The sequence below is a fragment of the Macrosteles quadrilineatus genome, unplaced genomic scaffold, assembly GCF_028750875.1.
Source record: "Macrosteles quadrilineatus isolate MER2022 unplaced genomic scaffold, UCM_ALF_1.0 Scaffold_1__1_contigs__length_201487025, whole genome shotgun sequence".
Lineage (NCBI taxonomy): Eukaryota > Metazoa > Arthropoda > Insecta > Hemiptera > Cicadellidae > Macrosteles > Macrosteles quadrilineatus.
In genome coordinates, this window is record NW_026542594.1 from 92,913,207 (window position 1) to 92,985,295 (window position 72,089).

Genomic DNA, 72,089 nt, shown 5'->3' on the forward strand with positions numbered 1-72,089 from the left:
TCGATACTCTTGATACTCTTGATACTCCTGATACTCATGATACTCATGATACTTTTGATACTCTTGATACTCATGATACTCTTGATACTCTAATACTCTTGATACTCATGATACTAATGATACTCATGATACTCTTGATACTCTTGATACTCATGATACTCTTGATACTCTCGATACTCTTGATACTCATGATACTCTCGATACTCTTGATACTCTTGATACTCCTGATACTCTTGATACTCATGATACTCTTGATACTCTTGATACTCATGATACTCATGATACTCTTGATACTCATGATACTCTTGATACTCTTGATACTCATGATACTCTTGATCCTCTAATACTCTTGATACTCATGATACTCATGATACTCATGATACTCTTGATACTCTTTATACTCTTGATACTCATGATACTCTTGAAACTCATGATACTCTTAATACTCATGATACTCTTGATACCCTCGATACTCTTGATACTCATGATACTCATGATACTAATGATACTCTTGATACTCTTGATACTCTTGATACTCATGATACTCATGATACTCTTGATACTCATGATACTCATGATACTCATGATACTCTCGATACTCTTGATACTCTCGATACTCATGATACTCTCGATACTCCTGATACTCAGGATACTCATGATACTCTTGATACTCTTGATACTCTCGATACTCATGATACTCTCGATACTCTTGATACTCTCGATACTCCTGATACTCTCGATACTCTTGATACTCATGATACTCTTGATAATCATGATACTCATGATACTCTTGATACTCATGATACTCTTGATACTCTTGATACTCATGATACTCTTGATACTCATGATATTCTTAATACTCATGATACTCTTGATACTTTCGATACTCATGATACTCTCGATACTCTTGATACTCGTGATACTCAAGATACTTATGATACAAATGATACTCATGATACTCATGATACTCATGATACACTTAATACTCTTCATACTCTTGATACTCATGATACTCATGATACTCTTGATACTCTCGATACTCTTGATACTCATGATACTCTTGATACTCATGATACTCATGATACTCCTAATACTCCAGATACTCATGATACTTTTGATACTCTTGATACTCTTAATACTCTTGATACTCTTGATACTCTTGATACTCTTAATACTCTTGATACTCATGATACTTTCGATACTCTTGATACTCTTGATACTCCTGATACTCATGATACTCATGATACTTTTGATACTCTTGATACTCATGATACTCTTGATACTCTAATACTCTTGATACTCATGATACTCATGATACTCATGATACTCTTGATACTCTTGATACTCATGATACTCTTGATACTCATGATACTCTTAATACTCATGATACTCTTGATACTTTCGATACTCATGATACTCTCGATACTCTTGATACTCGTGATACTCAAGATACTTATGATACAAATGATACTCATGATACTCATGATACTCATGATACACTTAATACTCTTCATACTCTTGATACTCATGATACTCATGATACTCTTGATACTCTCGATACTCTTGATACTCATGATACTCTTGATACTCATGATACTCATGATACTCCTGATACTCATGATACTCATGATACTTTTGATACTCTTGATACTCATGATACTCTTGATACTCTAATACTCTTGATACTATTGATACTCATGATACTCATGATACTCTTGATGCTCATGATACTCATGATACTCATGATACTCTTGATACTCTTGATACTCTTGATTACTCATGATACTCTTGATACTCTTGATACTAATGATACTCCTGATACTCATGATACTCATGATACTCATGATACTTTTGATTCTCTCGATACTCTTGATACTCTCGATACTCATGATACTCTCGATACTCTTGATACTCATGATACTCTTGATACTCATGATACTCATGATACTCTTGATACTCTTGATACTCTTGATACTCTTAATACTCTTGATACTCATGATACTTTCGATACTCTTGATACACTTGATACTCCTGATACTCATGATACTCATGATACTTTTGATACTCTTGATACTCATGATACTCTTGATACTCTAATACTCTTGATACTCATGATACTAATGATACTCATGATACTCTTGATACTCTTGATACTCATGATACTCTTGATACTCTCGATACTCTTGATACTCATGATACTCTCGATACTCTTGATACTCTTGATACTCCTGATACTCTTGATACTCATGATACTCTTGATACTCTTGATACTCATGATACTCATGATACTCTTGATACTCATGATACTCATGATACTCTTGATACTCTTGATACTCATGATACTCTTGATCCTCTAATACTCTTGATACTCATGATACTCATGATACTCATGATACTCTTGATACTCTTTATACTCTTGATACTCATGATACTCTTGAAACTCATGATACTCTTAATACTCATGATACTCTTGATACCCTCGATACTCTTGATACTCATGATACTCATGATACTAATGATACTCCTGATACTCTTGATACTCCTTATACTCATGATACTCATGATACTCATGATACTTTTGATACTCTCGATACTCTTGATACTCTCGATACTCATGATACTCTCGATACTCTTGATACTCATGATACTCTTGATACTCATGATACTCATGATACTCTTGATACTCTTGATACTCTTGATACTCTTAATACTCTTGATACTCATGATACTTTCGATACTCTTGATACTCTTGATACTCCTGATACTCATGATACTCATGATACTTTTGATACTCTTGATACTCATGATACTCTTGATACTCTAATACTCTTGATACTCATGATACTAATGATACTCATGATACTCTTGATACTCTTGATACTCATGATACTCTTGATACTCTCGATACTTTTGATACTCAATATACTAATGTTACTCTTGATACTCATGATACTCTTAATACTCTTAAATCTCTTGATACTCATGATACTTTTGATACTCATGATACTCATTATACTCATGATACTCTTGATACTCTTGATACTCATGATACTCTCGATACTCTTGATACTCTTGATACTCCTGATAATCTTGATACTCATGATACTCTTGATACTCATGATACTCATGATACTCTTGATACTCATGATACTCATGATACTCATGATACTCTCGATACTCTTGATACTCTCGATACTCATGATACTCTCGATACTCTTGATACTCATGATACACATGATACTCATGATACACTTGATACTCATGATACTCATGATACTAATGATACTATTGATACTCATGATACTCATGATACTCTTGATACTCATAATACTAATGATACTCATGATACTCTTGATACTCATGATACTCATGATACTCTTGATACTCATGATACTAATGATACTCATGATACTCTTGATACTCTTGATACTCATGATACTTTTGATAATGATACTCTTCATACTCTTGATACTCATGATACTTATGATACTCTTGATACTCATGATACTCTTGATACTCATGATACTCATGATACTCATGATACTCATGATACTCTTGATACTCTTGATACTCTTGATACTCTTGATACTCTTGATACTCATGATACTCATGATACTCATGATACTCATGATACTCTTGATACTCTTGATACTCTTGATACTCTCGATACTCATGATACTCTCGATACTCTTGATACTCATGATACTCATGATACTCATGATACTCATAATACTAATGATACTCATGATACTCTTGATATTTATGATACTCATGATACTCTTGATACTCTTGATACTCTTGATACTCATGATACTCCTGATACTCTTGATACTCATGATACTCTTGATACTCTCGATACTCATGATACTCTCGATACTCTTGATACTCATGATACTCATGATACTCATGATACTAATGATACTCTTGATACTCTTGATACTCTTGATACTCATGATACTCATGATACTCATGATACTCATGATACTCTTGATACTCTTGATACTCTTGATACTCTTGATACTCTTGATACTCTTACATACTCTCGATACTCATACATTATACTCATGATACTTTCGATATTCTTGATACACAAAAGTACACAAAAGTACTCATGATTACTTTTGATACTAATGATACTCCTGATACTCATGATACTCATGATACTTTTGATACTCTTGATACTCATGATACTTTTGATACTCTTGATACTCTTGATACTCATGATACTCATGATACTCTTGATACTCTTGATACTCTTGATTACTCATGATACTCTTGATACTCTTGATACTAATGATACTCCTGATACTCATGATACTCATGATACTTTTGATACTCTTGATACTCTTGATACTCATGATACTCATGATACTCTTGATACTCTCGATACTCATGATACTCATGATACTCTTGATACTCATGATACTCTTGATACTTTCGATACTCATGATACTCTCGATACTCTTGATACTCGTGATACTCATGATACTTATGATACAAATGATACTCTTGATACTCTTGATACTCATGATACTCATGATACTCATGATACACTTGATACTCTTGATACTCATGATACTCTTGATACTCTAATACTCTTGATACTCATGATACTCTTGATACTCATGATACTCATGATACTCATGATACTCATGATACTCTTGATACTCTTGATACTCTTGATACTCTTGATACTCATGGTACTCTTGATACTCTTGATACTAATGATACTCCTGATACTCATGATTCTCATGATACTTTTGATACTCTTGATACTCATGATACTTTTGATACTCTTGATACTCTTGATACTCATGATACTAATGATACTCTTGATACTCTCGATACTCTTGATACTCATGATACTCTCGATACTCTTGATACTCTTGATACTCCTGATACTCTTGATACTCATGATACTCTTGATACTCTTGATACTCATGATACTCTTGATACTCTTGATACTCATGATACTCTTGATACTCTTGATACTCTTGATACTCTTGATACTCTTGATACTCATGATACTCATGATACTCATGATACTCATGATACTCTTGATACTCTTGATACTCTTGATACTCTCGATACTCATGATACTCTCGATACTCTTGATACTCATGATACTCATGATACTCATGATACTCATAATACTAATGATACTCATGATACTCTTGATATTTATGATACTCATGATACTCTTGATACTCTTGATACTCTTGATACTCATGATACTCCTGATACTCTTGATACTCATGATACTCTTGATACTCTCGATACTCATGATACTCTCGATACTCTTGATACTCATGATACTCATGATACTCATGATACTCATGATACTCTTGATACTCTTGATACTCTTGATACTCTTGATACTCTTGATACTCTTACATACTCTCGATACTCATACATTATACTCATGATACTTTCGATATTCTTGATACACAAAAGTACACAAAAGTACTCATGATTACTTTTGATACTAATGATACTCCTGATACTCATGATACTCATGATACTTTTGATACTCTTGATACTCATGATACTTTTGATACTCTTGATACTCTTGATACTCATGATACTCATGATACTCTTGATACTCTTGATACTCTTGATTACTCATGATACTCTTGATACTCTTGATACTAATGATACTCCTGATACTCATGATACTCATGATACTTTTGATACTATTGATACTCTTGATACTCATGATACTCATGATACTCTTGATACTCTCGATACTCATGATACTCATGATACTCTTGATACTCATGATACTCTTGATACTTTCGATACTCATGATACTCTCGATACTCTTGATACTCGTGATACTCATGATACTTATGATACAAATGATACTCTTGATACTCTTGATACTCATGATACTCATGATACTCATGATACACTTGATACTCTTGATACTCTTGATACTCATGATACTCTTGATACTCTAATACTCTTGATACTCATGATACTCTTGATACTCATGATACTCATGATACTCATGATACTCATGATACTCATGATACTCTTGATACTCTTGATACTCTTGATACTCTTGATACTCATGGTACTCTTGATACTCTTGATACTAATGATATTCCTGATACTCATGATACTCATGATACTTTTGATACTCTTGATACTCATGATACTTTTGATACTCTTGATACTCTTGATACTCATGATACTAATGATACTCTTGATACTCTCGATACTCTTGATACTCAATATACTCTCGATACTCTTGATACTCTTGATACTCCTGATACTCTTGATACTCATGATACTCTTGATACTCTTGATACTCATGATACTCTTGATACTCTTGATACTCATGATACTCATGATACTCTTGATACTCATGATACTCATGATACTCATGATACTCTCGATACTCTTGATACTCTCGATACTCATGATACTCTCGATACTCCTGATACTCATGATACTCATGATACTTTTGATACTCTTGATACTCTCGATACTCATGATACTCTCGATACTCTTGATACTCTCGATACTCATGCTACTCTCGATACTCTTGATACTCATGATACTCTTGATACTCATGATACTCATGATACTTTTGATACTCTTGATACTCTTGATACTCTTGATACTCTTAATACTCTTGATACTCATGATACTTTCGATACTCTTGATACTCTTGATACTCCTGATACTCATGATACTCATGATACTTTTGATACTCTTGATACTCATGATACTCTTGATACTCTAATACTCTTGATACTCATGATACTCATGATACTCATGATACTCTTGATACTCTTGATACTCATGATACTCTTGATACTCATGATACTCTTAATACTCATGATACTCTTGATACTTTCGATACTCATGATACTCTCGATACTCTTGATACTCGTGATACTCAAGATACTTATGATACAAATGATACTCATGATACTCATGATACTCATGATACACTTAATACTCTTCATACTCTTGATACTCATGATACTCATGATACTCTTGATACTCTCGATACTCTTGATACTCATGATACTCTTGATACTCATGATACTCATGATACTCCTGATACTCATGATACTCATGATACTTTTGATACTCTTGATACTCTTGATACTCATGATACTCTCGATACTCTTGATACTCTTGATACTCCTGATAATCTTGATACTCATGATACTCTTGATACTCATGATACTCATGATACTCTTGATACTCATGATACTCATGATACTCATGATACTCTCGATACTCTTGATACTCTCGATACTCATGATACTCTCGATACTCTTGATACTCATGATACACATTAAACTCATGATACACTTGATACTCATGATACTCATGATACTAATGATACTATTGATACTCATGATACTCATGATACTCTTGATACTCATAATACTAATGATACTCATGATACTCTTGATACTCATGATACTCATGATACTCTTGATACTCATGATACTAATGATACTCATGATACTCTTGATATTTATGATACTCATGATACTCTTGATACTCTTGATACTCTTGATACTCATGATACTCCTGATACTCTTGATACTCATGATACTCTTGATACTCTCGATACTCATGATACTCTCGATACTCTTGATACTCATGATACTCATGATACTCATGATACTAATGATACTCTTGATACTCTTGATACTCTTGATACTCATGATACTCATGATACTCATGATACTCATGATACTCTTGATACTCTTGATACTCTTGATACTCTTGATACTCTTGATACTCTTACATACTCTCGATACTCATACATTATACTCATGATACTTTCGATATTCTTGATACACAAAAGTACACAAAAGTACTCATGATTACTTTTGATACTAATGATACTCCTGATACTCATGATACTCATGATACTTTTGATACTCTTGATACTCATGATACTTTTGATACTCTTGATACTCTTGATACTCATGATACTCATGATACTCTTGATACTCTTGATACTCTTGATTACTCATGATACTCTTGATACTCTTGATACTAATGATACTCCTGATACTCATGATACTCATGATACTTTTGATACTCTTGATACTCTTGATACTCATGATACTCATGATACTCTTGATACTCTCGATACTCATGATACTCATGATACTCTTGATACTCATGATACTCTTGATACTTTCGATACTCATGATACTCTCGATACTCTTGATACTCGTGATACTCATGATACTTATGATACAAATGATACTCTTGATACTCTTGATACTCATGATACTCATGATACTCATGATACACTTGATATTCTTGATACTCATGATACTCTTGATACTCTAATACTCTTGATACTCATGATACTCTTGATACTCATGATACTCATGATACTCATGATACTCATGATACTCTTGATACTCTTGATACTCTTGATACTCTTGATACTCATGGTACTCTTGATACTCTTGATACTAATGATACTCCTGATACTCATGATTCTCATGATACTTTTGATACTCTTGATACTCATGATACTTTTGATACTCTTGATACTCTTGATACTCATGATACTAATGATACTCTTGATACTCTCGATACTCTTGATACTCATGATACTCTCGATACTCTTGATACTCTTGATACTCCTGATACTCTTGATACTCATGATACTCTTGATACTCTTGATACTCATGATACTCTTGATACTCTTGATACTCATGATACTCTTGATACTCTTGATACTCTTGATACTCTTGATACTCTTGATACTCATGATACTCATGATACTCATGATACTCATGATACTCTTGATACTCTTGATACTCTTGATACTCTCGATACTCATGATACTCTCGATACTCTTGATACTCATGATACTCATGATACTCATGATACTCATAATACTAATGATACTCATGATACTCTTGATATTTATGATACTCATGATACTCTTGATACTCTTGATACTCTTGATACTCATGATACTCCTGATACTCTTGATACTCATGATACTCTTGATACTCTCGATACTCATGATACTCTCGATACTCTTGATACTCATGATACTCATGATACTCATGATACTCATGATACTCTTGATACTCTTGATACTCTTGATACTCTTGATACTCTTGATACTCTTACATACTCTCGATACTCATACATTATACTTATGATACTTTCGATATTCTTGATACACAAAAGTACACAAAAGTACTCATGATTACTTTTGATACTAATGATACTCCTGATACTCATGATACTCATGATACTTTTGATACTCTTGATACTCATGATACTTTTGATACTCTTGATACTCTTGATACTCATGATACTCATGATACTCTTGATACTCTTGATACTCTTGATTACTCATGATACTCTTGATACTCTTGATACTAATGATACTCCTGATACTCATGATACTCATGATACTTTTGATACTATTGATACTCTTGATACTCATGATACTCATGATACTCTTGATACTCTCGATACTCATGATACTCATGATACTCTTGATACTCATGATACTCTTGATACTTTCGATACTCATGATACTCTCGATACTCTTGATACTCGTGATACTCATGATACTCATGATACACTTGATACTCTTGATACTCTTGATACTCATGATACTCTTGATACTCTAATACTCTTGATACTCATGATACTCTTGATACTCATGATACTCATGATACTCATGATACTCATGATACTCATGATACTCTTGATACTCTTGATACTCTTGATACTCTTGATACTCATGGTACTCTTGATACTCTTGATACTAATGATATTCCTGATACTCATGATACTCATGATACTTTTGATACTCTTGATACTCATGATACTTTTGATACTCTTGATACTCTTGATACTCATGATACTAATGATACTCTTGATACTCTCGATACTCTTGATACTCATGATACTCTCGATACTCTTGATACTCTTGATACTCCTGATACTCTTGATACTCATGATACTCTTGATACTCTTGATACTCATGATACTCTTGATACTCTTGATACTCATGATACTCATGATACTCTTGATACTCATGATACTCATGATACTCATGATACTCTCGATACTCTTGATACTCTCGATACTCATGATACTCTCGATACTCCTGATACTCATGATACTCATGATACTTTTGATACTCTTGATACTCTCGATACTCATGATACTCTCGATACTCTTGATACTCTCGATACTCATGCTACTCTCGATACTCTTGATACTCATGATACTCTTGATACTCATGATACTCATGATACTTTTGATACTCTTGATACTCTTGATACTCTTGATACTCTTAATACTCTTGATACTCATGATACTTTCGATACTCTTGATACTCTTGATACTCCTGATACTCATGATACTCATGATACTTTTGATACTCTTGATACTCATGATACTCTTGATACTCTAATACTCTTGATACTCATGATACTCATGATACTCATGATACTCTTGATACTCTTGATACTCATGATACTCTTGATACTCATGATACTCTTAATACTCATGATACTCTTGATACTTTCGATACTCATGATACTCTCGATACTCTTGATACTCGTGATACTCAAGATACTTATGATACAAATGATACTCATGATACTCATGATACTCATGATACACTTAATACTCTTCATACTCTTGATACTCATGATACTCATGATACTCTTGATACTCTCGATACTCTTGATACTCATGATACTCTTGATACTCATGATACTCATGATACTCCTGATACTCATGATACTCATGATACTTTTGATACTCTTGATACTCATGATACTCTTGATACTCTAATACTCTTGATACTATTGATACTCATGATACTCATGATACTCATGATACTCTTGATGCTCATGATACTCATGATACTCATGATACTCTTGATACTCTTGATACTCTTGATTACTCATGATACTCTTGATACTCTTGATACTAATGATACTCCTGATACTCATGATACTCATGATACTCATGATAATTTTGATACTCTCGATACTCTTGATACTCTCGATACTCATGATACTCTCGATACTCTTGATACTCATGATACTCTTGATACTCATGATACTCATGATACTCTTGATACTCTTGATACTCTTGATACTCTTAATACTCTTGATACTCATGATACTTTCGATACTCTTGATACTCTTGATACTCCTGATACTCATGATACTCATGATACTTTTGATACTCTTGATACTCATGATACTCTTGATACTCTAATACTCTTGATACTCATGATACTAATGATACTCATGATACTCTTGATACTCTTGATACTCATGATACTCTTGATACTCTCGATACTCTTGATACTCATGATACTCTCGATACTCTTGATACTCTTGATACTCCTGATACTCTTGATACTCATGATACTCTTGATACTCTTGATACTCATGATACTCATGATACTCTTGATACTCATGATACTCATGATACTCTTGATACTCTTGATACTCATGATACTCTTGATCCTCTAATACTCTTGATACTCATGATACTCATGATACTCATGATACTCTTGATACTCTTTATACTCTTGATACTCATGATACTCTTGAAACTCATGATACTCTTAATACTCATGATACTCTTGATACCCTCGATACTCTTGATACTCATGATAATCATGATACTAATGATACTCTTGATACTCTTGATACTCTTGATACTCATGATACTCATGATACTCTTGATACTCATGATACTCATGATACTCATGATACTCTCGATACTCTTGATACTCTCGATACTCATGATACTCTCGATACTCCTGATACTCAGGATACTCATGATACTCTTGATACTCTTGATACTCTCGATACTCATGATACTCTCGATACTCTTGATACTCTCGATACTCCTGATACTCTCGATACTCTTGATACTCATGATACTCTTGATACTCATGATACTCATGATACTCTTGATACTCTTGATACTCTTGATACTCTTAATACTCTTGATACTCTTGATACTCTTGATACTCTTAATACTCTTGATACTCATGATACTTTCGATACTCTTGATACTCTTGATACTCCTGATACTCATGATACTCATGATATTTTTGATACTCTTGATACTCATGATACTCTTGATACTCTAATACTCTTGATACTCATGATACTCATGATACTCATGATACTCTTGATACTCTTGATACTCATGATACTCTTGATACTCATGATACTCTTAATACTCATGATACTCTTGATACTTTCGATACTCATGATACTCTCGATACTCTTGATACTCGTGATACTCAAGATACTTATGATACAAATGATACTCATGATACTCATGATACTCATGATACACTTAATACTCTTCATACTCTTGATACTCATGATACTCATGATACTCTTGATACTCTCGATACTCTTGATACTCATGATACTCTTGATACTCATGATACTCATGATACTCCTGATACTCATGATACTCATAATACTTTTGATACTCTTGATACTCATGATACTCTTGATACTCTAATACTCTTGATACTATTGATACTCATGATACTCATGATACTCTTGATGCTCATGATACTCATGATACTCATGATACTCTTGATACTCTTGATACTCTTGATTACTCATGATACTCTTGATACTCTCGATACTCATGATACTCTCGATACTCTTGATACTCATGATACTCTTGATACTCATGATACTCATGATACTCTTGATACTCTTGATACTCTTGATACTCTTAATACTCTTGATACTCATGATACTTTCGATACTCTTGATACTCTTGATACTCCTGATACTCATGATGCTCATGATACTTTTGATACTCTTGATACTCATGATACTCTTGATACTCTAATACTCTTGATACTCATGATACTAATGATACTCATGATACTCTTGATACTCTTGATACTCATGATACTCTTGATACTCTCGATACTCTTGATACTCATGATACTCTCGATACTCTTGATACTCTTGATACTCCTGATACTCCTGATACTCTTGATACTCATGATACTCTTGATACTCTTGATACTCATGATACTCATGATACTCTTGATACTCATGATACTCATGATACTCTTGATACTCTTGATACTCATGATACTCTTGATCCTCTAATACTCTTGATACTCATGATACTCATGATACTCATGATACTCTTGATACTCTTTATACTCTTGATACTCATGATACTCTTGAAACTCATGATACTCTTAATACTCATGATACTCTTGATACCCTCGATACTCTTGATACTCATGATACTCATGATACTAATGATACTCCTGATACTCTTGATACTCCTGATACTCATGATACTCATGATACTCATGATACTTTTGATACTCTCGATACTCTTGATACTCTCGATACTCATGATACTCTCGATACTCTTGATACTCATGATACTCTTGATACTCATGATACTCATGATACTCTTGATACTCTTGATACTCTTAATACTCTTGATACTCATGATACTTTCGATACTCTTGATACTCTTGATACTCCTGATACTCATGATACTCATGATACTTTTGATACTCTTGATACTCATGATACTCTTGATACTCTAATACTCTTGATACTCATGATACTAATGATACTCATGATACTCTTGATACTCTTGATACTCATGATACTCTTGATACTCTCGATACTTTTGATACTCAATATACTAATGTTACTCTTGATACTCATGATACTCTTAATACTCTTAAATCTCTTGATACTCATGATACTTTTGATACTCATGATACTCATGATACTCATGATACTCTTGATACTCTTGATACTCATGATACTCTCGATACTCTTGATACTCTTGATACTCCTGATAATCTTGATACTCATGATACTCTTGATACTCATGATACTCATGATACTCTTGATACTCATGATACTCATGATACTCTCGATACTCTTGATACTCTCGATACTCATGATACTCTCGATACTCTTGATACTCATGATACTCATGATACTAATGATACTCTTGATACTCTTGATACTCATGATACTCATGATACTCTTGATACTCTTGATACTCATGATACTCTTGATCCTCTAATACTCTTGATACTCATGATACTCATGATACTCATGATACTCTTGATACTCTTTATACTCTTGATACTCATGATACTCTTGAAACTCATGATACTCTTAATACTCATGATACTCTTGATACCCTCGATACTCTTGATACTCATGATACTCATGATACTCTTGATACTCTTGATACTCTTAATACTCTTGATACTCATGATACTTTCGATACTCTTGATACTCTTGATACTCCTGATACTCATGATACTCATGATACTTTTGATACTCTTGATACTCATGATACTCTTGATACTCTAATACTCTTGATACTCATGATACTCATGATACTCATGATACTCTTGATACTCTTGATACTCATGATACTCTTGATACTCATGATACTCTTAATACTCATGATACTCTTGATACTTTCGATACTCATGATACTCTCGATACTCTTGATACTCGTGATACTCAAGATACTTATGATACAAATGATACTCATGATACTCATGATACTCATGATACACTTAATACTCTTCATACTCTTGATACTCATGATACTCATGATACTCTTGATACTCTCGATACTCTTGATACTCATGATACTCTTGATACTCTTGATACTCATGATACTCTTGATACTCTCGATACTCTTGATACTCATGATACTCTCGATACTCTTGATACTCTTGATACTCCTGATACTCCTGATACTCTTGATACTCATGATACTCTTGATACTCTTGATACTCATGATACTCATGATACTCTTGATACTCATGATACTCATGATACTCTTGATACTCTTGATACTCATGATACTCTTGATCCTCTAATACTCTTGATACTCATGATACTCATGATACTCATGATACTCTTGATACTCTTTATACTCTTGATACTCATGATACTCTTGAAACTCATGATACTCTTAATACTCATGATACTCTTGATACCCTCGATACTCTTGATACTCATGATACTCATGATACTAATGATACTCCTGATACTCTTGATACTCCTGATACTCATGATACTCATGATACTCATGATACTTTTGATACTCTCGATACTCTTGATACTCTCGATACTCATGATACTCTCGATACTCTTGATACTCATGATACTCTTGATACTCATGATACTCATGATACTCTTGATACTCTTGATAATCTTAATACTCTTGATACTCATGATACTTTCGATACTCTTGATACTCTTGATACTCCTGATACTCATGATACTCATGATACTTTTGATACTCTTGATACTCATGATACTCTTGATACTCTAATACTCTTGATACTCATGATACTAATGATACTCATGATACTCTTGATACTCTTGATACTCATGATACTCTTGATACTCTCGATACTTTTGATACTCAATATACTAATGTTACTCTTGATACTCATGATACTCTTAATACTCTTAAATCTCTTGATACTCATGATACTTTTGATACTCATGATACTCATGATACTCATGATACTCTTGATACTCTTGATACTCATGATACTCTCGATACTCTTGATACTCTTGATACTCCTGATAATCTTGATACTCATGATACTCTTGATACTCATGATACTCATGATACTCTTGATACTCATGATACTCATGATACTCATGATACTCTCGATACTCTTGATACTCTCGATACTCATGATACTCTCGATACTCTTGATACTCATGATACTCATGATACTAATGATACTCTTGATACTCTTGATACTCATGATACTCATGATACTCTTGATACTCTTGATACTCATGATACTCTTGATCCTCTAATACTCTTGATACTCATGATACTCATGATACTCATGATACTCTTGATACTCTTTATACTCTTGATACTCATGATACTCTTGAAACTCATGATACTCTTAATACTCATGATACTCTTGATACCCTCGATACTCTTGATACTCATGATACTCATGATACTAATGATACTCTTGATACTCTTGATACTCTTGATACTCATGATACTCATGATACTCTTGATACTCATGATACTCATGATACTCATGATACTCTCGATACTCTTGATACTCTCGATACTCATGATACTCTCGATACTCCTGATACTCAGGATACTCATGATACTCTTGATACTCTTGATACTCTCGATACTCATGATACTCTCGATACTCTTGATACTCTCGATACTCCTGATACTCTCGATACTCTTGATACTCATGATACTCTTGATACTCATGATACTCATGATACTCTTGATACTCTTGATACTCTTGATACTCTTAATACTCTTGATACTCTTGATACTCTTGATACTCTTAATACTCTTGATACTCATGATACTTTCGATACTCTTGATACTCTTGATACTCCTGATACTCATGATACTCATGATACTTTTGATACTCTTGATACTCATGATACTCTTGATACTCTAATACTCTTGATACTCATGATACTCATGATACTCATGATACTCTTGATACTCTTGATACTCATGATACTCTTGATACTCATGATACTCTTAATACTCATGATACTCTTGATACTTTCGATACTCATGATACTCTCGATACTCTTGATACTCGTGATACTCAAGATACTTATGATACAAATGATACTCATGATACTCATGATACTCATGATACACTTAATACTCTTCATACTCTTGATACTCATGATACTCATGATACTCTTGATACTCTCGATACTCTTGATACTCATGATACTCTTGATACTCATGATACTCATGATACTCCTGATACTCATGATACTCATGATACTTTTGATACTCTTGATACTCATGATACTCTTGATACTCTAATACTCTTGATACTATTGATACTCATGATACTCATGATACTCTTGATGCTCATGATACTCATGATACTCATGATACTCTTGATACTCTTGATACTCTTGATTACTCATGATACTCTTGATACTCTCGATACTCATGATACTCTCGATACTCTTGATACTCATGATACTCTTGATACTCATGATACTCATGATACTCTTGATACTCTTAATACTCTTGATACTCATGATACTTTCGATACTCTTGATACTCTTGATACTCCTGATACTCATGATACTCATGATACTTTTGATACTCTTGATACTCATGATACTCTTGATACTCTAATACTCTTGATACTCATGATACTAATGATACTCATGATACTCTTGATACTCTTGATACTCATGATACTCTTGATACTCTCGATACTCTTGATACTCATGATACTCTCGATACTCTTGATACTCTTGATACTCCTGATACTCCTGATACTCTTGATACTCATGATACTCTTGATACTCTTGATACTCATGATACTCATGATACTCTTGATACTCATGATACTCATGATACTCTTGATACTCTTGATACTCATGATACTCTTGATCCTCTAATACTCTTGATACTCATGATACTCATGATACTCATGATACTCTTGATACTCTTTATACTCTTGATACTCATGATACTCTTGAAACTCATGATACTCTTAATACTCATGATACTCTTGATACCCTCGATACTCTTGATACTCATGATACTCATGATACTAATGATACTCCTGATACTCTTGATACTCCTGATACTCATGATACTCATGATACTCATGATACTTTTGATACTCTCGATACTCTTGATACTCTCGATACTCATGATACTCTCGATACTCTTGATACTCATGATACTCTTGATACTCATGATACTCATGATACTCTTGATACTCTTGATACTCTTAATACTCTTGATACTCTCGATACTCATGATACTCTCGATACTCTTGATACTCATGATACTCATGATACTAATGATACTCTTGATACTCTTGATACTCATGATACTCTTGATACTCATGACACTAATGATACTCATGATACTCTTGATACTCTTGATACTCATGATACACATGATACTCATGATACACTTGATACTCTTGATACTCATGATACTAATGATACTCTTGATACTCTTGATACTCTTGATACTCATGATACTCTTGATACTCATGATACTCTTAATACTCATGATACTCTTGATACTTTCGATACTCATGATACTCTCGATACTCTTGATACTCTTGATACTCCTGATACTCATGATACTCATGATACTTTTGATACTCTTGATACTCATGATACTCTTGATACTCTAATACTCTTGATACTCATGATACTCATGATACTCATGATACTCTTGATACTCTTGATACTCATGATACTCTTGATACTCATGATACTCTTAATACTCATGATACTCTTGATACTTTCGATACTCATGATACTCTCGATACTCTTGATACTCGTGATACTCAAGATACTTATGATACAAATGATACTCATGATACTCATGATACTCATGATACACTTAATACTCTTCATACTCTTGATACTCATGATACTCATGATACTCTTGATACTCTCGATACTCTTGATACTCATGATACTCTTGATACTCTTGATACTCATGATACTCTTGATACTCTCGATACTCTTGATACTCATGATACTCTCGATACTCTTGATACTCTTGATACTCCTGATACTCCTGATACTCTTGATACTCATGATACTCATGATACTCTTGAAACTCATGATACTCTTAATACTCATGATACTCTTGATACCCTCGATACTCTTGATACTCATGATACTCATGATACTATTGATACTCCTGATACTCTTGATACTCCTGATACTCATGATACTCATGATACTCATGATACTTTTGATACTCTCGATACTCTTGATACTCTCGATACTCATGATACTCTCGATACTCTTGATACTCATGATACTCTTGATACTCATGATACTCATGATACTCTTGATACTCTTGATACTCTTAATACTCTTGATACTCATGATACTTTCGATACTCTTGATACTCTTGATACTCCTGATACTCATGATACTCATGATACTTTTGATACTCTTGATACTCATGATACTCTTGATACTCTAATACTCTTGATACTCATGATACTAATGATACTCATGATACTCTTGATACTCTTGATACTCATGATACTCTTGATACTCTCGATACTTTTGATACTCAATATACTAATGTTACTCTTGATACTCATGATACTCTTAATACTCTTAAATCTCTTGATACTCATGATACTTTTGATACTCATGATACTCATGATACTCATGATACTCTTGATACTCTTGATACTCATGATACTCTCGATACTCTTGATACTCTTGATACTCCTGATAATCTTGATACTCATGATACTCTTGATACTCATGATACTCATGATACTCTTGATACTCATGATACTCATGATACTCTCGATACTCTTGATACTCATGATACTCATGATACTAATGATACTCTTGATACTCTTGATACTCATGATACTCATGATACTCTTGATACTCTTGATACTCATGATACTCTTGATCCTCTAATACTCTTGATACTCATGATACTCATGATACTCTTGATACTCTTGATACTCATGATACTCTTGATCCTCTAATACTCTTGATACTCATGATACTCATGATACTCATGATACTCTTGATACTCTTGATACTCTTGATACTTATGATACTCTCGATACTCTTGATACTCTTGATACTCCTGATAATCTTGATACTCATGATACTCTTGATACTCATGATACTCATGATACTCATGATACTAATGATACTCTTGATACTCTTGATACTCTTGATACTCATGATACTCATGATACTCTTGATACTCATGATACTCATGATACTCATGATACTCTCGATACTCTTGATACTCTCGATACTCATGATACTCTCGATACTCCTGATACTCAGGATACTCATGATACTCTTGATACTCTTGATACTCTCGATACTCATGATACTCTCGATACTCTTGATACTCTCGATACTCCTGATACTCTCGATACTCTTGATACTCATGATACTCTTGATACTCATGATACTCATGATACTCTTGATACTCTTGATACTCTTGATACTCTTAATACTCTTGATACTCTTGATACTCTTGATACTCTTAATACTCTTGATACTCATGATACTTTCGATACTCTTGATACTCTTGATACTCCTGATACTCATGATACTCATGATACTTTTGATACTCTTGATACTCATGATACTCTTGATACTCTAATACTCTTGATACTCATGATACTCATGATACTCATGATACTCTTGATACTCTTGATACTCATGATACTCTTGATACTCATGATACTCTTAATACTCATGATACTCTTGATACTTTCGATACTCATGATACTCTCGATACTCTTGATACTCGTGATACTCAAGATACTTATGATACAAATGATACTCATGATACTCATGATACTCATGATACACTTAATACTCTTCATACTCTTGATACTCATGATACTCATGATACTCTTGATACTCTCGATACTCTTGATACTCATGATACTCTTGATACTCATGATACTCATGATACTCCTGATACTCATGATACTCATGATACTTTTGATACTCTTGATACTCATGATACTCTTGATACTCTAATACTCTTGATACTATTGATACTCATGATACTCATGATACTCTTGATGCTCATGATACTCATGATACTCATGATACTCTTGATACTCTTGATACTCTTGATTACTCATGATACTCTTGATACTCTCGATACTCATGATACTCTCGATACTCTTGATACTCATGATACTCTTGATACTCATGATACTCATGATACTCTTGATACTCTTGATACTCTTGATACTCTTAATACTCTTGATACTCATGATACTTTCGATACTCTTGATACTCTTGATACTCCTGATACTCATGATACTCATGATACTTTTGATACTCTTGATACTCATGATACTCTTGATACTCTAATACTCTTGATACTCATGATACTAATGATACTCATGATACTCTTGATACTCTTGATACTCATGATACTCTTGATACTCTCGATACTCTTGATACTCATGATACTCTCGATACTCTTGATACTCTTGATACTCCTGATACTCCTGATACTCTTGATACTCATGATACTCTTGATACTCTTGATACTCATGATACTCATGATACTCTTGATACTCATGATACTCATGATACTCTTGATACTCTTGATACTCATGATACTCTTGATCCTCTAATACTCTTGATACTCATGATACTCATGATACTCATGATACTCTTGATACTCTTTATACTCTTGATACTCATGATACTCTTGAAACTCATGATACTCTTAATACTCATGATACTCTTGATACCCTCGATACTCTTGATACTCATGATACTCATGATACTAATGATACTCCTGATACTCTTGATACTCCTGATACTCATGATACTCATGATACTCATGATACTTTTGATACTCTCGATACTCTTGATACTCTCGATACTCATGATACTCTCGATACTCTTGATACTCATGATACTCTTGATACTCATGATACTCATGATACTCTTGATACTCTTGATACTCTTAATACTCTTGATACTCTCGATACTCATGATACTCTCGATACTCTTGATACTCATGATACTCATGATACTAATGATACTCTTGATACTCTTGATACTCATGATACTCTTGATACTCATGACACTAATGATACTCATGATACTCTTGATACTCTTGATACTCATGATACACATGATACTCATGATACACTTGATACTCTTGATACTCATGATACTAATGATACTCTTGATACTCTTGATACTCTTGATACTCATGATACTCTTGATACTCATGATACTCTTAATACTCATGATACTCTTGATACTTTCGATACTCATGATACTCTCGATACTCTTGATACTCGTGATACTCAAGATACTTATGATACAAATGATACTCATGATACTCATGATACTCATGATACACTTAATACTCTTCATACTCTTGATACTCATGATACTCATGATACTCTTGATACTCTCGATACTCTTGATACTCATGATACTCTTGATACTCATGATACTCATGATACTCCTGATACTCATGATACTCATGATACTTTTGATACTCTTGATACTCATGATACTCTTGATACTCTAATACTCTTGATACTATTGATACTCATGATACTCATGATACTCTTGATGCTCATGATACTCATGATACTCTTGATACTCTTGATACTCTTGATACTCTTGATTACTCATGATACTCTTGATACTCTCGATACTCATGATACTCTCGATACTCTTGATACTCATGATACTCTTGATACTCATGATACTCATGATACTCTTGATACTCTTGATACTCTTGATACTCTTAATACTCTTGATACTCATGATACTTTCGATACTCTTGATACTCTTGATACTCCTGATACTCATGATACTCATGATACTTTTGATACTCTTGATACTCATGATACTCTTGATACTCTAATACTCTTGATACTCATGATACTAATGATACTCATGATACTCTTGATACTCTTGATACTCATGATACTCTTGATACTCTCGATACTCTTGATACTCATGATACTCTCGATACTCTTGATACTCTTGATACTCCTGATACTCCTGATACTCTTGATACTCATGATACTCTTGATACTCTTGATACTCATGATACTCTTGATACTCTTGATACTCCTGATACTCATGATACTCATGATACTTTTGATACTCTTGATACTCATGATACTCTTGATACTCTAATACTCTTGATACTCATGATACTCATGATACTCATGATACTCTTGATACTCTTGATACTCATGATACTCTTGATACTCATTATACTCTTAATACTCATGATACTCTTGATACTTTCGATACTCATGATACTCTCGATACTCTTGATACTCGTGATACTCAAGATACTTATGATACAAATGATACTCATGATACTCATGATACTCATGATACACTTAATACTCTTCATACTCTTGATACTCATGATACTCATGATACTCTCGATACTCTCGATACTCTTGATACTCATGATACTCTTGATACTCTTGATACTCTTAATACTCTTGATACTCATGATACTTTCGATACTCTTGATACTCTTGATACTCCTGATACTCATGATACTCATGATACTTTTGATACTCTTGATACTCATGATACTCTTGATACTCTAATACTCTTGATACTCATGATACTAGTGATACTCATGATACTCTTGATACTCTTGATACTCATGATACTCTTGATACTCTCGATACTTTTGATACTCAATATACTAATGTTACTCTTGATACTCATGATACTCTTAATACTCTTAAATCTCTTGATACTCATGATACTTTTGATACTCATGATACTCATGATACTCATGATACTCATGATACTCTTGATACTCATGATACTCTCGATACTCTTGATACTCTTGATACTCCTGATAATCTTGATACTCATGATACTCTTGATACTCATGATACTCATGATACTATTGATACTCATGATACTCATGAGACTCATGATACTCTCGATACTCTTGATACTCTCGATACTCATGATACTCTCGATACTCTTGATACTCATGATACTCATGATACTAATGATACTCTTGATACTCTTGATACTCATGATACTCTTGATACTCATGACACTAATGATACTCATGATACTCTTGATACTCTTGATACTCATGATACACATGATACTCATGATACACTTGATACTCTTGATACTCATGATACTAATGATACTCTTGATACTCTTGATACTCTCGATACTCATGATACTCTCGATACTCTTGATACTCTTGATACTCATGATACTCTTGATACTCATGATACTAATGATACTCATGATACTCTTGATACTCTTGATACTCATGATACACATGATACTCATAATACACTTGATACTCTTGATACTCATGATACTAATGATACTCTTGATACTAATGATACTCTTGATACTCATGATACTCATGATACTCTTGATACTCATAATACTAATGATACTCATGATACTCTTGATATTTATGATACTCATGATACTATTGATACTCTTGATACTCTTGATACTCATGATACTTTCGATACTCTTGATACTCTTGATACTCCTGATACTCATGATACTTTTGATACTCTTGATACTCATGATACTCTTGATACTCTTGATACTCATGATACTCCTGATACTCTTGATACTCATGATACTCTTGATACTCTCGATACTCATGATACTCTCGATACTCTTGATACTCATGATACTCATGATACTAATGATACTCTTGATACTCTTGATACTCCTGATACTCTTGATACTCATGATACTCTTGATACTCTCGATACTCATGATACTCTCGATACTCTTGATACTCATGATACTCATGATACTCATGATACTAATGATGCTCTTGATACTCTTGATACTCCTGATACTATTGATACTCATTATACTCTTGATACTCTCGATACTCATGATACTCTCGATACTATTGATACTCATGATACTCATGATACTCTTGATACTCATAATACTAATGATACTCATGATACTCTTGATACTCATGATACTCATGATACTCTTGATTCTTATGATACTAATGATACTCATGATACTCTTGATACTCTTGATACTCATGATACTCATGATACTCATGATACTCTTGATGCTCATGATACTCATGATACTCTTGATACTCTTGATACTCATGATACACATGATACTCATAATACACTTGATACTCTTGATACTCATGATACTAATGATACTCTTGATACTCATGATACTCATGATACTCTTGATACTCATAATACTAATGATACTCATGATACTCTTGATATTTATGATACTCATGATACTCTTGATACTCTTGATACTCTTGATACTCATGATACTTTCGATACTCTTGATACTCTTGATACTCCTGATACTCATGATACTTTTGATACTCTTGATACTCATGATACTCTTGATACTCTTGATACTCATGATACTCCTGATACTCATGATACTCTTGATACTCTTGATACCCATGATACTCATGATACTCATGATACTCTTGATGCTCATGATACTCATGATACTCATGATACTCTTGATACTCTTGATACTCTTGATTACTCATGATACTCTTGATACTCTTGATACTAATGATACTCCTGATACTCATGATACTTTTGATACTCTTGATACTCTTGATACTCATGATACTCATGATACTCTTGATACTCTCGATACTCTTGATACTCATGATACTCTCGATACTCTTGATACTCTTGATACTCCTGATACTCTTGATACTCATGATACTCTTGATACTCTTGATACTCATGATACTCTCGATACTCTTGATACTCTCGATACTCATGATACTCTCGATACTCTTGATACTCATGATACTCATGATACTAATGATACTCTTGATACTCTTGATACTCTTGATACTCTTGATACTCATGATACACATGATACTCATGATACACTTGATACTCTTGATACTCATGATACTAATGATACTCTTGATACTCTTGATACTCTCGATACTCATGATACTCTCGATACCCTTGATACTCTTGATACTCATGATACTCTTGATACTCATGATACTAATGATACTCATGATACTCTTGATACTCTTGATACTCATGATACACATGATACTCATAATACACTTGATACTCTTGATACTCATGATACTAATGATACTCTTGATACTCATGATACTCATGATACTCTTGATACTCATAATACTAATGATACTCATGATACTCTTGATATTTATGATACTCATGATACTATTGATACTCTTGATACTCTTGATACTCATGATACTTTCGATACTCTTGATACTCTTGATACTCCTGATACTCATGATACTTTTGATACTCTTGATACTCATGATACTCTTGATACTCTTGATACTCATGATACTCCTGATACTCTTGATACTCATGATACTCTTGATACTCTCGATACTCATGATACTCTCGATACTCTTGATACTCATGATACTCATGATACTAATGATACTCTTGATACTCTTGATACTCCTGATACTCTTGATACTCATGATACTCTTGATACTCTCGATACTCATGATACTCATGATACTAATGATACTCTTGATACTCTTGATACTCCTGATACTCTTGATACTCATGATACTCTTGATACTCTCGATACTCATGATACTCTCAATACTATTGATACTCATGATACTCATGATACTCTTGATACTCATAATACTAATGATACTCATGATACTCTTGATACTCATGATACTCATGATACTCTTGATACTTATGATACTAATGATACTCATGATACTCTTGATACTCTTGATACTCATGATACTCATGATACTCATGATACTCTTGATGCTCATGATACTCATGATACTCTTGATACTCTTGATACTCATGATACACATGATACTCATAATACACTTGATACTCTTGATACTCATGATACTAATGATACTCTTGATACTCATGATACTCATGATACTCTTGATACTCATAATACTAATGATACTCATGATACTCTTGATATTTATGATACTCATGATACTCTTGATACTCTTGATACTCTTGATACTCATGATACTTTCGATACTCTTGATACTCTTGATACTCCTGATACTCATGATACTTTTGATACTCTTGATACTCATGATACTCTTGATACTCTTGATACTCATGATACTCCTGATACTCATGATACTCTTAATACTCTTGATACCCATGATACTCATGATACTCATGATACTCTTGATGCTCATGATACTCATGATACTCATGATACTCTTGATACTCTTGATACTCTTGATTACTCATGATACTCTTGATACTCTTGATACTAATGATACTCCTGATACTCATGATACTTTTGATACTCTTGATACTCTTGATACTCATGATACTCATGATACTCTTGATACTCTCGATACTCTTGATACTCATGATACTCTCGATACTCTTGATACTCTTGATACTCCTGATACTCTTGATACTCATGATACTCTTGATACTCTTGATACTCATGATACTCATGATACTCTTGATACTCATGATACTCATGATACTCTCGATACTCTTGATACTCTCGATACTCATGATACTCTCGATGATCTTGATACTCATGATACTCATGATACTCATGATACTCTTGATACTCATGATACTCTTGATACTCTTTATACTCTTGATACTCATGATACTCTTGAAACTCATGATACTCTTAATACTCATGATACTCTTGATACCCTCGATACTCTTGATACTCATGATACTCATGATACTAATGATACTCTTGATACTCTTGATACTCCTGATACTCTTGATACTCATGATTGTCTTGATACTCTCGATACTCATGATACTCTCGATACTTTTGATACTCAATATACTAATGTTACTCTTGATACTCATGATACTCTTAATACTCTTAAATCTCTTGATACTCATGATACTTTTGATACTCATGATACTCATGATACTCATGATACTCTTGATACTCTTGATACTCATGATACTCTCGATACTCTTGATACTCTTGATACTCATGATACTCTTGATGCTCATGATACTCATGATACTCTTGATACTCATGATACTCATGATACTCTTGATACTCATGTTACTCATGATACTCTCGATACTCTCGATACTCTTGATACTCTCGATACTCATGATACTCTCGATACTCTTGATACTCATGATACTCATGATACTCATGATACTAATGATACTCTTGATACTCTTGATACTCATGATACTCTTGATACTCATGACACTAATGATACACATGATACTCATGATACACTTGATACTCTTGATACTCTCGATACTCATGATACTCTCGATACTCTTGATACTCTTGATACTCATGATACTCTTGATACTCATGATACTAATGATACTCATGATACTCTTGATGCTCATGATAAAAATGATACTCTTGATACTCTTGATACTCATGATACACATGATACTCATAATACACTTGATACTCTTGATACTCATGATACACATGATACTCATAATACACTTGATACTCTTGATACTCATGATACTAATGATACTCTTGATACTCATGATACTCATGATACTCTTGATACTCATAATACTAATGATACTCATGATACTCTTGATATTTATGATACTCATGATACTCTTGATACTCTTGATACTCTTGATACTCATGATACTTTCGATACTCTTGATACTCTTGATACTCCTGATACTCATGATACTTTTGATACTCTTGATACTCATGATACTCTTGATACTCTTGATACTCATGATACTCCTGATACTCATGATACTCTTAATACTCTTGATACCCATGATACTCATGATACTCATGATACTCTTGATGCTCATGATACTCATGATACTCATGATACTCTTGATACTCTTGATACTCTTGATTACTCATGATACTCTTGATACTCTTGATACTAATGATACTCCTGATACTCATGATACTTTTGATACTCTTGATACTCTTGATACTCATGATACTCATGATACTCTTGATACTCTCGATACTCTTGATACTCATGATACTCTCGATACTCTTGATACTCTTGATACTCCTGATACTCTTGATACTCATGATACTCTTGATACTCTTGATACTCATGATACTCATGATACTCTTGATACTCATGATACTCATGATACTCTCGATACTCTTGATACTCTCGATACTCATGATACTCTCGATGATCTTGATACTCATGATACTCATGATACTCATGATACTCTTGATACTCATGATACTCTTGATACTCTTTATACTCTTGATACTCATGATACTCTTGAAACTCATGATACTCTTAATACTCATGATACTCTTGATACCCTCGATACTCTTGATACTCATGATACTCATGATACTAATGATACTCTTGATACTCTTGATACTCCTGATACTCTTGATACTCATGATTGTCTTGATACTCTCGATACTCATGATACTCTCGATACTTTTGATACTCAATATACTAATGTTACTCTTGATACTCATGATACTCTTAATACTCTTAAATCTCTTGATACTCATGATACTTTTGATACTCATGATACTCATGATACTCATGATACTCTTGATACTCTTGATACTCATGATACTCTCGATACTCTTGATACTCTTGATACTCATGATACTCTTGATGCTCATGATACTCATGATACTCTTGATACTCATGATACTCATGATACTCTTGATACTCATGTTACTCATGATACTCTCGATACTCTCGATACTCTTGATACTCTCGATACTCATGATACTCTCGATACTCTTGATACTCATGATACTCATGATACTCATGATACTAATGATACTCTTGATACTCTTGATACTCATGATACTCTTGATACTCATGACACTAATGATACACATGATACTCATGATACACTTGATACTCTTGATACTCTCGATACTCATGATACTCTCGATACTCTTGATACTCTTGATACTCATGATACTCTTGATACTCATGATACTAATGATACTCATGATACTCTTGATACTCTTGATACTCATGATACACATGATACTCATAATACACTTGATACTCTTGATACTCATGATACTAATGATACTCTTGATACTCATGATACTCATGATACTCATGATACTCTTGATACTCATAATACTAATGATACTCATGATACTCTTGATATTTATGATACTCATGATACTCTTGATACTCTTGATACTCTTGATACTCATGATACTTTCGATACTCTTGATACTCTTGATACTCTTGATACTCATGATACTCTTGATACTCTTGATACTCATGATACTCCTGATACTCTTGATACTCATGATACTCTTGATACTCTCGATACTCATGATACTCTCGATACTCTTGATACTCTTGATACTCATGATACTCATGATACTAATGATACTCTTGATACTCTTGATACTCCTGATACTCTTAATACTCATGATACTCTTGATACTCTCGATACTCATGATACTCTCGATACTCTTGATACTCATGATACACATGATACTCATGATACACTTGATACTCATGATACTCATGATACTAATGATACTATTGATACTCATGATACTCATGATACTCTTGATACTCATAATACTAATGATACTCATGATACTCTTGATACTCATGATACTCATGATACTCTTGATACTCATGATACTAATGATACTCATGATACTCTTGATACTCTTGATACTCTTGATACTCTTGATACTCATGATACTCATGATACTCATGATACTCTTGATGCTCATGATACTCATGATACTCATGATACTCTTGATACTCTTGATACTCTTGATTACTCATGATACTTTTGATACTCTTGATACTAATGATACTCTTGATACTCATGATACTCTTGATACTCATGATACTAATGATACTCATGATACTCTTGATACTCTCGATACTCATGATACTCATGATACTCTTGATACTCATGATACTCTTGATACTTTCGATACTCATGATACTCTCGATACTCTTGATACTCGTGATACTCATGATACTTATGATACAAATAATACTCTTGATACTCTTGATACTCATGATACTCATGATACTCATGATACACTTGATACTCTTGATACTCTTGATACTCATGATACTCTTGATACTCTAATACTCTTGATACTCATGATACTCTTGATACTCATGATACTCATGATACTCATGATACTCATGATACTCATGATACTCATGATACTCTTGATACTCTTGATACTCTTGATACTCTTGATACTCATGGTACTCTTAATACTCTTGATACTAATGATACTCCTGATACTCATGATACTCATGATACTTTTGATACTCTTGATACTCATGATACTTTTGATACTCTTGATACTCTTGATACTCATGATACTCATGATACTCTTGATACTCTCGATACTCTTGATACTCATGATACTCTCGATACTCTTGATACTTTTGATACTCCTGATACTCTTGATACCCTTGATACTCATGATACTCTTGATACTCTTGATACTCTTGATACTCTTGATACTCATGATACTCATGATACTCTTGATACTCATGATACTCATGATACTCATGATACTCTCGATACTCTTGATACTCTCGATACTCATGATACTCTCGATACTCATGATACTCATGATACTCATGATACTCTTGATACTCTTGATACTCTCGATACTCATGATACTCTCGATACTCTTGATACTCTCGATACTCATGATACTTTCGATACTCTTGATACTCATGATACTCTTGATACTCATGATACTCATGATACTCTTGATACTCTTGATACTCTTGATACTCTTAATACTCTTGATACTCTTGATACTTTCGATACTCATGATACTCTCGATACTCTTGATACACGTGATACTCAAGATACTTATGATACAAATGATACTCATGATACTCATGATACTCATGATACACTTAATACTCTTCATACTCTTGATACTCATGATACTCATGATACTTTTGATACTCTCGATACTCTTGATACTCATGATACTCTTGATACTCATGATACTCATGATACTCCTGATACTCATGATACTCATGATACTTTTGATACTCTTGATACTTATGATACTCTTGATACTCTAATACTCTTGATACTATTGATACTCATGATACTCATGATACTCATGATACTCTTGATGCTCATGATACTCATGATATTCATGATACTCTTGATACTCTTGATACTCTTGATTACTCATGATACTCTTGATACTCTTGATACTAATGATACTCTTGATACTCATAATACTAATGATACTCATGATACTCTTGATACTCATGATACTCATGATACTCTTGATACTCATGATACTAATGATGCTCATGATACTCTTGATACTCTTGATACTCTTGATACTCTTGATACTCATGATACTCATGATACTCATGATACTCTTGATGCTCATGATACTCATGATACTCATGATACTCTTGATACTCTTGATACTCTTGATTACTCATGATACTTTTGATACTCTTGATACTAATGATACTCTTGATACTCATGATACTCATGATACTCTTGATACTCTCGATACTCATGATACTCATGATACTCTTGATACTCATGATACTCTTGATACTTTCGATACTCATGATACTCTCGATACTCTTGATACTCGTGATACTCATGATACTTATGATACAAATGATACTCTTGATACTCTTGATACTCATGATACTCATGATACTCATGATACACTTGATACTCTTGATACTCTTGATACTCATGATACTCTTGATACTCTAATACTCTTGATACTCATGATACTCTTAAAACTCATGATACTCATGATACTCATGATACTCATGATACTCATGATACTCATGATACTCTTGATACTCTTGATACTCTTGATACTCTTGATACTCATGGTACTCTTAATACTCTTGATACTAATGATACTCCTGATACTCATGATACTCATGATACTTTTGATACTCTTGATACTCATGATACTTTTGATACTCTTGATACTCTTGATACTCATGATACTCATGATACTCTTGATACTCTCGATACTCTTGATACTCATGATACTCTCGATACTCTTGATACTTTTGATACTCCTGATACTCTTGATACCCTTGATACTCATGATACTCTTGATACTCTTGATACTCTTGATACTCTTGATACTCATGATACTCATGATACTCTTGATACTCATGATACTCATGATACTCATGATACTCTCGATACTCTTGATACTCTCGATACTCATGATACTCTCGATACTCCTGATACTCATGATACTCATGATACTCTTGATACTCTTGATACTCTCGATACTCATGATACTCTCGATACTCTTGATACTCTCGATACTCATGATACTTTCGATACTCTTGATACTCATGATACTCTTGATACTCATGATACTCATGATACTCTTGATACTCTTGATACTCTTGATACTCTTAATACTCTTGATACTCTTGATACTTTCGATACTCATGATACTCTCGATACTCTTGATACACGTGATACTCAAGATACTTATGATACAAATGATACTCATGATACTCATGATACTCATGATACACTTAATACTCTTCATACTCTTGATACTCATGATACTCATGATACTTTTGATACTCTCGATACTCTTGATACTCATGATACTCTTGATACTCATGATACTCATGATACTCCTGATACTCATGATACTCATGATACTTTTGATACTCTTGATACTTATGATACTCTTGATACTCTAATACTCTTGATACTATTGATACTCATGATACTCATGATACTCATAATACTCTTGATGCTCATGATACTCATGATACTCATGATACTCTTGATACTCTTGATACTCTTGATTACTCATGATACTCTTGATACTCTTGATACTAATGATACTCCTGATACTCATGATACTCATGATACTCATGATACTTTTGATACTCATGATACTCTTGATACTTTCGATACTCATGATACTCTCGATACTCTTGATACTCGTGATACTCATGATACTTATGATACAAATGATACTCTTGATACTCTTGATACTCATGATACTCATGATACTCATGATACACTTGATACTCTTGATACTCTTGATACTCATGATACTCTTGATACTCTAATACTCTTGATACTCATGATACTCTTGATACTCATGATACTCATGATACTCATGATACTCATGATACTCATGATACTCTTGATACTCTTGATACTCTTGATACTCTTGATACTCTTGATACTCTTGATACTCATGGTACTCTTAATACTCTTGATACTAATGATACTCCTGATACTCATGATACTCATGATACTTTTGATACTCTTGATACTCATGATACTTTTGATACTCTTGATACTCTTGATACTCATGATACTCATGATACTCTTGATACTCTCGATACTCTTGATACTCATGATACTCTCGATACTCTTGATACTCATGATACTCATGATACTCATGATACTCTTGATACTCTTGATACTCTCGATACTCATGATACTCTCGATACTCTTGATACTCTCGATACTCATGATACTCTCGATACTCTTGATACTCATGATACTCTTGATACTCATGATACTCATGATACTCTTGATACTCTTGATACTCTTGATACTCTTAATACTCTTGATACTCTTGATACTCTTGATACTCATGATACTCATGATACTCTTGATACTCTTGATACTCTTGATACTCTTAATACTTAGTATCAAGAGTATCGAGAGTATCAAGAGTATCATGAGTATCATGAGTATCAAGAGTATGAAGAGTATTAAGTGTATCATGAGTATCATGAGTATCAAGAGTATCAAGAGTATCAAAAGTATCAAGAGTATCAAGAGTATTAAGAGTATCAAGAGTATCAAGAGTATCAAGAGTATCATGAGTATCATGAGTATCAAGAGTATCATGAGTATCAAGAGTATCGAGAGTATCATGAGTATCGAGAGTATCAAGAGTATCGAGAGTATCATGAGTATCGAGAGTATCAAGAGTATCAAGAGTATCATGAGTATCATGAGTATCATGAGTATCAAGAGTGTCGAGAGTATCATGAGTATCGAGAGTATCAAGTGTATCATGAGTATCATGTGTATCATGAGTATTAAGAGTATCAAGAGTATCATGAGTATCATTAGTATCATGAGTATCAAGAGTATCAAGAGTATCAAAAGTATCATGAGTATCAAGAGTATCAAAAGTATCATGAGTATCATGAGTATCAGGAGTATCATTAGTATCAAGAGTATTAAGAGTACCATGAGTATCAAGAGTATCAAGAGTATCAAGAGTATCAAGAGTATCAAGAGTATCATGAGTATCATGAGTATCATGAGTATCATGAGTATCATGAGTATCATGAGTATCAAGAGTATCATGAGTATCAAGAGTATTAGAGTATCAAGAGTATCATGAGTATCAAGAGTATCAAGAGTATCAAGTGTATCATGAGTATCATGAGTATCATGAGTATCAAGAGTATTAAGAGTATCATTTGTATCATAAGTATCATGAGTATCACGAGTATCAAGAGTATCGAGAGTATCATGAGTATCGAAAGTATCAAGAGTATCATGAGTATCAAGAGTATCATGAGTATCATGAGTATCGAGAGTATCAAGAGTATCATGAGTATCATGAGTATCAAGAGTATCAAGAGTATCAAAAGTATCATGAGTATCATGAGTATCAGGAGTATCATTAGTATCAAGAGTATCAAGAGTATCATGAGTAATCAAGAGTATCAAGAGTATCAAGAGTATCATGAGTATCATGAGTATCATGAGCATCAAGAGTATCATGAGTATCATGAGTATCATGAGTATCAAGAGTATCAAGAGTATCAAGAGTATCAAGAGTATCATGAGTATCATTAGTATCATGAGTATCAAGAGTATCATGAGTATCATGAGTATCAAGAGTATCATGAGTATCATTAGTATTATGAGTATCAAGAGTATCATGAGTATCATGAGGATCAATAGTATCATTAGTATCATGAGTATCATGAGTATCAAGTGTATCATGAGTATCATGTGTATCATGAGTATCAAGAGTATCGAGAGTATCATGAGTATCGAGAGTATCAAGAGTATCATGAGTATTAAGAGTATCAGGAGTATCAAGAGTATCAAGAGTATCATTAGTATCATGAGTATCATGAGTATCATGAGTATCAAGAGTATCGAGAGTATCATGAGTATCGAGAGTATCAAGAGTATCAAGAGTATCAAGAGTATCAAGAGTATCATGAGTATCATTAGTATCATGAGTATCAAGAGTATCATGAGTATCATGAGTATCAAGAGTATCATGAGTATCATTAGTATTATGAGTATCAAGAGTATCATGAGTATCATGAGTATCAATAGTATCATTAGTATCATGAGTATCATGAGTATCAAGTGTATCATGAGTATCATGTGTATCATGAGTATCAAGAGTATCGAGAGTATCATGAGTATCGAGAGTATCATGAGTATCGAGAGTATCAAGAGTATCATGAGTATTAAGAGTATCAGGAGTATCAAGAGTATCAAGAGTATCATTAGTATCATGAGTATCATGAGTATCATGAGTATCAAGAGTATCGAGAGTATCATGAGTATCGAGAGTATCAAGAGTATCATGAGTATCAAGAGTATCAGGAGTATCATGAGTATCAAGAGTATCAAGAGTATCATGAGTATCAAGAGTATCAAAAGTATCATGAGTATCAGGAGTATCAAGAGTATCAAGAGTATCGAGAGTATCATGAGTATCGAGAGTATCAAGAGTATCATGAGTATCAAGAGTATCAGGAGTATCAAGAGTATCAAGAGTATCATTAGTATCATGAGTATCATGAGTATCATGAGTATCATGAGTATCAAGAGTATCGAGAGTATCATGAGTATCGAGAGTATCAAGAGTATCATGAGTATCAAGAGTATCAGGAGTATCATGAGTATCAAGAGTATCAAGAGTATCATGAGTATCAAGAGTATCAAAAGTATCATGAGTATCAGGAGTATCAAGAGTATCAAGAGTATCGAAAGTATCATGAGTATCAAGAGTATCAAGAGTATCAAGAGTATCATGAGTATCATAAATATCAAGAGTATCATGAGTATCATTAGTATTATGAGTATCAAGAGTATCATGAGTATCATGAGTATCATGAGTATCAAGAGTATCATTAGTATCATGAGTATCAAGAGTATCAAGAGTATCAAGTGTATTATGAGTATCATGTGTATCATGAGTATCAAGAGTATCGAGAGTATCATGAGTATCGAGAGTATCAAGAGTATCATGAGTATTAAGAGTATCAGGAGTATCAAGAGTATCATTAGTATCATGAGTATCATGAGTATCATGAGTATCAAGAGTATCGAGAGTATCATGAGTATCGAGAGTATCAAGAGTATCATGAGTATCAAGAGTATCAAGAGTATCAAGAGTATCATGAGTATGAGTATACTTTTGATACTCCTGATACTCTTGATACTCTTGATACTCATGATACTCATGATACTCTTGATACTCATGATACTCATGATACTCATGATACTCTCGATACTCTTGATACTCTCGATACTCATGATACTCTCGATACTCCTGATACTCATGATACTCATGATACTCTTGATACTCTTGATACTCTCGATACTCATGATACTCTCGATACTCTTGATACTCTCGATACTCATGATACTCTCGATACTCTTGATACTCATGATACTCTTGATACTCATGATACTCATGATACTCTTGATACTCTTGATACTCTTGATACTTTCGATACTCATGATACTCTCGATACTCTTGATACACGTGATACTCAAGATACTTATGATACAAATGATACTCATGATACTCATGATACTCATGATACACTTAATACTCTTCATACTCTTGATACTCATGATACTCATGATACTCTTGATACTCTCGATACTCTTGATACTCATGATACTCTCGATACTCATGATACTCATGATACTCCTGATACTCATGATACTCATGATACTTTTGATACTCTTGATACTTATTATACTCTTGATACTCTAATACTCTTGATACTATTGATACTCATGATACTCATGATACTCATGATACTCTTGATGCTCATGATACTCATGATACTCATGATACTCTTGATACTCTTGATACTCTTGATTACTCATGATACTCTTGATACTCTTGATACTAATGATACTCCTGATACTCATGATACTCATGATACTCATGATACTTTTGATACTCTCGATACTCTTGATACTCTCGATACTCATGATACTCTCGATACTCTTGATACTCATGATACTCTTGATACTCATGATACTCATGATACTCTTGATACTCTTGATACTCTTGATACTCTTAATACTCTTGATACTCATGATACTTTCGATACTCTTGATACTCTTGATACTCCTGATACTCATGATACTCATGATACTTTTGATACTCTTGATACTCATGATACTCTTGATACTCTAATACTCTTGATACTCATGATACTAATGATACTCATGATACTCTTGATACTCTTGATACTCATGATACTCTTGATACTCATGATACTCATGATACTCTTGATACTCTTGATACTCATGATACTCTTGATCCTCTAATACTCTTGATACTCATGATACTCATGATACTCATGATACTCTTGATACTCTTTATACTCTTGATACTCATGATACTCTTGAAACTCATGATACTCTTAATACTCATGATACTCTTGATACCCTCGATAATCTTGATACTCATGATACTCATGATACTCATGATACTAATGATACTCTTGATACTCTTGATACTCCTGATACTCTTGATACTCATGATTGTGTTGATACTCTCGATACTCATGATACTCTCGATACTTTTGATACTCAATATACTAATGTTACTCTTGATACTCATGATACTCTAAATACTCTTAAATCTCTTGATACTCATGATACTTTTGATACTCATGATACTCATGATACTCTTGATACTCTCGATACTCATGATACTCTCGATACTCTTGATACTCATGATACTCATGATACTAATGATACTCTTGATACTCTTGATACTCATGATACTCTTGATACTCATGACACTAATGATACTCATGATACTCTTGATAATCTTGATACTCATGATACACATGATACTCATGATACTCATGATACTCATGATACTCTCGATACTCTTGATACTCTCGATACTCATGATACTCTCGATACTCTTGATACTCATGATACTCATGATACTAATGATACTCTTGATACTCTTGATACTCATGATACTCTTGATACTCATGACACTAATGATACTCATGATACTCTTGATACTCTTGATACTCATGATACACATGATAGTCATGATACACTTGATACTCTTGATACTCATGATACTAATGATACTCTTGATACTCTTGATACTCTCGATACTCATGATACTCTCGATACTCTTGATACTCTTGATACTCATGATACTCTTGATACTCATGATACTAATGATACTCATGATACTCTTGATACTCTTGATACTCATGATACACATGATACTCATAATACACTTGATACTCTTGATACTCATGATACTAATGATACTCTTGATACTCATGATACTCATGATACTCATGATACTCATAATACTAATGATACTAATGATACTCATGATACTCTTGATATTTATGATACTCATGATACTATTGATACTCTTGATACTCTTGATACTCATGATACTTTCGATACTCTTGATACTCTTGATACTCCTGATACTCATGATACTTTTGATACTCTTGATACTCATGATACTCTTGATACTCTTGATACTCATGATACTCCTGATACTCTTGATACTCATGATACTCTTGATACTCTCGATACTCATGATACTCTCGATACTCTTGATAATCATGATACTCATGATACTCATGATACTAATGATACTCTTGATACTCTTGATACTCCTGATACTCTTGATACTCATGATACTCTTGATACTCATGATACTTTCGATACTCTTGATACTCTTGATACTCCTGATACTCATGATACTTTTGATACTCTTGATACTCATGATACTCTTGATACTCTTGATACTCATGATACTCCTGATACTCTCGATACTCATGATACTCTCGATACTCTTGATACTCTTGATACTCATGATACTCTTGATACTCATGATACTCATGATACACATGATACTCATAATACACTTGATACTCTTGATACTCATGATACTAATGATACTCTTGATACTCATGATACTCATGATACACATGATACTCATAATACACTTGATACTCTTGATACTCATGATACTAATGATACTCTTGATACTCATGATACTCATGATACTCTTGATACTCATAATACTAATGATACTCATGATACTCTTGATATTTATGATACTCTTGATACTCCTGATACTCATGATACTTTTGATACTCTTGATACTCATGATACTCTTAATACTCTTGATACTCATGATACTCCTGATACTCATGATACTCTTGATACTCTTGATACCCATGATACTCATGATACTCATGATACTCTTGATGCTCATGATACTCATGATACTCATGATACTCTTGATACTCTTGATACTCTTGATTACTCATGATACTCTTGATACTCTTGATACTAATGATACTCCTGATACTCATGATACTTTTGATACTCTTGATACTCTTGATACTCATGATACTCATGATACTCTTGATACTCTCGATACTCTTGATACTCATGATACTCTCGATACTCTTGATACTCTTGATACTCCTGATACTCTTGATACTCATGATACTCTTGATACTCTTGATACTCATAATACTCATGATACTCTTGATACTCATGATACTCATGATACTCTCGATACTCTTGATACTCTCGATACTCATGATACTCTCGATGATCTTGATACTCATGATACTCATGATACTCATGATACTCTTGATACTCATGATACTCTTGATACTCTTTATACTCTTGATACTCATGATACTCTTGAAACTCATGATACTCTTAATACTCATGATACTCTTGATACCCTCGACCCTCTTGATACTCATGATACTCATGATACTAATGATACTCTTGATACTCTTGATACTCCTGATACTCTTGATACTCATGATTGTCTTGATACTCTCGATACTCATGATACTCTCGATACTTTTGATACTCAATATACTAATGTTACTCTTGATACTCATGATACTCTTAATACTCTTAAATCTCTTGATACTCATGATACTTTTGATACTCATGATACTCATGATACTCATGATACTCTTGATACTCTTGATACTCATGATACTCTCGATACTCTTGATACTCTTGATACTCATGATACTCTTGATGCTCATGATACTCATGATACTCTTAATACTCATGATACTCATGATACTCTTGATACTCATGATACTCATGATACTCTCGATACTCTCGATACTCTTGATACTCTCGATACTCATGATACTCTCGATACTCTTGATACTCATGATACTCATGATACTAATGATACTCTTGATACTCTTGATACTCATGATACTCATGATACTCATGACACTAATGATACTCATGATACTCTTGATACTCTTGATACTCATGATACACATGATACTCATGATACACTTGATACTCTTGATACTCTCGATACTCATGGTACTCTCGATATTCTTGATACTCTTGATACTCATGATACTCTTGATACTCATGATACTAATGATACTCATGATACTCTTGATACTCTTGATACTCATGATACACATGATACTCATAATACACTTGATACTCTTGATACTCATGATACTAATGATACTCTTGATACTCATGATACTCATGATACTCATGATACTCTTGATACTCATAATACTAATGATACTCATGATACTCTTGATATTTATGATACTCATGATACTCTTGATACTCTTGATACTCTTGATACTCATGATACTTTCGATACTCTTGATACTCTTGATACTCCTGATACTCATGATACTTTTGATACTCTTGATACTCATGATACTCTTGATACTCTTGATACTCATGATACTCCTGATACTCTTGATACTCATGATACTCTTGATACTCTCGATACTCATGATACTCTCGATACTCTTGATACTCATGATACTCATGATACTCATGATACTAATGATACTCTTGATACTCTTGATACTCCTGATACTCTTGATACTCATGATACTCTTGATACTCTCGATACTCATGATACTCATGATACTAATGATACTCTTGATACTCTTGATACTCATGATACTCTTGATACTCATGACACTAATGATACTAATGATACTCTTGATACTCTTGATACTCTCGATACTCATGATACTCTCGATACTCTTGATACTCTTGATACTCATGATACTCTTGATACTCATGATACTAATGATACTCATGATACTCTTGATACTCTTGATACTCATGATACACATGATACTCATAATACACTTGATACTCTTGATACTCATGATACTAATGATACTCTTGATACTCATGATACTCATGATACTCATGATACTCATAATACTAATGATACTAATGATACTCATGATACTCTTGATATTTATGATACTCATGATACTATTGATACTCTTGATACTCTTGATACTCATGATACTTTCGATACTCTTGATACTCTTGATACTCCTGATACTCATGATACTTTTGATACTCTTGATACTCATGATACTCTTGATACTCTTGATACTCATGATACTCCTGATACTCTTGATACTCATGATACTCTTGATACTCTCGATACTCATGATACTCTCGATACTCTTGATAATCATGATACTCATGATACTCATGATACTAATGATACTCTTGATACTCTTGATACTCCTGATACTCTTGATACTCATGATACTCTTGATACTCATGATACTTTCGATACTCTTGATACTCTTGATACTCCTGATACTCATGATACTTTTGATACTCTTGATACTCATGATACTCTTGATACTCTTGATACTCATGATACTCCTGATACTCTCGATACTCATGATACTCTCGATACTCTTGATACTCTTGATACTCATGATACTCTTGATACTCATGATACTCATGATACACATGATACTCATAATACACTTGATACTCATGATACTAATGATACTCTTGATACTCATGATACTCATGATACACATGATACTCATAATACACTTGATACTCTTGATACTCATGATACTAATGATACTCTTGATACTCATGATACTCATGATACTCTTGATACTCATAATACTAATGATACTCATGATACTCTTGATATTTATGATACTCTTGATACTCCTGATACTCATGATACTTTTGATACTCTTGATACTCATGATACTCTTGATACTCTTGATACTCATGATACTCCTGATACTCATGATACTCTTGATACTCTTGATACCCATGATACTCATGATACTCATGATACTCTTGATGCTCATGATACTCATGATACTCATGATACTCTTGATACTCTTGATACTCTTGATTACTCATGATACTCTTGATACTCTTGATACTAATGATACTCCTGATACTCATGATACTTTTGATACTCTTGATACTCTTGATACTCATGATACTCCTGATACTCTTGATACTCATGATACTCTTGATACTCTTGATACTCATGATACTCATGATACTCTTGATACTCATGATACTCATGATACTCTCGATACTCTTGATACTCTCGATACTCATGATACTCTCGATGATCTTGATACTCATGATACTCATGATACTCATGATACTCTTGATACTCATGATACTCTTGATACTCTTTATACTCTTGATACTCATGATACTCTTGAAACTCATGATACTCTTAATACTCATGATACTCTTGATACCCTCGACCCTCTTGATACTCATGATACTCATGATACTAATGATACTCTTGATACTCTTGATACTCCTGATACTCTTGATACTCATGATTGTCTTGATACTCTCGATACTCATGATACTCTCGATACTTTTGATACTCAATATACTAATGTTACTCTTGATACTCATGATACTCTTAATACTCTTAAATCTCTTGATACTCATGATACTTTTGATACTCATGATACTCATGATACTCATGATACTCTTGATACTCTTGATACTCATGATACTCTCGATACTCTTGATACTCTTGATACTCATGATACTCTTGATGCTCATGATACTCATGATACTCTTAATACTCATGATACTCATGATACTCTTGATACTCATGATACTCATGATACTCTCGATACTCTCGATACTCTTGATACTCTCGATACTCATGATACTCTCGATACTCTTGATACTCATGATACTCATGATACTAATGATACTCTTGATACTCTTGATACTCATGATACTCATGATACTCATGACACTAATGATACTCATGATACTCTTGATACTCTTGATACTCATGATACACATGATACTCATGATACACTTGATACTCTTGATACTCTCGATACTCATGGTACTCTCGATATTCTTGATACTCTTGATACTCATGATACTCTTGATACTCATGATACTAATGATACTCATGATACTCTTGATACTCTTGATACTCATGATACACATGATACTCATAATACACTTGATACTCTTGATACTCATGATACTAATGATACTCTTGATACTCATGATACTCATGATACTCATGATACTCTTGATACTCATAATACTATTGATACTCATGATACTCTTGATATTTATGATACTCATGATACTCTTGATACTTTTGATACTCTTGATACTTATGATACTCTTGATACTCTAATACTCTTGATACTATTGATACTCATGATACACATGATACTCATGATACTCATGATACTCATGATACTCATGATACTCATGATACTCATGATACTCATGATACTCATGATACTCATGATACTCTCGATACTCTTGATACTCTCGATACTCATGATACTCTCGATACTCTTGATACTCATGATACTCTTGATACTCATGATACTAATGATACTCATGATACTCTTGATACTCTTGATACTCATGATACACATGATACTCATAATACACTTGATACTCTTGATACTCATGATACTAATGATACTCTTGATACTCATGATACTCATGATACTCATGATACTCTTGATACTCATAATACTAATGATACTCATGATACTCTTGATATTTATGATACTCATGATACTCTTGATACTCTTGATACTCTTGATACTCATGATACTTTCGATACTCTTGATACTCTTGATACTCCTGATACTCATGATACTTTTGATACTCTTGATACTCATGATACTCTTGATACTCTTGATACTCATGATACTCCTGATACTCTTGATACTCATGATACTCTTGATACTCTCGATACTCATGATACTCTCGATACTCTTGATACTCATGATACTCATGATACTCATGATACTAATGATACTCTTGATACTCTTGATACTCCTGATACTCTTGATACTCATGATACTCTTGATACTCTCGATACTCATGATACTCATGATACTAATGATACTCTTGATACTCTTGATACTCATGATACTCTTGATACTCATGACACTAATGATACTAATGATACTCTTGATACTCTTGATACTCTCGATACTCATGATACTCTCGATACTCTTGATACTCTTGATACTCATGATACTCTTGATACTCATGATACTAATGATACTCATGATACTCTTGATACTCTTGATACTCATGATACACATGATACTCATAATACACTTGATACTCTTGATACTCATGATACTAATGATACTCTTGATACTCATGATACTCATGATACTCATGATACTCATAATACTAATGATACTAATGATACTCATGATACTCTTGATATTTATGATACTCATGATACTATTGATACTCTTGATACTCTTGATACTCATGATACTTTCGATACTCTTGATACTCTTGATACTCCTGATACTCATGATACTTTTGATACTCTTGATACTCATGATACTCTTGATACTCTTGATACTCATGATACTCCTGATACTCTTGATACTCATGATACTCTTGATACTCTCGATACTCATGATACTCTCGATACTCTTGATAATCATGATACTCATGATACTCATGATAATAATGATACTCTTGATACTCTTGATACTCCTGATACTCTTGATACTCATGATACTCTTGATACTCATGATACTTTCGATACTCTTGATACTCTTGATACTCCTGATACTCATGATACTTTTGATACTCTTGATACTCATGATACTCTTGATACTCTTGATACTCATGATACTCCTGATACTCTCGATACTCATGATACTCTCGATACTCTTGATACTCTTGATACTCATGATACTCTTGATACTCATGATACTCATGATACACATGATACTCATAATACACTTGATACTCATGATACTAATGATACTCTTGATACTCATGATACTCATGATACACATGATACTCATAATACACTTGATACTCTTGATACTCATGATACTAATGATACTCTTGATACTCATGATACTCATGATACTCTTGATACTCATAATACTAATGATACTCATGATACTCTTGATATTTATGATACTGATGTAACGAGTTATTTTTCCTAGGGGGGTAAATATTTGCTATTTGGCCGCGCACCGATTGTTGAGGTAGGCAAGCGGCGGCGGCGAACCCGGCTAGCGCCCTTTGACCCGGCTTATCAGTTCGGATAAGTTTGGGTATCCTGGGACTACCGGATAGCCGAGAAGGACATTAGAGTGGTGGATCCCGTACAGTGAAGAAGGCAGTGTTGGTGTCCAGTGGAGACGGCCGGCGTACGTGGGTGGTACAGAGAAGTGTACGGTGTCGTGTGATATTGGTGCTCAAGGAGTGAGTGTCGGCATTCAAGTTGGGTAGTGAGTCAGTAACCCACTTGTGGTGAGTGGACGACGTTTTATTATATTTTGGTTTAAGAGAGTTAGAGAGTTAGAGTTGTAACCGTGCTAGTCAAAGCCTGACGATAGTTAGGATTTATTTATTAGTCAGGAATAATATTAAAGTATATTCCTGACGGTTCTGGGCAGGTGCTAGAGCGCAAATAATATAATTTATTGACTGTAGTAGTTATTATTTTGCGTTGTACCAAGAGTTAGTTATATTACTAATAACTCTGAGGCCCGACAAACCTAGGTTGCACGATTTAGCGTGCGTAGTTGGAAACACGTGGCCAGTAGGCTAGTAGCTAATATTATTAGCCTATTAACAGAAGCCCAGCTAAGTAACATAAAGTTGGTAGTAGCAGTAACAGTAGTAGGGTTGTTATTGTATATTCATTCGATTATTTTAATTTAATGGTAGTCCAACACGTTATCTTGGTAGCTTGGATAGCGGAGTACCGGCTATCAGATAATATATTTATCTAGTGTTTGGAACGTAGTTAATATTTATTCATCTGCTACTAAGTTGCTCAATAATTTTAATAGTGCAATTGCCATTTAGTTTTGCTTGTTTAGCTTGGTATTTATTGAGACCAGCTACTAGCGGTGTAGTCACTCTACCTATAGTGTACTTGTATATTATTATGTGGTACGATTATTGAGTGAACTGTTTGATTCTTAGCTTGGGCATTAGAGTTGTGTATTGGATTATAGTGGCCTAGTAGACCCCGCCTGGTGATAACACGCGTTGTGGTTTTTATTGGCAAGTCGTCGTGTAACTCACCGTGTTTAGGCACTCTGGGCTTAACTATTGGATAGTTAGGACGAAGCCCGAGTTGCGTAGTCAGCAACGACCCCCTAGGAGTGTGGAGAATCGGCGTAGGCCTGGTGGTGATTATTGCACGTTTGTTGTGGTGACTTGTTTTTGACTTGTTCACAGTGCCCGTGTATGAGCCAGTCCTATACCGGTTAGACCCGGCTTTTGGCCTAGTGGTTTCCCTGACCTTATCGCAGACCCTGGAACTTTACCCGGCCATTGTAGGCTGAGCTATCCCCGGCAAACGGTTGCGACTGCACTGCACTTTTAATATTTTTTTTTCCAGTGCAGAAAACATCTCGTCGCAAGATGGCGCCCGAACAGGGACTGAGGTTGGCAGTGGTGCTGAGTTGCTGACGTATTAACGGCGCCCGAACAAAATAATTTTATTTGTGCAGATTTGCTGCGGACTTGTGCAGATTGGCTGCGGACCTGAGCTGTTGAGCAGAGTTTTAGGCAGACCTGCTGTGATTTTATAGTCGGTTGGGTAGGCCTAACCTGTTTTCTGTTACAGCGTGGTGTGTTGTGAACCCTAATTTATTTGGTGGTTGTATACATATAGATTAGTTAGTAATTTTAATTTTGCTAATTAATTGAGCTTTATCATCGAATATTATTTGAGTGAGAACCCTTATTGTGTATTTGTGGTTTGACTTTCACACCTATATTTGGTTTGATTTATAGTACGGTGTTAAATAGATTTTAATCGGTTTCGCTCTTATTTTTGCGGATTAGTCGTGGTATTTGAATTTTAAATATGGTTGTGACTACGAGTACGACGTCCGTGCTGGGCGGTACGCCTATTACGTCTGCTATTGCTACGACTAGTTCTGGGGTTAGCTCCGAACTGTCGGTGATGACGACATCGTCATTGTGGCCGGCGTCTTCGCCCGTTTGGCCGACAATTTCTTCGGTAGTGGCTACGACGGTGACAACTTCGTTGACCTATTCCGCGCCAGCGACTTTGTCCTTGGGGTCGCAGCCCCGGGACGTTCGCGTGGGATGGATCTATGACCTCTCGAAAGGGGAGCTCATGAGGACGATGGACCAGTATGGTTTGGTGACCACTGGTACTTCTGCGGAGTTACGGCAGAGGTTCTCGTCGTTTTGGAAGCAGCGGAATGCCCGTCGGTACAGCGATGATCGGCTGTGTACGGCTGGGGCTGCTGCACCGACATTTTTACCGCCAGCTACTACAACTGTGGGGTTTCCTGACCCCCCGAGATCCGTACCTCAGGTACTGGGTAATGCGGAATCGAATCAAGCAGAGATAGTGGGACTTAGCAGGGAGTTAGAGGTGGTTAAAGAGATCCTTGGGTTGTCTTTGGAGACTGATACCCGGACTCTTAGAGAACATCTGGCATCGGTGGTGCGACAGGCGAGAGGCTCGCCGAGTAATGGGGTCGGCTATGGGTTCGAAAGACCCGCCAACCCTACGTCCCCTGTTGTGGCTGCTCCAATGCCTACCTTTGGGTTACCTAGTAGACCCGAGGGATGGCAGCGGCCCAATGATATTTCTGAGAGACCAGCCCGGCCTTCTAGCTTGGAGCTGCCACGAGGCTCGGATATGCTCTCAAATGAGGCCAGCAGGGTGGAGCCAAAGGATTGCTCCAAAATATGTAACACGGTACGGAAGTGGGGTTTGAGGTTTGATGGCCGACGAGACCCTGTGTCGTTCCTGGAGCGCCTTGAAGAGCTGATGGTCTCGTACTCTATAAAATCAGAGGACCTGCTCAGAGCGCTGCCGGAGCTGTTGCAAGGCTCAGCGCTTCTATGGTACAGGAATTGCAAGGAGCTCCTGTATTCATTCGAAGCTTTCCGGCGTCAGTTTGAAATCCAGTTCTTCCCACCAGGATATTGGAGGAACTTGGATGAGGAGATCCGGAAAAGGACACAGGGTGAAGGCGAGCACTTCCGGGACTACGTTGTTGCCATAAGTACCTTGCTTAGGCGTAGCGGTACGTTGTCAGAGCATGGTAGATTGGACTTGATCTACAACAACATGCGACCTGAGTACAAACTCATGGTGCGACGGCGGGACTTCCGCAATCTGGCCGAGATGGTTGAGTTGGCCGAAGACTACGAGGCCTATCTGAGAGAGAAGGCGGCCTTTAGACCTCCTCCTTCTCCGAACGTAGCGCTGGTTTTGGAAACCGCCTACACACCCAAAAAGAAGGTGGAGAAGCGCGCCGAAACTGCCGCCGTCGAGAAGCGGAGTTTCGAGAGACCATCTCCGGAAGCCGAGTCGCGTGGGCGGGTAGCTTTGAAGTCGGATCGGGTCCACGGGCAACGGCCCGTGACAGCAGCTAGAGCGCCTGAGGGTCCAAAGGGGACGGTGAAATGTTTTAGGTGCCAGGAGACTGGTCACTTTGCCCGAGAATGTGGTAAACCAAGGACCGTCTCCTGTTATGGGTGTGGCAAACCTGGTTTGACGGTGAGTCAGTGTGGATGTCGGGCGGGAAACGGCAGGCCAGCTCAGACATCAGGAGGTCAACTGGGCGAGGCCACCCAAAACGAACGACCTCAGAAGAGTGGTCCGAGTGGCTCGGAAAACTAAACAGCCTGGTTGGTGGAGTAGACGAGAACCGGCTGATTTCGGAGACAAGGCCCTTTGTTGAAGTTGTGCTGATGGGCAGCGTTTTTAAGGCGTTATTGGACACTGGGTCCGTAGTTAACCTGGTTGGGCGCGAAGTCGCCGATCATCTTCAACGCCAGGGGGTAGAACCTTTTAAGAAACCCTCTCCTCTAAGGATGGCAGATGGGTCGCGGTCTAGGGCCGAGTATTCGTTCCGATTGGCAGGAGAGGCTGCGGGAAGACGGTGGGTTGGGGACGCCTTGTACGTTCCCACTCTTACCACGGATATGATTTTGGGTATGGATGTCATACGACATCTCGGACTTGTGACGGTCGTGACGGAGGTGATAAGAATGGGCGTGGGTGAGGACTGTTCTGGTCAAGTGGGCCGCATAGACAGTGTCAAAATTGGTGACGAAGACCCCGAAGGCCCTTGCAATGGAAATCCCCGTCTGGTTCCTGATGCCAAATCATTCAGCACCACGTTGGCTGGTAGTGGCGAGTAGAAGAGTTTTTTTTTTTTTTTTGCTTTGAGACCCGTGGTAAAAGAGGAATCATTGGGTTAAGAGCCGGAGTATTTTGTTTTGGCCGGAGTTCAACGATTTTTTTTTCTTTTTGGCCGTTTTCTTTTTTTTTCATCCCGATGTAAGTGGGGGATGTAACGAGTTATTTTTCCTAGGGGGGTAAATATTTGCTATTTGGCCGCGCACCGATTGTTGAGGTAGGCAAGCGGCGGCGGCGAACCCGGCTAGCGCCCTTTGACCCGGCTTATCAGTTCGGATAAGCTTGGGTATCCTGGGACTACCGGATAGCCGAGAAGGACATTAGAGTGGTGGATCCCGTACAGTGAAGAAGGCAGTGTTGGTGTCCAGTGGAGACGGCCGGCGTACGTGGGTGGTACAGAGAAGTGTACGGTGTCGTGTGATATTGGTGCTCAAGGAGTGAGTGTCGGCATTCAAGTTGGGTAGTGAGTCAGTAACCCACTTGTGGTGAGTGGACGACGTTTTATTATATTTTGGTTTAAGAGAGTTAGAGAGTTAGAGTTGTAACCGTGCTAGTCAAAGCCTGACGATAGTTAGGATTTATTTATTAGTCAGGAATAATATTAAAGTATATTCCTGACGGTTCTGGGCAGGTGCTAGAGCGCAAATAATATAATTTATTGACTGTAGTAGTTATTATTTTGCGTTGTACCAAGAGTTAGTTATATTACTAATAACTCTGAGGCCCGACAAACCTAGGTTGCACGATTTAGCGTGCGTAGTTGGAAACACGTGGCCAGTAGGCTAGTAGCTAATATTATTAGCCTATTAACAGAAGCCCAGCTAAGTAACATAAAGTTGGTAGTAGCAGTAACAGTAGTAGGGTTGTTATTGTATATTCATTCGATTATTTTAATTTAATGGTAGTCCAACACGTTATCTTGGTAGCTTGGATAGCGGAGTACCGGCTATCAGATAATATATTTATCTAGTGTTTGGAACGTAGTTAATATTTATTCATCTGCTACTAAGTTGCTCAATAATTTTAATAGTGCAATTGCCATTTAGTTTTGCTTGTTTAGCTTGGTATTTATTGAGACCAGCTACTAGCGGTGTAGTCACTCTACCTATAGTGTACTTGTATATTATTATGTGGTACGATTATTGAGTGAACTGTTTGATTCTTAGCTTGGGCATTAGAGTTGTGTATTGGATTATAGTGGCCTAGTAGACCCCGCCTGGTGATAACACGCGTTGTGGTTTTTATTGGCAAGTCGTCGTGTAACTCACCGTGTTTAGGCACTCTGGGCTTAACTATTGGATAGTTAGGACGAAGCCCGAGTTGCGTAGTCAGCAACGACCCCCTAGGAGTGTGGAGAATCGGCGTAGGCCTGGTGGTGATTATTGCACGTTTGTTGTGGTGACTTGTTTTTGACTTGTTCACAGTGCCCGTGTATGAGCCAGTCCTATACCGGTTAGACCCGGCTTTTGGCCTAGTGGTTTCCCTGACCTTATCGCAGACCCTGGAACTTTACCCGGCCATTGTAGGCTGAGCTATCCCCGGCAAACGGTTGCGACTGCACTGCACTTTTAATATTTTTTTTTCCAGTGCAGAAAACATCTCGTCGCACTCTTGATACTCCTGATACTCATGATACTTTTGATACTCTTGATACTCATGATACTCTTGATACTCTTGATACTCATGATACTCCTGATACTCATGATACTCTTGATACTCTTGATACCCATGATACTCATGATACTCATGATACTCTTGATGCTCATGATACTCATGATACTCATGATACTCTTGATACTCTTGATACTCTTGATTACTCATGATACTCTTGATACTCTTGATACTAATGATACTCCTGATACTCATGATACTTTTGATACTCTTGATACTCTTGATACTCATGATACTCCTGATACTCTTGATACTCATGATACTCTTGATACTCTTGATACTCATGATACTCATGATACTCTTGATACTCATGATACTCATGATACTCTCGATACTCTTGATACTCTCGATACTCATGATACTCTCGATGATCTTGATACTCATGATACTCATGATACTCATGATACTCTTGATACTCATGATACTCTTGATACTCTTTATACTCTTGATACTCATGATACTCTTGAAACTCATGATACTCTTAATACTCATGATACTCTTGATACCCTCGACCCTCTTGATACTCATGATACTCATGATACTAATGATACTCTTGATACTCTTGATACTCCTGATACTCTTGATACTCATGATTGTCTTGATACTCTCGATACTCATGATACTCTCGATACTTTTGATACTCAATATACTAATGTTACTCTTGATACTCATGATACTCTTAATACTCTTAAATCTCTTGATACTCATGATACTTTTGATACTCATGATACTCATGATACTCATGATACTCTTGATACTCTTGATACTCATGATACTCTCGATACTCTTGATACTCTTGATACTCATGATACTCTTGATGCTCATGATACTCATGATACTCTTAATACTCATGATACTCATGATACTCTTGATACTCATGATACTCATGATACTCTCGATACTCTCGATACTCTTGATACTCTCGATACTCATGATACTCTCGATACTCTTGATACTCATGATACTCATGATACTAATGATACTCTTGATACTCTTGATACTCATGATACTCATGATACTCATGACACTAATGATACTCATGATACTCTTGATACTCTTGATACTCATGATACACATGATACTCATGATACACTTGATACTCTTGATACTCTCGATACTCATGGTACTCTCGATATTCTTGATACTCTTGATACTCATGATACTCTTGATACTCATGATACTAATCATACTCATGATACTCTTGATACTCTTGATACTCATGATACACATGATACTCATAATACACTTGATACTCTTGATACTCATGATACTAATGATACTCTTGATACTCATGATACTCATGATACTCATGATACTCTTGATACTCATAATACTATTGATACTCATGATACTCTTGATATTTATGATACTCATGATACTCTTGATACTTTTGATACTCTTGATACTTATGATACTCTTGATACTCTAATACTCTTGATACTATTGATACTCATGATACACATGATACTCATGATACTCATGATACTCATGATACTCATGATACTCATGATACTCATGATACTCATGATACTCTCGATACTCTTGATACTCTCGATACTCATGATACTCTCGATACTCTTGATACTCATGATACTCATGATACTAATGATACTCTTGATACTCTTGATACTCATGATACTCTTGATACTCATGACACTAATGATACTCATGATACTCTTGATACTCTTGATACTCATGATACACATGATAGTCATGATACACTTGATACTCTTGATACTCATGATACTAATGATACTCTTGATACTCTTGATACTCTCGATACTCATGATACTCTCGATACTCTTGATACTCTTGATACTCATGATACTCTTGATACTCATGACACTAATGATACTCATGATACTCTTGATACTCTTGATACTCATGATACACATAATAGTCATGATACACTTGATACTCTTGATACTCATGATACTAATGATACTCTTGATACTCTTGATACTCTCGATACTCATGATACTCTCGATACTCTTGATACTCTTGATACTCTTGATACTCATGATACTCATGATACTCATGATACTCTTGATGCTCATGATACTCATGATACTCATGATACTCTTGATACTCTTGATACTCTTGATTACTCATGATACTCTTGATACTCTTGATACTAATGATACTCCTGATACTCATGATACTCATGATACTTTTGATACTCTTGATACTCTTGATACTCATGATACTCATGATACTCTTGATACTCTCGATACTCATGATACTCATGATACTCTTGATACTCATGATACTTTTGATACTCTTGATACTTATGATACTCTTGATACTCTAATACTCTTGATACTATTGATACTCATGATACACATGATACTCATGATACTCATGATACTCATGATACTCTCGATACTCTTGATACTCTCGATACTCATGATACTCTCGATACTCTTGATACTCATGATACTCATGATACTAATGATACTCTTGATACTCTTGATACTCATGATACTCTTGATACTCATGACACAAATGATACTCATGATACTCTTGATACTCTTGATACTCATGATACACATGATAGTCATGATACACTTGATACTCTTGATACTCATGATACTAATGATACTCTTGATACTCTTTATACTCTCGATACTCATGATACTCTCGATACTCTTGATACTCTTGATACTCATGATACTCTTGATACTCATGATACTAATGATACTCATGATACTCTTGATACTCTTGATACTCATGATACACATGATACTCATAATACACTTGATACTCTTGATACTCATGATACTAATGATACTCTTGATACTTATGATACTCATGATACTCATGATACTCATAATACTAATGATACTAATGATACTCATGATACTCTTGATATTTATGATACTCATGATACTATTAATACTCTTGATACTCTTGATACTCATGATACTTTCGATACTCTTGATACTCTTGATACTCCTGATACTCATGATACTTTTGATACTCTTGATACTCATGATACTCTTGATACTCTTGATACTCATGATACTCCTGATACTCTTGATACTCATGATACTCTTGATACTCTCGATACTCATGATACTCTCGATACTCTTGATAATCATGATACTCATGATACTCATGATACTAATGATACTCTTGATACTCTTGATACTCCTGATACTCTTGATACTCATGATACTCTTGATACTCATGATACTTTCGATACTCTTGATACTCTTGATACTCCTGATACTCATGATACTTTTGATACTCTTGATACTCATGATACTCTTGATACTCTTGATACTCATGATACTCCTGATACTCTCGATACTCATGATACTCTCGATACTCTTGATACTCTTGATACTCATGATACTCTTGATACTCATGATACTCATGATACACATGATACTCATAATACACTTGATACTCATGATACTAATGATACTCTTGATACTCATGATACTCATGATACACATGATACTCATAATACACTTGATACTCTTGATACTCATGATACTAATGATACTCTTGATACTCATGATACTCATGATACTCTTGATACTCATAATACTAATGATACTCATGATACTCTTGATATTTATGATACTCTTGATACTCCTGATACTCATGATACTTTTGATACTCTTGATACTCATGATACTCTTGATACTCTTGATACTCATGATACTCCTGATACTCATGATACTCTTGATACTCTTGATACCCATGATACTCATGATACTCATGATACTCTTGATGCTCATGATACTCATGATACTCATGATACTCTTGATACTCTTGATACTCTTGATTACTCATGATACTCTTGATACTCTTGATACTAATGATACTCCTGATACTCATGATACTTTTGATACTCTTGATACTCTTGATACTCATGATACTCATGATACTCTTGATACTCTCGATACTCTTGATACTCATGATACTCTCGATACTCTTGATACTCTTGATACTCCTGATACTCTTGATACTCATGATACTCTTGATACTCTTGATACTCATGATACTCATGATACTCTTGATACTCATGATACTCATGATACTCTCGATACTCTTGATACTCTCGATACTCATGATACTCTCGATGATCTTGATACTCATGATACTCATGATACTCATGATACTCTTGATACTCATGATACTCTTGATACTCTTTATACTCTTGATACTCATGATACTCTTGAAACTCATGATACTCTTAATACTCATGATACTCTTGATACCCTCGACCCTCTTGATACTCATGATACTCATGATACTAATGATACTCTTGATACTCTTGATACTCCTGATACTCTTGATACTCATGATTGTCTTGATACTCTCGATACTCATGATACTCTCGATACTTTTGATACTCAATATACTAATGTTACTCTTGATACTCATGATACTCTTAATACTCTTAAATCTCTTGATACTCATGATACTTTTGATACTCATGATACTCATGATACTCATGATACTCTTGATACTCTTGATACTCATGATACTCTCGATACTCTTGATACTCTTGATACTCATGATACTCTTGATGCTCATGATACTCATGATACTCTTAATACTCATGATACTCATGATACTCTTGATACTCATGATACTCATGATACTCTCGATACTCTCGATACTCTTGATACTCTCGATACTCATGATACTCTCGATACTCTTGATACTCATGATACTCATGATACTAATGATACTCTTGATACTCTTGATACTCATGATACTCATGATACTCATGACACTAATGATACTCATGATACTCTTGATACTCTTGATACTCATGATACACATGATACTCATGATACACTTGATACTCTTGATACTCTCGATACTCATGGTACTCTCGATATTCTTGATACTCTTGATACTCATGATACTCTTGATACTCATGATACTAATGATACTCGTGATACTCTTGATACTCTTGATACTCATGATACACATGATACTCATAATACACTTGATACTCTTGATACTCATGATACTAATGATACTCTTGATACTCATGATACTCATGATACTCTTGATACTCATAATACTATTGATACTCATGATACTCTTGATATTTATGATACTCATGATACTCTTGATACTCTTGATACTCTTGATACTCATGATACTTTCGATACTCTTGATACTCTTGATACTCCTGATACTCATGATACTTTTGATACTCTTGATACTCATGATACTCTTGATACTCTTGATACTCATGATACTCCTGATACTCTTGATACTCATGATACTCTTGATACTCTCGATACTCATGATACTCTCGATACTCTTGATACTCATGATACTCATGATACTCATGATACTAATGATACTCTTGATACTCTTGATACTCCTGATACTCTTGATACTCATGATACTCTTGATACTCTCGATACTCATGATACTCTCGATACTCTTGATACTCATGATACACATGATACTCATGATACACTTGATACTCATGATACTCATGATACTAATGATACTATTGATACTCATGATACTCATGATACTCTTGATACTCATAATACTAATGATACTCATGATACTCTTGATACTCATGATACTCATGATACTCTTGATACTCATGATACTAATGATACTCATGATACTCTTGATACTCTTGATACTCTTGATACTCATGATACTCATGATACTCATGATACTCTTGATGCTCATGATACTCATGATACTCATGATACTCTTGATACTCTTGATACTCTTGATTACTCATGATACTCTTGATACTCTTGATACTAATGATACTCCTGATACTCATGATACTCATGATACTTTTGATACTCTTGATACTCTTGATACTCATGATACTCATGATACTCTTGATACTCTCGATACTCATGATACTCATGATACTCATGATACTCTTGATACTCATGATACTTTTGATACTCTTGATACTTATGATACTCTTGATACTCTAATACTCTTGATACTATTGATACTCATGATACTCATGATACTCATGATACTCTTGATGCTCATGATACTCATGATACTCATAATACTCTTGATACTCTTGATACTCTTGATTACTCATGATACTCTTGATACTCTTGATACTAATGATACTTCTGATACTCATGATACTCATGATACTCATGATACTTTTGATACTCTCGATACTCTTGATACTCTCGATACTCATGATACTCTCGATACTTTTGATACTCAATATACTAATGTTACTCTTGATACTCATGATACTCTAAATACTCTTAAATCTCTTGATACTCATGATACTTTTGATACTCATGATACTCATGATACTCTTGATACTCTCGATACTCATGATACTCTCGATACTCTTGATACTCATGATACTCATGATACTAATGATACTCTTGATACTCTTGATACTCATGATACTCTTGATACTCATGACACTAATGATACTCATGATACTCTTGATACTCTTGATACTCATGATACACATGATACTCATGATACTCATGATACTCATGATACTCATGATACTCATGATACTCTCGATACTCTTGATACTCTCGATACTCATGATACTCTCGATACTCTTGATACTCATGATACTCATGATACTAATGATACTCTTGATACTCTTGATACTCATGATACTCTTGATACTCATGACACTAATGATACTCATGATACTCTTGATACTCTTGATACTCATGATACACATGATAGTCATGATACACTTGATACTCTTGATACTCATGATACTAATGATACTCTTGATACTCTTGATACTCTCGATACTCATGATACTCTCGATACTCTTGATACTCTTGATACTCATGATACTCTTGATACTCATGATACTAATGATACTCATGATACTCTTGATACTCTTGATACTCATGATACACATGATACTCATAATACACTTGATACTCTTGATACTCATGATACTAATGATACTCTTGATACTCATGATACTCATGATACTCATGATACTCATAATACTAATGATACTCATGATACTCTTGATATTTATGATACTCATGATACTATTGATACTCTTGATACTCTTGATACTCATGATACTTTCGATACTCTTGATACTCTTGATACTCCTGATACTCATGATACTTTTGATACTCTTGATACTCATGATACTCTTGATACTCATGATACTCATGATACTCTCGATACTCTTGATACTCTCGATACTCATGATACTCTCGATGATCTTGATACTCATGATACTCATGATACTCATGATACTCTTGATACTCATGATACTCTTGATACTCTTTATACTCTTGATACTCATGATACTCTTGAAACTCATGATACTCTTAATACTCATGATACTCTTGATACCCTCGACCCTCTCGATACTCATGATACTCATGATACTAATGATACTCTTGATACTCTTGATACTCCTGATACTCTTGATACTCATGATTGTCTTGATACTCTCGATACTCATGATACTCTCGATACTTTTGATACTCAATATACTAATGTTACTCTTGATACTCATGATACTCTTAATACTCTTAAATCTCTTGATACTCATGATACTTTTGATACTCATGATACTCATGATACTCATGATACTCTTGATACTCTTGATACTCATGATACTCTCGATACTCTTGATACTCTTGATACTCATGATACTCTTGATGCTCATGATACTCATGATACTCTTGATACTCATGATACTCATGATACTCTTGATACTCATGATACTCATGATACTCTCGATACTCTCGATACTCTTGATACTCTCGATACTCATGATACTCTCGATACTCTTGATACTCATGATACTCATGATACTAATGATACTCTTGATACTCTTGATACTCATGATACTCATGATACTCATGACACTAATGATACTCATGATACTCTTGATACTCTTGATACTCATGATACACATGATACTCATGATACACTTGATACTCTTGATACTCTCGATACTCATGGTACTCTCGATATTCTTGATACTCTTGATACTCATGATACTCTTGATACTCATGATACTAATGATACTCATGATACTCTTGATACTCTTGATACTCATGATACACATGATACTCATAATACACTTGATACTCTTGATACTCATGATACTAATGATACTCTTGTTACTCATGATACTCATGATACTCATGATACTCTTGATACTCATAATACTAATGATACTCATGATACTCTTGATATTTATGATACTCATGATACTCTTGATACTCTTGATACTCTTGATACTCATGATACTTTCGATACTCTTGATACTCTTGATACTCCTGATACTCATGATACTTTTGATACTCTTGATACTCATGATACTCTTGATACTCTTGATACTCATGATACTCCTGATACTCTTGATACTCATGATACTCTTGATACTCTCGATACTCATGATACTCTCGATACTCTTGATACTCATGATACTCATGATACTCATGATACTAATGATACTCTTGATACTCTTGATACTCCTGATACTCTTGATACTCATGATACTCTTGATACTCTCGATACTCATGATACTCTCGATACTCTTGATACTCATGATACACATGATACTCATGATACACTTGATACTCATGATACTCATGATACTAATGATACTATTGATACTCATGATACTCATGATACTCTTGATACTCATAATACTAATGATACTCATGATACTCTTGATACTCTTGATACTCATGATACACATGATACTCATAATACACTTGATACTCTTGATACTCATGATACTAATGATACTCTTGATACTCATGATACTCATGATACTCATGATACTCTTGATACTCATAATACTAATGATACTCATGATACTCTTGATATTTATGATACTCATGATACTCTTGATACTCTTGATACTCTTGATACTCATGATACTTTCGATACTCTTGATACTCTTGATACTCCTGATACTCATGATACTTTTGATACTCTTGATACTCATGATACTCTTGATACTCTTGATACTCATGATACTCCTGATACTCTTGATACTCATGATACTCTTGATACTCTCGATACTCATGATACTCTCGATACTCTTGATACTCATGATACTCATGATACTCATGATACTAATGATACTCTTGATACTCTTGATACTCCTGATACTCTTGATACTCATGATACTCTTGATACTCTCGATACTCATGATACTCTCGATACTCTTGATACTCATGATACTCATGATACTCTTGATACTCTCGATACTCTTGATACTCATGATACTCTCGATACTCTTGATACTTTTGATACTCCTGATACTCTTGATACTCATGATACTCTTGATACTCTTGATACTCATGATACTCTTGATACTCTTGATACTCATGATACTCATGATACTCTTGATACTCATGATACTCATGATACTCATGATACTCTCGATACTCTTGATACTCTCGAAACTCATGATACTCTCGATACTCCTGATACTCATGATACTCATGATACTCTTGATACTCTTGATACTCTCGATACTCATGATACTCTCGATACTCTTGATACTCTCGATACTCATGATACTTTCGATACTCTTGATACTCATGATACTCTTGATACTCATGATACTCATGATACTCTTGATACTCTTGATACTCTTGATACTCTTAATACTCTTGATACTCTTGATACTTTCGATACTCATGATACTCTCGATACTCTTGATACACGTGATACTCAAGATACTTATGATACAAATGATACTCATGATACTCATGATACTCATGATACACTTAATACTCTTCATACTCTTGATACTCATGATACTCATGATACTCTTGATACTCTCGATACTCTTGATACTCATGATACTCTTGATACTCATGATACTCCTGATACTCATGATACTCATGATACTTTTGATACTCTTGATACTTATGATACTCTTGATACTCTAATACTCTTGATACTATTGATACTCATGATACTCATGATACTCATGATACTCTTGATGCTCATGATACTCATGATACTCATGATACTCTTGATACTCTTGATACTCTTGATTACTCATGATACTCTTGATACTCTTGATACTAATGATACTCCTGATACTCATGATACTCATAATACTCATGATACTTTTGATACTCATGATACTCTTGATACTTTCGATACTCATGATACTCTCGATACTCTTGATACTCGTGATACTCATGATACTTATGATACAAATGATACTCTTGATACTCTTGATACTCATGATACTCATGATACTCATGATACACTTGATACTCTTGATACTCTTGATACTCATGATACTCTTGATACTCTAATACTCTTGATACTCATGATACTCTTGATACTCATGATACTCATGATACTCATGATACTCATGATACTCATGATACTCTTGATACTCTTGATACTCTTGATACTCTTGATACTCTTGATACTCATGGTACTCTTAATACTCTTGATACTAATGATACTCCTGATACTCATGATACTCATGATACTTTTGATACTCTTGATACTCATGATACTTTTGATACTCTTGATACTCTTGATACTCATGATACTCATGATACTCTTGATACTCTCGATACTCTTGATACTCATGATACTCTCGATACTCTTGATACTCATGATACTCATGATACTCATGATACTCTTGATACTCTTGATACTCTCGATACTCATGATACTCTCGATACTCTTGATACTCTCGATACTCATGATACTCTCGATACTTTTGATACTCATGATACTCTTGATACTCATGATACTCATGATACTCTTGATACTCTTGATACTCTTGATACTCTTAATACTCTTGATACTCTTGATACTCTTGATACTCATGATACTCATGATACTCTTGATACTCTTGATACTCTTGATACTCTTAATACTTAGTATCAAGAGTATCGAGAGTATCAAGAGTATCATGAGTATCATGAGTATCAAGAGTATGAAGAGTATTAAGTGTATCATGAGTATCATGAGTATCAAGAGTATCAAGAGTATCAAAAGTATTAAGAGTATCAAGAGTATTAAGAGTATCAAGAGTATCAAGAGTATCAAGAGTATCATGAGTATCATGAGTATCAAGAGTATCATGAGTATCAAGAGTATCGAGAGTATCATGAGTATCGAGAGTATCAAGAGTATCGAGAGTATCATGAGTATCGAGAGTATCAAGAGTATCAAGAGTATCATGAGTATCATGAGTATCATGAGTATCAAGAGTATCGAGAGTATCATGAGTATCAAGAGTATCGAGAGTATCAAGAGTATCATGAGTATCATGAGTATTAAGAGTATCAAGAGGATCAAAAGTATCATGAGTATCAAGAGTATCAAAAGTATCATGAGTATCATGAGTATCAGGAGTATCATTAGTATCAAGAGTATTAAGAGTACCATGAGTATCAAGAGTATCAAGAGTATCAAGAGTATCAAGAGTATCATGAGTATCATGAGTATCATGAGTATCATGAGTATCATGAGTATCATGAGTATCAAGAGTATCATGAGTATCAAGAGTATTAGAGTATCAAGAGTATCATGAGTATCAAGAGTATCAAGAGTATCAAGTGTATCATGAGTATCATGAGTATCATGAGTATCAAGAGTATCGAGAGTATCATGAGTATCGAAAGTATCAAGAGTATCATGAGTATCAAGAGTATCATGAGTATCATGAGTATCGAGAGTATCAAGAGTATCATAAATATCATGAGTATCAAGAGTATCAAGAGTATCAAAAGTATCATGAGTATCATGAGTATCAGGAGTATCATTAGTATCAAGAGTATCAAGAGTATCATGAGTAATCAAGAGTATCAAGAGTATCAAGAGTATCATGAGTATCATGAGTATCATGAGCATCAAGAGTATCATGAGTATCATGAGTATCATGAGTATCAAGAGTATCAAGAGTATCAAGAGTATCAAGAGTATCATGAGTATCATTAGTATCATGAGTATCAAGAGTATCATGAGTATCATGAGTATCAAGAGTATCATGAGTATCATTAGTATTATGAGTATCAAGAGTATCATGAGTATCATGAGGATCAATAGTATCATTAGTATCATGAGTATCATGAGTATCAAGTGTATCATGAGTATCATGTGTATCATGAGTATCAAGAGTATCGAGAGTATCATGAGTATCGAGAGTATCAAGAGTATCATGAGTATTAAGAGTATCAGGAGTATCAAGAGTATCAAGAGTATCATTAGTATCATGAGTATCATGAGTATCATGAGTATCAAGAGTATCGAGAGTATCATGAGTATCGAGAGTATCAAGAGTATCAAGAGTATCAAGAGTATCAAGAGTATCAAGAGTATCATGAGTATCATTAGTATCATGAGTATCAAGAGTATCATGAGTATCATGAGTATCAAGAGTATCATGAGTATCATTAGTATTATGAGTATCAAGAGTATCATGAGTATCATGAGTATCAATAGTATCATTAGTATCATGAGTATTATGAGTATCAAGTGTATCATGAGTATCATGTGTATCATGAGTATCAAGAGTATCGAGAGTATCATGAGTATCGAGAGTATCAAGAGTATCATGAGTATTAAGAGTATCAGGAGTATCAAGAGTATCAAGAGTATCATTAGTATCATGAGTATCATGAGTATCATGAGTATCAAGAGTATCGAGAGTATCATGAGTATCGAGAGTATCAAGAGTATCATGAGTATCAAGAGTATCAGGAGTATCATGAGTATCAAGAGTATCAAGAGTATCATGAGTATCAAGAGTATCAAAAGTATCATGAGTATCAGGAGTATCAAGAGTATCAAGAGTATCGAGAGTATCATGAGTATCGAGAGTATCAAGAGTATCATGAGAATCAAGAGTATCAGGAGTATCAAGAGTATCAAGAGTATCATTAGTATCATGAGTATCATGAGTATCATGAGTATCAAGAGTATCGAGAGTATCATGAGTATCGAGAGTATCAAGAGTATCATGAGTATCAAGAGTATCAGGAGTATCATGAGTATCAAGAGTATCAAGAGTATCATGAGTATCAAGAGTATCAAAAGTATCATGAGTATCAGGAGTATCAAGAGTATCAAGAGTATCGAAAGTATCATGAGTATCAAGAGTATCAAGAGTATCAAGAGTATCATGAGTATCATAAATATCAAGAGTATCATGAGTATCATTAGTATTATGAGTATCAAGAGTATCATGAGTATCATGAGTATCATGAGTATCAAGAGTATCATTAGTATCATGAGTATCAAGAGTATCAAGAGTATCAAGTGTATTATGAGTATCATGTGTATCATGAGTATCAAGAGTATCAAGAGTCTCAAAAGTATCATGAGTATCATGAGTATCAGGAGTATCGAGAGTATCATGAGTATCGAGAGTATCAAGAGTATCGAGAGTATCATGAGTATCATGAGTATCATGAGTATCAAGAGTATCAAGAGTATCATGAGTATCAAGAGTATCAAGAGTATCAAGAGTATCAAGAGTATCATGAGTATGAGTATACTTTTGATACTCCTGATACTCTTGATACTCTTGATACTCATGATACTCATGATACTCTTGATACTCATGATACTCATGATACTCATGATACTCTCGATACTCTTGATACTCTCGATACTCATGATACTCTCGATACTCCTGATACTCATGATACTCATGATACTTTTGAGACTCTTGATACTCTCGATACTCATGATACTCTCGATACTCTTGATACTCTCGATACTCATGATACTCTCGATACTCTTGATACTCATGATACTCTTGATACTCATGATACTCATGATACTCTTGATACTCTTGATACTCTTGATACTCTTAATACTCTTGATACTCTTGATACTTTCGATACTCATGATACTCTCGATACTCTTGATACACGTGATACTCAAGATACTTATGATACAAATGATACTCATGATACTCATGATACTCATGATACACTTAATACTCTTCATACTCTTGATACTCATGATACTCATGATACTCTTGATACTCTCGATACTCTTGATACTCATGATACTCTTGATACTCATGATACTCATGATACTCCTGATACTCATGATACTCATGATACTTTTGATACTCTTGATACTTATGATACTCTTGATACTCTAATACTCTTGATACTATTGATACTCATGATACTCATGATACTCATGATACTCTTGATGATCATGATACTCATGATACTCATGATACTCTTGATACTCTTGATACTCTTGATTACTCATGATACTCTTGATACTCTTGATACTAATGATACTCCTGATACTCATGATACTCATGATACTCATGATACTTTTGATACTCTCGATACTCTTGATACTCTCGATACTCATGATACTCTCGATACTCTTGATACTCATGATACTCTTGATACTCATGATACTCATGATACTCTTGATACTCTTGATACTCTTGATACTCTTAATACTCTTGATACTCATAATACTTTCGATACTCTTGATACTCTTGATACTCCTGATACTCATGATACTCATGATACTTTTGATACTCTTGATACTCATGATACTCTTGATACTCTAATACTCTTGATACTCATGATACTAATGATACTCATGATACTCTTGATACTCTTGATACTCATGATACTCTTGATACTCTCGATACTCTTGATACTCATGATACTCTCGATACTCTTGATACTCTTGATACTCCTGATACTCTTGATACTCATGATACTCTTGATACTCTTGATACTCATGATACTCATGATACTCTTGATACTCATGATACTCATGATACTCTTGATACTCTTGATACTCATGATACTCTTGATCCTCTAATACTCTTGATACTCATGATACTCATGATACTCATGATACTCTTGATACTCTTTATACTCTTGATACTCATGATACTCTTGAAACTCATGATACTCTTAATACTCATGATACTCTTGATACCCTCGATAATCTTGATACTCATGATACTCATGATACTCATGATACTAATGATACTCTTGATACTCTTGATACTCCTGATACTCTTGATACTCATGATTGTGTTGATACTCTCGATACTCATGATACTCTCGATACTTTTGATACTCAATATACTAATGTTACTCTTGATACTCATGATACTCTAAATACTCTTAAATCTCTTGATACTCATGATACTTTTGATACTCATGATACTCATGATACTCTTGATACTCTCGATACTCATGATACTCTCGATACTCTTGATACTCATGATACTCATGATACTAATGATACTCTTGATACTCTTGATACTCATGATACTCTTGATACTCATGACACTAATGATACTCATGATACTCTTGATACTCTTGATACTCATGATACACATGATACTCATGATACTCATGATACTCATGATACTCATGATACTCATGATACTCTCGATACTCTTGATACTCTCGATACTCATGATACTCTCGATACTCTTGATACCCATGATACTCATGATACTAATGATACTCTTGATACTCTTGATACTCATGATACTCTTGATACTCATGACACTAATGATACTCATGATACTCTTGATACTCTTGATACTCATGATACACATGATAGTCATGATACATTTGATACTCTTGATACTCATGATACTAATGATACTCTTGATACTCTTGATACTCTCGATACTCATGATACTCTCGATACTCTTGATACTCTTGATACTCATGATACTCTTGATACTCATGATACTAATGATACTCATGATACTCTTGATACTCTTGATACTCATGATACACATGATACTCATAATACACTTGATACTCTTGATACTCATGATACTAATGATACTCTTGATACTCATAATACTCATGATACTCATGATACTCATAATACTAATGATACTCATGATACTCTTGATATTTATGATACTCATGATACTATTGATACTCTTGATACTCTTGATACTCATGATACTTTCGATACTCTTGATACTCTTGATACTCCTGATACTCATGATACTTTTGATACTCTTGATACTCATGATACTCTTGATACTCTTGATACTCATGATACTCCTGATACTCTTGATACTCATGATACTCTTGATACTCTCGATACTCATGATACTCTCGATACTCTTGATAATCATGATACTCATGATACTCATGATTCTAATGATACTCTTGATACTCTTGATACTCCTGATACTCTTGATACTCATGATACTCTTGATACTCATGATACTTTCGATACTCTTGATACTCTTGATACTCCTGATACTCATGATACTTTTGATACTCTTGATACTCATGATACTCTTGATACTCTTGATACTCATGATACTCCTGATACTCTCGATACTCATGATACTCTCGATACTCTTGATACTCTTGATACTCATGATACTCTTGATACTCATGATACTCATGATACACATGATACTCATAATACACTTGATACTCTTGATACTCATGATACTAATGATACTCTTGATACTCATGATACTCATGATACACATGATACTCATAATACACATGATACTCTTGATACTCATGATACTAATGATACTCTTGATACTCATGATACTCATGATACTCTTGATACTCATAATACTAATGATACTCATGATACTCTTGATATTTATGATACTCTTGATACTCCTGATACTCATGATACTTTTGATACTCTTGATACTCATGATACTCTTGATACTCTTGATACTCATGATACTCCTGATACTCATGATACTCTTGATACTCTTGATACCCATGATACTCATGATACTCATGATACTCTTGATGCTCATGATACTCATGATACTCATGATACTCTTGATACTCTTGATACTCTTGATTACTCATGATACTCTTGATACTCTTGATACTAATGATACTCCTGATACTCATGATACTTTTGATACTCTTGATACTCTTGATACTCATGATACTCATGATACTCTTGATACTCTCGATACTCTTGATACTCATGATACTCTCGATACTCTTGATACTCTTGATACTCCTGATACTCTTGATACTCATGATACTCTTGATACTCTTGATACTCATGATACTCATGATACTCTTGATACTCATGATACTCATGATACTCTCGATACTCTTGATACTCTCGATACTCATGATTCTCTCGATGATCTTGATACTCATGATACTCATGATACTCATGATACTCTTGATACTCATGATACTCTTGATACTCTTTATACTCTTGATACTCATGATTGTCTTGATACTCTCGATACTCATGATACTCTCGATACTTTTGATACTCAATATACTAATGTTACTCTTGAAACTCATGATACTCTTAATACTCATGATACTCTTGATACCCTCGACCCTCTTGATACTCATGATACTCATGATACTAATGATACTCTTGATACTCTTGATACTCCTGATACTCTTGATACTCATGATTGTCTTGATACTCTCGATACTCATGATACTCTCGATACTTTTGATACTCAATATACTAATGTTACTCTTGATACTCATGATACTCTTAATACTCTTAAATCTCTTGATACTCATGATACTTTTGATACTCATGATACTCATGATACTCATGATACTCTTGATACTCTTGATACTCATGATACTCTCGATACTCTTGATACTCTTGATACTCATGATACTCTTGATGCTCATGATACTCATGATACTCTTGATACTCATGATACTCATGATACTCTTGATACTCATGATACTCATGATACTCTCGATACTCTCGATACTCTTGATACTCTCGATACTCATGATACTCTCGATACTCTTGATACTCATGATACTCATGATACTAATGATACTCTTGATACTCTTGATACTCATGATACTCATGATACTCATGACACTAATGATACTCATGATACTCTTGATACTCTTGATACTCATGATACACATGATACTCATGATACACTTGATACTCTTGATACTCTCGATACTCATGGTACTCTCGATATTCTTGATACTCTTGATACTCATGATACTCTTGATACTCATGATACTAATGATACTCATGATACTCTTGATACTCTTGATACTCATGATACACATGATACTCATAATACACTTGATACTCTTGATACTCATGATACTAATGATACTCTTGATACTCTTGATGCTCATGATACTCATGATACTCATGATACTCATGATACTCATGATACTTTTGATACTCATGATACTCTTGATACTTTCGATACTCATGATACTCTCGATACTCTTGATACTCGTGATACTCATGATACTTATGATACAAATGATACTCTTGATACTCTTGATACTCATGATACTCATGATACTCATGATACACTTGATACTCTTGATACTCTTGATACTCATGATACTCTTGATACTCTAATACTCTTGATACTAATGATACTCCTGATACTCATGATACTCATGATACTTTTGATACTCTTGATACTCATGATACTTTTGATACTCTTGATACTCTTGATACTCATGATACTCATGATACTCTTGATACTCTCGATACTCTTGATACTCATGATACTCTCGATACTCTTGATACTCATGATACTCATGATACTCATGATACTCTTGATACTCTTGATACTCTCGATACTCATGATACTCTCGATACTCTTGATACTCTCGATACTCATGATACTCTCGATACTCTTGATACTCATGATACTCTTGATACTCATGATACTCATGATACTCTTGATACTCTTGATACTCTTGATACTCTTAATACTCTTGATACTCTTGATACTCTTGATACTCATGATACTCATGATACTCTTGATACTCTTGATACTCTTGATACTCTTAATACTTAGTATCAAGAGTATCGAGAGTATCAAGAGTATCATGAGTATCATGAGTATCAAGAGTATGAAGAGTATTAAGTGTATCATGAGTATCATGAGTATCAAGAGTATCAAGAGTATCAAAAGTATCAAGAGTATCAAGAGTATTAAGAGTATCAAGAGTATCAAGAGTATCAAGAGTATCATGAGTATCATGAGTATCAAGAGTATCATGAGTATCAAGAGTATCGAGAGTATCATGAGTATCGAGAGTATCAAGAGTATCGAGAGTATCATGAGTATCGAGAGTATCAAGAGTATCAAGAGTATCATGAGTATCATGAGTATCATGAGTATCAAGAGTATCGAGAGTATCATGAGTATCAAGAGTATCGAGAGTATCAAGAGTATCATGAGTATCATGAGTATCAAGAGTATCAAGAGGATCAAAAGTATCATGAGTATCAAGAGTATCAAAAGTATCATGAGTATCATGAGTATCAGGAGTATCATTAGTATCAAGAGTATTAAGAGTACCATGAGTATCAAGAGTATCAAGAGTATCAAGAGTATCAAGAGTATCAAGAGTATCATGAGTATCATGAGTATCATGAGTATCATGAGTATCATGAGTATCATGAGTATCAAGAGTATCATGAGTATCAAGAGTATTAGAGTATCAAGAGTATCATGAGTATCAAGAGTATCAAGAGTATCAAGTGTATCATGAGTATCATGAGTATCACGAGTATCAAGAGTATCGAGAGTATCATGAGTATCGAAAGTATCAAGAGTATCATGAGTATCAAGAGTATCATGAGTATCATGAGTATCGAGAGTATCAAGAGTATCATAAATATCATGAGTATCAAGAGTATCAAGAGTATCAAAAGTATCATGAGTATCATGAGTATCAGGAGTATCATTAGTATCAAGAGTATCAAGAGTATCATGAGTAATCAAGAGTATCAAGAGTATCAAGAGTATCATGAGTATCATGAGTATCATGAGCATCAAGAGTATCATGAGTATCATGAGTATCATGAGTATCAAGAGTATCAAGAGTATCAAGAGTATCAAGAGTATCATGAGTATCATTAGTATCATGAGTATCAAGAGTATCATGAGTATCATGAGTATCAAGAGTATCATGAGTATCATTAGTATTATGAGTATCAAGAGTATCATGAGTATCATGAGGATCAATAGTATCATTAGTATCATGAGTATCATGAGTATCAAGTGTATCATGAGTATCATGTGTATCATGAGTATCAAGAGTATCGAGAGTATCATGAGTATCGAGAGTATCAAGAGTATCATGAGTATTAAGAGTATCAGGAGTATCAAGA